General features: G+C 45.1%; 1 protein-coding gene and 1 long non-coding RNA gene across 7 annotated transcripts; one reads left to right on the top strand and one right to left on the bottom strand.

The window, feature by feature from the left end:
- Window positions 1-9,426: 9,426 nt before the first annotated feature.
- On the bottom strand, window positions 9,427-54,169 carry LOC138754666 (signaling lymphocytic activation molecule-like). Of its 6 annotated transcripts, XM_069919276.1 has the most exons (6): window positions 54,026-54,169; window positions 34,859-35,182; window positions 32,598-32,888; window positions 24,538-24,651; window positions 16,311-16,384; window positions 9,427-11,901 (listed from the first exon to the last, which is right to left on the bottom strand). In XM_069919276.1, exons 1-6 carry the CDS (start codon window positions 54,087-54,089, stop codon window positions 11,734-11,736), a joined length of 1,035 nt encoding a protein of 344 aa, XP_069775377.1. In that variant the 5' UTR covers window positions 54,090-54,169; the 3' UTR covers window positions 9,427-11,733. The 6 variants fall into 6 exon arrangements, with proteins under 6 accessions (XP_069775377.1, XP_069775378.1, XP_069775381.1 ...); XM_069919277.1 differs by lacking the exon at window positions 24,538-24,651; XM_069919280.1 differs by lacking the exon at window positions 16,311-16,384 and having other exon boundaries at window positions 11,755-11,901; window positions 24,534-24,651.
- Window positions 38,618-55,348, top strand: LOC138754667 (uncharacterized). The gene is made up of 3 exons (XR_011351864.1): window positions 38,618-38,660; window positions 41,706-41,822; window positions 54,690-55,348. It is a non-coding gene; the product is annotated as an uncharacterized lncRNA (long non-coding RNA).
- The last annotated feature ends 10,352 nt before the right edge of the window (window positions 55,349-65,700 follow it).

Below are 65,700 nucleotides of genomic sequence, written 5' to 3'. Positions count from 1 at the left end.
ATTCAAACATGGATAAAACTGGGAAAAAAATTAACAGAAAGAACAAAGTAACCAAATTTATAATTAAATCAATGCAAGAAATGCAACTTTTGGATATATGGAGGAAACAACACCCAAAGGAAAAGGTATATTCATATTATTCGGGTAGACATAAAACATACTCAAGAATAGACCTATTCCTGTTATCAGCTCACATGAAAGAGAGAGTTAGGAAAACAGAATATAAAGCTAGACTATTATCGGACCACTCACCCCTGTTATTGACAATAGTTAGAGGACATCCCACCAAGAATGTATAGATGGAGATTAAACTCCATGCTACTTAAAAGGCAGGATTTTAGAGAATTAATTGAACGACAAATTAAAATGTACTTTGAAATAAATACGGAATCAGTGAAAGATAAGTTTATACTATGGGACGCAATGAAAGCGTTCATCAGAGGGCAAATAATAAGTTATGTAACTAAGATGAAGAAGGACTACAATCAGGAAACAGAGCAGTTGGAAAGGGAAATAGTAAATATAGAAAAAGAATTAGCAATGAAGGAAGATACAACTAAAAGAAGAGAATTGGCAGATAAAAAAATAAAATATGAAACACTACAAACATATAAGGTGGAGAAGAACATAATGAAGACAAAACAGAAATATTATGAACTAGGAGAAAAAACGCACAAAATTCTAGCGTGGCAGCTTAAGACAGAACAAACTAAGAGAATGGTATTGGCATTAAGGAAAAAAGACAAGCAAATCACATATCATCCAATGGAGATTAATGAAAACTTCAGAGAATTCTACGAACAATTATATCAAATTGAAAACGAAGGGAAAGAAGACAAAATAGATGAATTTTTAACTAAAATTGAACTACCGAAATTACAAACAGAGGAACAAAATAAATTAACAAAACCATTTGAAATAGAAGAAATACAGGAGATAATAAAAAAAACTACCGAACAATAAAACACCAGGAGAGGATGGATTCCCAATAGAATTCTATAAAACATTTAAAGATTTACTAATTCCTCTCCTTCTGGAAGTAATCTACCAGATTGATAAAATACAAAGCTTACCAGATACATGCAAAACAGCAATAATTACAGTAATACCAAAGACAGGGAAAGATCCACTCGCACCAGCGTCATATAGGCCAATATCTTTACTTAACACAGATTATAAGATAATAGCTAAACTATTAGCAAACAGATTAGCCGACTATGTACCAAAAATAGTAAATATTTTTACTGGATTTATTAAAAAAAGACGAACAACAGACAATATCTATAAATTCATTAACTTAATTCATGCAGTAGAAGGAAATAAAACTCCAACAGCAGTGGTTGCTTTAGACGCAGAGAAGGCCTTTGACAGAGTAGAATGGAATTATTTATTCAAAGTACTACAAAAATTCAGCTTACCAGAGAAATATATTAATTGGATTAAAGCATTATATAAGGGGCCATTGGCGAAAGTGACAGTAAATGGATATATATCAAAACAATTTAACTTAAGCAGATCAACGGGGCAGGGATGCCCACTATCTCACTTATTGTTCGCGTTAGCCATTGAACCACTAGCAGAACTGATAAGAACAGAAAATAAAATAAAAGGGATAAAAATAAAAGACAAGGAATATAAAATCAGTTTATTTGCGGATGATGTTATAGTATACTTAACAGAACCAGAACTATCAATAAAAGAATTATATGAGAAATTGAAGGAATATGGAGAAGTGTCGGGGTACAAGATTAACGCAAATAAAAGTGAAGCAATGCCAATGAATAATGCGGATTCCTCAAAATTTAAGAAAGAATCACCATTCAGATGGCAAACGCAAGCAATGTGATACCTAGGTGTACAAATAAATAAAAACCTCGCCCATCTATATAAACTCAATTATTATCCACTAATGAAAAAATTACAAGACGACTTAGAGCATTGGAAAGACTTACCACTAACACTGATAGGAAGGATAAACTGTATTAAAATGAACATTTTCCCAAGGATATAATACCTATTTCAGACATTACCAATACACTTAACAGAGAAATTCTTCAAGGAGTTAAAGAAAATAATAAGGAAATTTTTATGGAAAGGGGGGAAACCGAGGATAGCACTAGATAAATTAACAGAATGGTATAAACAAGGAGGCTTACAACTACCAAACTTTAAAAATTATTATAGAGCCGCACAATTAAGATACCTATCAGATTTTTATCAAACAAGGGAAAAGCCAGATTGGACTAGATTAGAACTAGATAAAATAGGGGAGAAGATACCTGAACATATATTATATAAATGGGATGAAAAATTGGTACAACGTAGGAATTCTCCAGTATTGCATCATCTGCTCAACATTTGGAAGAAGATTCATGTAGAAAGGAATAAAACAAATTACCAACTACCAAAACTAATATTGATCAGTTACTCCCTTTTACAATTCTCCTTTAGAGAATGGGAAAAAAAAGGGATTAAAAGAATAGAAAATTGTTTTTCAGGAAATAGATTCTTATCCTTTGAACAAATGAAAGATAAGTACAATATAACTCAAGATACAGCGCTGGCATATTACCAATTGAGATCCTACTTGAAGGATAAATTAGGAAGCAGTTTGAGTTTGCCAGAGGCAAGTAACTTTGAGTATGTGATTACAGATACAATGATAATCAAAAGATTTATAACAAATATGTATAGTAAACTGCAAGAAAAGGAGAATGAGGAAACAAATGGTAAAACTAAACAAAAATGGGAACAAGATTTAAATATAAAGATAAAAAAGGAAACATGGGAGAAGTTATGTTCTGGAACGATGAGAAATACAATAATTACGAGGTTACGTATGATACAATATAACTGGATGCACAGGCTATACATTACACCTCAAAAGTTAAATAAATGAGACCCAACAGTATCTGATAGATGTTTTCGATGTAAGAAAGAAATGGGAACAACAATTCATGCAATCTGGACATGTGAGAAAGTAGAAAAATTTTGGGAAGATCTAAACCAGATATTAAATAAAATTACAGAAAACAATATACCAAAAAATCCAGAGATCTTCCTCCTAAGTAACATAAAAAACAAAGAATTTGGAATTGATTTGGATGGTGCACAAAAAAAGATTTGTTAAGATAGCTCTAGCCGTAGCAAAAAAATGTATTATGTCAACCTGGAAATCGGAAGATAATTTGAAAATACAACAATGGTATATAGAAATGAATAAATGTATTCCATTAGAAAAAATAACATATAGTGTAAGAAATAATATTGAAATATTCGAACAAATATGGGAGCCTTACATTAAATACAATAGCGAAAACCTACCGGGGACAATCATTACCTAAGTTGATGGAAGGAGAAGGAAATGAAAAGAATGGACTCAGTAGAATTTCTGGTGTATTTTTGTTGAGTGACAACATTGTCTGACTGGTTAAATGTATCCTAGATTGTATACCTTAAATGGACGGGTGGGGGGGTGGGGAGGGTGGGTCGGGAGGAGGGAATGGGGGGGAAGAAAATGGCACTGTATATGTGTGAAAAGGAAAAAGTGTGTACCATGGTTAATGTGATTTATGGTGTGAAAAATAAAAAATTTTTTTAAAAAAACCAAAGCAACTTCTTGCTTTCACTTTGAATAATTCTTTATTTGGTAATTGGTATAGTAAAGGTATACAGAGAATGAAAGATTGTTTTTTAGGATCTTTGTCCTTAACTTTTGATCAATTAAAAGAAAAATACAATATACATAATAATACAATTTTTTAAATATTTATTTTTTAATGTATTTGAAAAAGAGACTGGGAACAGACTTGAGACTCCCTAAATAAAATCAATTCGAAGATATAATAAGATACATTTGTTGTTTAAGAAATTTATAACTAATATGTATATAAAATTACAGGAGACTTCAAAGAAAAAAAGATTTATATTGTTTCAAGCCCAGAGGACTCCAAAACCCAGCAGCAATAGAGACATTCACCATGACAAATGGTTGCTTAAACAAAAGTTGCTTTTAATTATCTTGTGCATGTGTATGTAATGTGTATGTAAGCTCAGAAAAGTTCTTCGTTTCACAGTCCAATCTCACTTCTCATTCCTCGAAATTCACTGGTTGCAGGCAATTCCTTTACTGTGCAAAGAATTTAACATTTATAAAGTTCACTAGGCTTTGGTGCTTGAAAGGTAAATGGTTACCTTTCAAGAATCAGGAAGATTCTTGTTGGTTTTCAGAGAGAGATTTGTTTTATGCTGGACCCCCAGCCACTGTCTTGTGTCTTGTCTAAGAAACGCCCCCTCAGGGTTCTCCAGATGATATCCTCTTTCTTTCAGGTCACCACAAAGTTCCTTCTTGTTTCACTTATTTGAAGTGAAACATTAGGCAGCCAGTCCTCTCCTCTTTCATGAACTACAAGGGCATGAACTACTAAGCACTCACAATTCATCTTCCAAATGTGGTTTTCCACAAACTTGCTAGCTTGTCCTATTCCAGTCCCAACTGCTGTTGCTGACTACAGAACTGATCTCTCTCTCTCTCTCTCTCTCTCTCTCTCTCTCAGAAAAAAAGCCTGTTTGACTCTCTCTGCTTGCCAAACCATATGACCCTCTTAGAAAAGCAAGGTCCCCTCCAGACAGAAGTGGCTCCAACAAGCTATTCCATCTGTTGCCTTTTTGTAAACAACAAACCATTAGTGAAGTCTCTTGGACACTCTTCAAAGCTCTTGCAAAGGCTGTAGGGCTGATATGTCTAGCATTAGCAGAGCTCCAGTATTTCAAACAAGATCTGTTTTAAAGTGTTTGTATGTGACCTACACTAACAAACCTTTCCCCAATTTATCTCCCAAAAACCTATCTATATACTCTGTCACAATATAAATCAAAAATGTGATAGGAGAAAGATTTAAATATACAAATTCAGGAGATTTGGTCCAAATTATGTAATGAACGTGTTACGAATATGGTAAATGTTAGATATCAAATGGTTCAATATAATTTTCTTCATCAATTGTATTTTACTCCAGATAAAGTTGAATGGACTTGATCCTCAATATTCAAATAAGTGTTACGATATGTGAAAGAAATAGGGACTTTTTTTGCATTCAGTGTAGTCTTGTGAAAAAGTGGAAAGGCTTTGGAATGAACTGAGTTTATTATTAGGGCAAATTATGAAGATAAATATACCAAAGGATCCAAGAACATTTTTACTTGGAAATATCTATGAAAAGGATATAAAATTGAAATTGGACAATTACCAAGAAAAATTTTAAGTATTGCAATAGCAACTGCAAATAAATGTATCGCGATATCATGGAAAAATTATCGAGAAGTGTTAAGTAGATAATATAGTGAGATGCTAAATTGTATTCCTTTGGAAAGAATTGTGTATAGTTTAAGGAATAGAGTTTAACATTTTTATAGTATTTGGAAACTATCTATGGATTTTATAGATAATTTTCCATCCACCTATCTTATCCACTCCTCTTAATTAGTAATTTTAATAACAATTAATGATTGTATATGCTAATATTATTGAATATTAAATGGTAGGTGCTTCTTTCTTTCCTTTTGAGTAGGAGGGGGGAATGGGGAGAAAAATGTTTTTTTTTCCTCCTGTAATGATGCAATTAAATATTTTTTTTTAATGATTCCCTTTCCACAGACACTGCATTCACACATGATGTAGATGCTAAATGGGTGCCTGTGGTTTTCAGCTAAATGTTGAAATGTTCCCAGTAAAAAGTCATTAGAATTAGAGTGGTGCAGTTAGCCCAACACTGTTGCAGCGCCAGCGATCGGGACCGGGGATTCGAATCCATATGTCTGTAAGGAGTTTGTACATTCTCCCTGTGTCTGCATGGGTTTCCTCCCACCCTTTGAAATGTACTGAGGGTTGGAATCTAATTGGGTGTAATTGAGCGGCACAGATTCGTGGGCTGAAATGGCCTGTTATTGTGCTGTATGTCCAAATTTAATTTAAAATTTGAATGTCTGTCACAAGAATCTGTGGAATTTTGCAAGACAGTATGCAGAACCCTCACAATCGCCACTACAGCCTATTTTAAACGTCTCATGTGGAAGCTATGGAGAGGGTGCAGAGGAGATGTAGGCTGAATTGGAGAACCTGCCCCGTAGAACAATACAGCACAGTTCAGGCCCTTCAGCCCTCAATGTTGTGCTGACCCATATATCCCTTTTTTTTTAAAGTTGCTAAATCTTCCCTACCCTGTAACCCTCTTTTACTTTCATCCATGTGCCTGTCTAAGACTCTTAAATGCCCCCTAATGTTTCAGCTTCCACCACCGCCCCTGGCAAGGCATTCCAGGCACCCACAACTGTATCTATATAGATATATATTTTAAAAAACGTACCCCTGATGTCTCCCCTAAACTTTCCTCCCTTCACTTTTTACAGATGTCCCCTGGTGTTTGCTGATCCTGCCCTGGGAAACAGGCACTGGCCGTCCACCCTATCTATGCCTCTCAATCTTTAGATCATAAGACAACGTTAATAGATATACGGCTTTTCTCTTTGGAGCAGAGAAAGATGAGGTGGCTTAATAGAGGCTGTGAATTTTAGCCCCTCGAATCTAGTATCCATGTAATAGCAGACTCCGTAAATTTAATGTTAAGAAATGGTTTACAAAATTCAATATTTCCCCAAGAATATCCGGTCGGTGCAGGAATGGGCCCATTATCCCATGTGTTTGTGGTTCATCTTGCAGCCTCATTGTTTCTACCTGCCCCTTCATCCCTTCTGCCTACGGGGGCAAACCCAACTCCCCTTTGAAGATGTCTGTTGAACAAGCCTCGACAGCTTTGGGGTCAGGGATTTGCACAATTTCACACCTGTCACAAGCCCTCTCGGGTCACAGAGGTTTTAATCGCTTGGCTTTTTGAAGCCATACTAGAATTCCTAGTGAATGGAACCTTGCTGTAATCCACGCTGGCCCCAAATGCTTGGATGACAAAATGAGAGCACGTTCATCTTTTTTTTTAAATTTTTTATTTTTCACACCATAAATCACATTAGCCATGATATACACTATTTCTTTTTCACACATATACAGTGACTTTTTCTCCCCCCCCCCTTTCCTCCCAAACCACCCCCCCACCTCCCCCTCTCATCCCTTTTAGGTATACAGTCTAGGTTGCATTAAGCCAGTCAGACAATGTTGTCATTCAACAAAATAACACCAGAAATTCTACTGAGTCCATTCTTTTCTTTCCTTCTCCTTCCATCAACTTAGGTAATGTTTGTCCCCGGTAGGTTTTCGCTATTGTATTTAATGTAAGGCTCCTATACTTGTTCGAATATTTCAATATTATTTCTTAACCTATATGTTATTTTTTCTAATGGAATACATTTATTCATTTAAATTTAGTAGTTTCTTCCTTTTAATTTGGTTATGTATTCCATTAATATTTAAAAACATATAGTTCAGCGTAGCCCTTTTATATTTTGTTTATCTTCTCTTTCCGTTTTTCCATCATTACCTTTCCTCCTTTTCCATTTCTGTTTTCTTATTTTCAACTCTTTATAAGACAACATTCCTACAACATCCAACATTTTCCTTATTCTCCTATTTCTATCTTATTTATCCCCAATCTCCCCTTCACCTCCTGAGTTGTCCTTTATCCCTTGTCAGACAACCACATCTCCCCTCTCCATTTGGATTTGCGAATCCACTCGCAAGCGTCAACTGATTTTGCAGTGACCGTTATTTCCCCCCACCCCGCCTCCCCCAGAAAAGATTTCACTTTTCATGTCACAAAGGTCACTCTTTTAATTCCCTCCTTATTCTCTCTATTACATTACCTTCCCTTATTAATTTTTGTCTATACTATCTATATTTTCCTCTAAGTACAGATACATTCATGTATGCTCATTGTCTCTATTCACTCTTATACCTCTTTACCCGCATACATATCAATCGAGATCATTTTTACTCTCATTACCCGTCTTCATCCCTCAGTCTATTTTTGTCTTTACCCACATACATATCAATCGTGATCATTTTAACTCTCATTACCCGTCTTCCTCCCTCAGTCTATTTTTGTAATTGTTCTGCAAATTTTCGTGCTTCTTCTGGATCCGAGAATAGTCTGTTTTGTTGTCCTGGAATAAATATTTTCAATACCGCTGGATGCTTTAGTATAAATTTATACCCTTTCTTCCATAAAATCGCCTTTGCTGTATTGAACTCTTTTCTCTTCTTTAGGAGTTCAAAACTTATATCTGGATAAATGAAGATTTTTTGCCCTTTATACTCCAGTGGTTTGTTGCCCTCTCTTACTTTTTCCATTGTCTTCTCCAGTACCTTTTCTCTTGTAATATATCTTAGGAATTTTACTACAATAGATCTTGGTTTTTGTTGTGGTTGTGGTTTAGAGGCCAATACTCTATGTGCCCTTTCTATTTCCATTTCTTGCTGTAGTTCTGGACATCCTAGGGTCTTAGGGATCCACTCTTTTATAAACTCCCTCATATTCTTGCCTTCTTCATCTTCCTTAAGGCTCACTATCTTTATGTTATTTCTTCTGTTATGGTTTTCCATTGTATCTATTTTTTGAGCTAGTAGTTCTTGTGTCTCTTTAGTTTTTTTATTAGATTTCTCCAATTTCTTTTTTAAGTCTTCTACCTCCATTTCTGCTGCTACTGCCCGCTCTTCCATCTTGTCCATTTTCTTTCCCATTTCTGTTAAGGTCATCTCCATTTTATTTATTTTCTCTTCTGTGTTGTTTATTCTTTTTCTTAAATCCTTAAATTCCTGTGTTTGCCATTCTTTAAATGACTCCATGTATCCTTTAATAAGAGCAAGTATATCCTTTACCTTGACTTTCTTTTCTTCTTCTATTTCACTGTACTCTTCCTCTTCCTCTTCTTCTTCCTCTGGGTTGGCCATCTGTTGTTTCTTTGTTGCCCTTTTCTTCTCTTCTTTCTTGTTTCCATTGTCTTCTGTGTTCTCTTCTTGCTGCAGGTGTTCTGCAGCTGTCGTTGCCGGCTGTGGAGATCGACTCCCCAGCTGGTCCCCCCTCCCGTCGGTGTGTTTTTTTTCATGCGCGGTTGCGCACTTTTACTCGGTTCTGCGAGCCATTGCTGTAGTTCTTTTTCTACCGACCTGAGGTAGCGGGCTCCTCTCTCCACAGCGGGCCTCTTCGGACAGGTAAGGCCTTCACCTTTTTCCTCCGTTGTCTTCTCTTCCTCTCTTCTTACCGTTGATTTTGATTTTTCTTCTTTTGTCTCCATCTTCTTTCCACCTTTATACTCACTTTTCTTTAACTTTTATTTCTGTGCCTTTGTGTTTTCCTTTGTTTTTCCCGACTTTTCTGGAGAGGGCTGGAGTTCACCGTCCGGCCACTACTCCATCACGTGACTCCTCAGAGCACGTTCATCTTGATGAAGAAATGTCTCACCTCACACAGGGAAATATACATTGAAAAAAGTTGGTTTAATAAATAAATAAAATGCAAGAGCACAGAGATACAGAGGGTAGGGGACGGATCCTTGTCTCTGAAAGGACTTTATTTTTCTTCCTTTGCAAATTGGTGTGTGGTGACTGAGACATGCAAAGGAAAGCTTTTTGCTCTTATTTCAGCACACATGACAATTTTTTAAAAATTCAATTAACAAAATAACAGTAGAACCAAACAGGAAATGGTGGAAATATCCAGAGGTTGATGACTTTCTTATCTCTCCCAGAGTACAAGTTGAGCCAATGGTCCCTTTCACAGAGGCCAGGTCTACTCATCTGGTACACCTTCCGTGGTCTCCTCTACATCGAAGAAAGTGAGCGCGGATTGGGAGATCGCTTCATTGAGCACCTTGGCTCTGTCCGCCGCAAGAGCGTAGATCCCCCAGTGGTGAACCACTTCCCATTCCCTTACTGACATTTCTGTCTATGGTCTCATGCACTGCCAGGCTGAGACCACCTGCAAATTGGAGGAACAGCACCTCCATCTCCCGTCAGGACACCCTCCAACTGGCTGGCGTTAATATAGGTTCTCTGGCTTTCATTCAACCCCATGCACCCCCTTCTTCCTGTCAGATAATTTCTCCCTAGTCCCTTATTACATCCAGTTAACACCTTTTGTTGGTCTGGATTCTATCCGCTTTGAATTCTGATCATGCTTCTGCCTTTTCCAATTTTTTTTCCTCGAGGAAAGGCTCAGGCCCGAAAATATGGGAATATATCTTTGTCTCCTATAGATGCTGAAAAAACCGGCCGAGTTCCTCCAGCATTTTGATGTGTTTACTACAATCACAGTGTCTGCAGCCTATCCTGTTTCTCCCTGGTCCACATTCCCCTTAAGACCGTGGTCAACTTGATCCTGGAGTTGGTTCCAATCTCCTGCTGAATCCTCAACTCACCAAGGACCACAAGTCTGAAATCTGCCACCTTTGATTCTTTCACCACAAATTCCAAATATTTACCATTAATCAGGTAGAGAGGGTGCAGAGAAGATTAACTAAAATGTTGCCTGGATTGCAGTATCTAGAATATGGTGAAAGATTGAGTAGACTGGGACTTTATTCATTGGAGTGTAGAAGGTTGAGGGGGGATTTGATAGAGGTATTTAAAATTATGAGGGGGTTAGATAGAGTAGATGTGAATAGGCTCTTCCCCTTGAGGGAAGGGGAGATTGGAACGAGGGGTCATACATTAAGGGTGAGGAGGCAAAACTTTAGAAGTAACATAAGATCAGAAAGAGTGGTGGCTGAGTAGAATGACCTTCCGGAAGAGGTGGTGGCAGCAGGGTCTATTTTGTCATTTAAGAGGAGGTTGGATGAGTACATGGATGTGAGGGGGTTGGAGGGTTATGGGCATGGAGCAGGTAGGTGGAATTAGTGGAGTTCACTTAAATTGGTGTGTACTAGAGGGGCTGAGATGGCCTGTTTCCGTGCTGTAATTGTTATATGGTATTGAATATTGTTTTGTAGGCCTTCTGATAGCTTCCTCTTCTATTTTCTTGCAGTCAGTTCAGGCTTCTTAACTCTTTTCAAAAACTTTTTCGGAGAGAGTATTCAAGTCTAGCCCCACATCATCACGTGGCACCCCCCCCCCCCCCCCACCGAGTATACTCACACTTCAGGGTTTGCAGTGGCTCAGAAGGAACCTCACCACACCAAGGGCAGGAAGGGATGGACAATTAAATGCTGGCTCAGCCTGCAAATCCCAGATTCCTTGATTAATACAATGAATATTCCTGTTTCTGTGCTGTAATTGTTATATGGTTATATCCTCTGGAAGCTCCTTAAATGAATACCCACATTTTGTGAAACTGCACCCCCAGTTCTAGATTCCCCACAAGGTGTGACGCCTACCTGTAACAACCCATCAGAATCTCACTTCTCGTTATGGTTTCGTTTATTGACGTAGACCCAACCTGCTCAACCATTCTTCTGCAAACTACCCTTGCCTTCCATGAATCAATAGATTGGGCATTCCAACAAGGATATTCCAAGCTATTAACCCATTCCACTCCTTTGCCCATTCATACCCCAGATGTAAGACCGGGTCTCTCTTTGACTCAATGCTCCTCTACTTTCACTCTGTTGGCTTTGCTTCATATTTCCAACATTTCTGACTTGGATTCTGACTCCTCCAGCTCTGTCCAAATCATATTCAGATTGAGGTGACCTTCCAATACTGGGGTACCTCTCTCCCAAAGGGCACATCAGTTATAAGCAGTGCAGAAAGTGGCTGAACGTCAAAGGTGGGTGCAGGCATCCTGTACTTCACGTGCCAGGCTTTGAACATTGTGTGTTCACTCCATCTCTCTCCGCCGCTGCTCGCGATGAGGGCTCGCCAGGGTGCCATTTTATCTCATTGTATACTGTGGTCAGCTGTGCCCCTTCTCGGTGACCTCCTTCACCGTCATCCAGTTGGCATAAATTTCTCTGTGGCTTGGGAGAAGAAAATTTCAGTGGACCACGTGTCCAGAACTTGCAAATCATTAACTCAAACAGTGAAAGGGAGCAGGGCAGAGGATGGTTTCAGCAAAAGCAGTTTTCAAGCACTGGGAGAGATTTCCACACAGGGAGATAAAGCAGAGATCCAAACAGTTCAAATTCTGACGTGCAGTGTAAACCACAGAACATAACAACACAGAAAACACTCCTTTCTAGTCTGTGGAAAACTTTTATTCTGCGTTGGCCAGCAGCTCATGATTTTTTCCCCCCAGTCAAATACAACTTTAAGTAATCCCTTACCACAGAACACCTACAGGACGGCAAAGATGCTCTGTGGTTAGTAAGGAATGAATTAAGGTGGTAAGTGAGCGGGAAAATAAAGGTTGTGAAACACTGGCCTAATCCCACTGACCTGCACCCAGTCCATAGCCCTCTGTATCCCTCCCATCCATGGACCTGTCCAAATTCTTCTTAAATGTTTAAAATTGAGCCTGCATTCACCATCTCCGCTCGTTCCACAATCTCTGTCTCCACCTTCCCCCCCACTAAAGTCCCGTCCTCTGGTTTGTATCTCCCCCTACCCTCATCATTCTGAAGACCTCAAAACAGGTTTTAAGGGACATAGACGAAGTTTTCCAATGTTTAGGGATCTGCGGAGGAAGATTTTTCAGGCTTTTAGGTGTTTTCCGTCGTGTGAACTTTACATATTTAGTTTTGCCAATGGGGATACATAAGTTCCCACTGTGGAGGGAATGTTCTACTCTATGGGACATGCAGAGGGAGGGCGGCATTGTTAGGATGATAGAGAGGGATCTGAATTGAATTGTTTATTGTCAGGTTGTTTTTGGCGAGCTATCCAGACAAGTCAACCTATCAAGCAATGCAAGGATTAAATAAAACCAAGGTATAAGGAGCCAGTGTTATAATGAGTCAAAAGGATAAGGTGGAGTGTCACATTAGAGACCAAGTGCAGCTGGTGTTAAAAGGGAAAGATGCTTTGCAAGGTGTCGTTTTTCAACTTCTGAGAGGTCTGTTCAAGAGTTTGGTAATGACCGGAAAATCTGATCTTGAATCAAGCAATGCCCGTTTTCTAACCATAATAAACCCCTGATGTCTGGCACCTATGGGGATTGGTAGATGCCGAATAAGTGAATTATCTGCTGGCTTGTGATTGCATGTTTAGATGATTGGTGAATTGACAGTAAGGCACGCCAATTTCAAACTCCCATTTTACTTGCCCATTTGTTTTCTGCGGTTTTTTTTGCTGGTTGCTCGAATTCCAGATAACAGGGGTTTTACTGTAGCATCCGGTCTTGGGCACAGCAGTTCCCCTTGCAAACCCATGCATCCGGGCACGATGCTTTCCACCACATAACCGGATACATTTGTATACCACACTAGGTGATGTACCAAATTCCCTTCACGTTTCTGAGGAAGAAAGGGGCAAGGTGCGCTCTTGTCCATTATGTCAGTGCGATTGAACTGGGGCGGGTTGTTGAGATTATATTTCTACGCTATATGGTGTTACAGATCTATGTGTCGTGTGGTCTTATGTTTAAAAAGTGACAGTTTGCCTCAGAGAGCCACGGTGAAGGAGGACTGCAGAGAGAGTGGGAGATGGACTGAGCATATGCAGAAAATGATCTAAAAATTTCTGGACTTGGACAATAAACCACTACTGGGGATGCTGTGGAGTGGAAGAAGGGCCAGAGCATGAGTTTAGAATGTTGGGCATTTTAAAAGGGATGAACATTCTGAAGGCAGCCAGAAGGATCTGGACCAAGCCGTTGTTCCTCTCTCTGCAAGTAACACAAGACAACTTCAAATTTTGTGCTCTCTCTCTCAAAGATCTTTTGATTTCAGTTTACCAAACAAACTAATTTTTGTTTATGATCTTTGCTTCGGTTGAGATCAAAGTGAGATCGGTTGTGAGTCTTGTGTGTTTTGTGTTTGTTTTGTGTCTAAGTATTTTTCTGTGGGCTGGTTGGAAATATAACTTAGACTTTAATTACATATGTTATATTTAGGCTGGGAAATTTATTAGTTTTACACTGTTATAGAGATTTGCATAATAACCAGTGGGCATTGTTATAAAAGGGGGAATTTTTGAATTAAAGTTTGGAAGTGAATTTTTGTTAATAAAGTAATTGTTCATCTTTACCCCTGTGTGATATGCCTTCTTTGTGGTTGCTGGGTTGATCTTGTAACAATGGGAATATAGGAGATGTTTGTCTTACTCTCCTGTGGGAGTAGAGAGTATTTTCTTAAAACACAAAAACAATGCAGGAACTCAGCTAGTAAAGATGTATTACTCATGTTTCAGGCCTGAGCCCTTCTTCAAGCTATGAGCAAAATGCAGGAAGGCAGCTTAATTAAAGGCTGGAGAGAAAAGGGGAAGAATGGGAGGGAGAGGTGTCCTAGCCTAGCAGCTTCACCAGTCATCTTCAGACCCACAGCCACCAAGCTCCAATTTGACTTAAGCCATGGTCATCTTCGACAATGAAAGATGAACAACATATGAGGAAAGGTGAGAATTGATTTTGGCTCTGGGAAAGAGGGATAGAGTGAGAGGGAAGGAGACAGGGAGGAAGAGAGGAGGGTTTCTTAACAGAAACCAGAGAAGTTTATGTTGGAGGGTGGCCCCAGTGGAAAACATCCTTCCTATAATGAGGTGACCAGAACTGGGTGTTGTTCCCCCAATTTGCGGGTGGTCTCAACCTGGCAAAAGAGACCACAGACATGTCAGCGAGGGAATGGGATATGGAGGGGGATAAAGAGTTGAAATGGGCGGCCATTCACACTCACCCTCCGAGACCGTCATATTCTCAAATCGATATTTATTTGTACAGATTAAATACTTGAACTGTATATGTGCTGTTTGTCTGCGTGCTTTGTACCGAGGACCGGAGAACGCCATTTCGTCGGGTTGAGAATTTGACGAGGCTCTGATAGCTCAGTGGTTGGAGCACGGTTCTTGTAAACGATGGGTCGCAAGTTCATTCCTCACTTTTAGTCTTGGATAAGCACGTTTCCTTGGGATACTTCAGATCTTAGAAAACAGTACAGGCCCTTTGGCCCATGATGTTATGCTGTCCTATATATTCATAAAAAGAAACTAAACCTTTCCTACCTCACAACCCTCATTTCTGTGCCTGTCTAAGAGTCTCTTTAATGCCCCTATTGTTCCAGCCTCCACCACCACCCCTGGCAATCCATTCCAGGTACCCACGACTCTCAATTATGTCTCCCCAAAACTTCCCTCCCTTCACTTTGTACAGACGTCCACTGGTGTTTGCTTCTCCTGCCCCGGGAAACAGGTGTTGACTGCCCACCTTATCGATGCCTCATAATCTCGTCAACCTCTGTTAAGTCGCCTCTCATCCTTCTTCGCTAACCTTGACGTATTTTCCAGGCAACATCCTGGTGAATCCCCTCTGCCCACCCCACCTCCTCGGCTTCCACATCCTTCCTATAATGAGGTGACCAGAACTAAACACAATTCTCCAAGTGTGGTCTCACCAGAGATGTGTAGAGCTGCAGCATTATCTCCTAACCCTTCAACTCAATCCCCTGATGAATGTAGCCCAGCATCCCATCATCTTCCTTCACTATCCTATCCACCTCTGTGGCAGCCTATGGATTTAGACCCCCAAGGTCCTCCCATTCCTCCACACTATTAAGTATTCGACGGGTAATAAATGTGGCTTCGCCAGTCACACTGCATCAAATAGACTAAAGGACTGGGGTTTAAGAGCATGTTGGAAAGTGACTCAAGCAGTACTTTCACAAGGCTGAGGCATTTGTCAGCAGGGAAACTAACGGATCATTTTGTCCATCATGGCAGCGGCCTTGGAAACACGGGAAAGATTTAATTTAAATGACGAGAGTCCCAGCCCCAATGTTTGCACTTGAAAATAGAAGAGTCATCGGTTCAGACAGCTGTCTGACAGAATCAGAATGGATGTGAAAGTTGTCACCACAGCCGTATGGGTGATCTAAAAACAAGGGCGCTATGTTTGGACAGCTTTGGATGGTAAGCACGCCAATAGGCCAACTGGGTTGCATTGTAACTTTTTCTGATGTCCGGAACTGCTGGAGGCCCTTCAACCCGGTCTGCCCAAGACCTGTTGGTCTTCCAGCACGCAGAGATACCAGTGAGGGAGTGCTGTCGACAGTCGCGTTCCAGGCTGCAGCAGTACATCCCAAGGGTCGGCCTGAGGCTTGGTGTGGCCCCCGCTGCGGGCAAGGTCTTCCTGTTGCTGGGCGCTGAGACCGAGGGGTCTCCCCACGCCAGAAACAGATGAGGAACAAGAGGGTACATGCTCCCTTTCACCAGATTGTTTGGTTTTCAAGCACAGGAAAGAGGAGAGAAGGCCTAGCAAAGTTTAGCAGTGGGTACTAACCTGGTCCCAACCACGGTTTGGTCTCCCAATCATAGAATACTCTGTTGATGAACTTCTTGCTTCTGTGTTAGAAACTTTAAATAAAAACAATTGCTGTTGGAACCATATTCCTGTTTTTCAGAAAATATTTTCTCCCATTTACCTTCCCCTTTAGAGGTAACCTTTTGCCTACTCCTTCTGCAGGACTGACTGACGAAGCAACCACTAGGAAAGTCCAAGCATATCCCCTTCACTAACCCACCCAATTGGGATTGCCCTCCTGACTCACTCACAAACTGTCATCAGGGCAGGGGTATCCAGTTCTTTGTTATTAGTAAAAGTGGGCGGCAAGATTGTTGTAGCGGCCAGCACAATGCTGTTACTGGGTTCAAATCTGGTGCAGTCTGCGAGGGGTTGGTACGTTCTTTCAGTGTCTGCATGAGTTTCCTTCAGGTCCTCTGGTATCCTCCCCACCCTTCAGGACCCTAGGGAATATTGGTGATTTGTGGGACATGGGTTTTCAGGGCAGAATTACCTGTTAATGAGCTGCTTATCTAAATTTAAAATGCAGTTATGTCAGATGTTAAATGGAGAGAAAATTGTAAAAACCCAGATGCAAAGGGACCTGGGAGTCCTCATGTGGGACTGGCTGAATAAAGCAGGTTGAGTCGGTGGTGAAGAAGGCAAATGCAAAGCTGGTGTTCATTTCAAGAGGAATAGAATCTAAGGGGAGGAATGTGATGTTGAGGCTTTATAAGGCCCTGGGGAAACCTCACTCAGAGAATTATGAGCAGTTTTGGGCTCCTCGTTTAAGAAAGGATGTACTGATGTTGGAGAGGGTTCAGAGGAAGATTCTGGGAATGAAAGGGTCATCATTTGAGGAGCGTTTGACATCTCTTGGCCTGTACTCATTGGAATTTAGGAGAATGAGGGGGGGGGAATCTCATTGAAACATTTTGAATGTTGAAAGGCGTGGACAGAGTAGATGTAGAAAGGTTGTTTCCCATGGTGGGAGAGTCTAGGACAAGAGGGCACAACTTCAGGATGAAACGGCGTCCGTTTAGAACAGAGACATGGAGGGATTTCTTCAGCCAGAGGGTGGTGAATCTGTGGAATTTGTTGCTACAGGCAGATGTGGAGGCCGAGTCATTGGGTGCATTTAAGGCAGGTTCTTGATTAGCCGGGGCATCAAAGGTGATGTTGGGGAGAAGGCCGGGCAGTGGGGCTGGGTGGAGAAATGGATCAGCTCATGCCTGGGTCCAGGCTCTATGGGGCACTGGTGAGGCCTCATTTGGAGAACTGTGTGCAGTTTTAGGCCCCCTATCTTAGAAAGGATGTGATGTTGCTGGAGAGGGAGCAAAGGAGATTTACTAGGATGATTCCCAGAATGCAAGGGCTAATGTACGAGGAGCGTTTGGCAGCTCTGGGGTTGAATTCATTGGAATCAAGGATAATGAGAGGAGATCTCATAGAGGCTTTTTGTGTTTTGAAAGGTTTAGAGTGGATGTGGGTAAGATGTTTCCCTTGGTGGGTGAATCGAGGACAAGGGGGTCATAATTTGAAAATAAGAGGTTATCCATATAAAACAGAGATTAGGAAGAACTTCTTCAGCCAGAGGGTCGAGGATCTGTGGAACTCGCTGCCGCACACAGCAGTGGAAGCCAGATCACTGGGAGTTTTTAAACAAGAAATAGACAAGTATCCCATTAGTGAGGGTATCAAGGGATATGGGGAAAAGGCCAGAAATTGGAACTAGTGTAGAGTAGCTGAGTGTAGATTTACAGAACAGACTCGATGGGCTGAGTGGCCTGCTTCTGTTCTTGTGAAGACAATCGACGTCATGATGTGGATCACCCCTCTGAAGGATTCATTGATCACTCCCAATCACAAGCTGCCGTTCCAGCTTCCACAGTGCAAACAAAGAAATGAGCTCAGGGGTGAAAAGAGCTGCCCACTGTCAGCAACCTGGGCACGACCTGGGCCCAGAGCGAGACGTGAAGCAGAGTATTAGCAGATGTACACAAGATCAAGACACATACTTTGCAGCTCAGCACAGCAATTAAGCAGATGGATAAGGAACTTGGGTGGCCAAAGGATGAGGAAGACGAAGATTATGAAGCAGTGCTCAGATCTTCGGAAGAATGTGCTGAGCCTTTGGTTTATACAACTCCATCCAATTATCAGAGAACCGTCGATCTCTGAAACAGGCCCATCAGCCCATCTAATCTATGCCAAACTACTACTCTGCCTGGTTTTCGTGATTTACTTTTATTATTTATTCTGCCTGGACCCAGGCAATGGCCTCTCCATACCCCTCCCATCCATGTTCCTCTGCAAATGTTTCTTCAGTGTGGAAATCCAACCCGTATTCGTGAGGAAGTTCATCAATTGAGCCAGTCTCTTGGCGTCAGTCCTCCAGCCATTGCGCCCAATTCCAACTTCTTGCCTGCTCCCTTACTTTACCATCATCGCTCGCCCTGGAACTGGAGTCAAACCTGGTGAAGGCAGGATGGGGTGGAGTCAGGAGTAGACCCTACCAACTCACTCCCATTGCCTTTCCTCCTTCCACAAACCATTCTCTTTTTAGAAGTCTGACTAACTTTTCAGACTGGCCAATTCTAACTTGTCGTAAACAACCTTTCATCTAATTCACAGAATTTCAAAGCTTTTGGATCCTTCCATTCACTGCCTTGTGACTGAGTCCTGTGAGATTTGTGTACTTCCATTTCCTCCTTCATCCCACTGTGTGTGGAGAAATATTTACGCTGGAACGGGAATTTTATGCACCATGTGATCTGATTAAAACCTGTTGTTCCAACGACCTCTGTACTTTCCAAGCCAGTCATTGTGGTTCCCTTCAGACTAAGAGTCATTTCCTTTCTGCAAACCTCCATCTTGCATGTGCTTTCAACTGTGAATTTAGCACCAAACTGCTGAGAAATTGATCTTGACTTTGCTCAGGTCCAGTGAGACCCACGACGCCGTGAGACACGGTTAGTGCAGCGCCAGCAACCAGGGTTCAAATCTGGTGCTCTCTGTGAGGAGATTGTACGCTCTCCCCATGTGTGAATGGGTTTTCCCTGGGGGCTCCGGTTTCCTCCCACCTGTAAAAACGTACTGGGGGTTGTAGGTTAATTGGGCATCATGGGCTTTCCCCATATCCCTTGATACCCTCACTACAGGCCAGAAGGGCCTGTAGTGTTCTATGTTCTAACCTTTTAACAGTGCTACCACACTACCCTTGGTTGGGACCAAATTGGACTTTCTTTTCATTGAAACTCTGTAAATTGTGCTCTTTTTGTGGCTGTACCATTAGTGGAGCAGTTCGCGCAACGCGGTTACAGCGCCAGTGACTGTATTTCAAATCCAGTGCTGTCTCTAAGGAGCTTGTACGTTCTCCCCGTCTGTGTGGGTTTTCCCAGGGGGCTCCAGTTTCCACCCACCTTTCAAAATGTACCGGGGGGGGTTGGAGGTTAATTGGGTATAATTGGGATGCATGGGCTAGGAGGTCCATTACCATGCATGTCCAAAGGAAAACAACGTCCACCAACAGTTGCTGAACAGTGGGCCAGCAACCATCTTGGTTAGGAATCCACCTCCCAATTGTTGGATAATACACACAGGAATACGAATCCTTTCAGTGATAAATGATGCAGAGGAATTCTGGCTGCCGTGGATGTCTTGTGGGGAGGAAAGGGGGCAGAGTTTGGGATTCGTAGGTTGGAAAGAGATGGTTGGGTCTGGATATCGGTGGGTAGCTCCAGTCAGGCTCGGGGTGGAAACATGTTGGTGCCATCAGGGTGTGATGCAGAACATCAGTTCCTGCAGCCCCACCCTTGTTGGGCTCCTATTTCTAGCTTGGAAAATGAAACACTTTAGCACTGCCCTTTAGCCCTTGATGTTTTGCTGACCCATACATTCCTACCAAAATAGAACTAACTGCTCCCTACCCCGTAACCCTCTATTTTCCTTCCATCAACGTACTTGTCTAAGATAAATCCCCCTAATGTTCCAGCCTCCACCACCTCCCCCGGCGAGGCATTCTAGGCCCCCACAACTCTGTGTATTAAAAAAAACACCCCTGAAGTCTCCCCTAAACTTCCCTCCCTTCACTTTGTACACTCTTCCTCTGGTGTTTGCTGATCCTGCCCTGGGAAACAAGCGCTGGCCATCCACCTTATCTATGCCTCTCCAAATCTTGTCGATCTCTATCAAGTCTCCTCTCATCCTTCTTCGCTCCAAAGAGAAAAGTCCCAGCTCTGCTAACCTTGACTCATAAGACTTATTTTCCAATCCAGGAACATCCTGGTGAATCTCCTCTGCCCCCTCTCCACAGCTTCCACATCCTTCCTGTAATGAGGTGACCAGAACTGAACACAATTCTCTATGTGTGGTCTCACCAGAGATTTGTAGAGTTGCAGCAGGACCTCTCAACTCCTGAAATGTGGCAGGGGGATGGGATCAGGAGTAGAGAGACGGAGGGATTTAGCATGAGGGAAGAAGTCAGAGATAAGAGGGTGAAAAGCAAAAGAGGCAGGCAGATAACCTCAGGGCCAAAAATGTAAAAGGGCCACTTTACAGTATAATGGTGGTAGGGTTAAAGCTCTGGTAAAAACAAGCTTGAAGGCCTTGTGTCTTAATGCAAGGAGCATTCGTAATAAGGTGGATGATTTGATTGTGTTGATGGCTGTAAATGACTATGATATAGTGGGGATCACAGTGACATGGCTTCAAGGGGACCAAGGCTGGGAGTTTAACATTCATGGATTTTCAATATTCAGGAGGGACAGACAGAAAGGAAAAGGAGGTGGGGTAGCATTGTTGGTTAGAGAGGAGTTAAAAGCAATGGAAAGGAAGGATGTTAGCTTGAATGATGTGGAATCAATGTGGGTAGAGCTGCAAAATGCAAGGGGGCAGAAGACGTTAGTGGGAGTTGTATATAGACCACCTAACAGTAGTAGAGGTTGGGGATGGCATTAAACAGGAAATTGGAAATGTGTGCAACAAAAGCAAGGCAGTTATAATGGGTGACTTTAATCTCCATATAGACTGGATGAATCAAATTGGTAAGGGTACTGATGAGGACGATTTCTTAGAAGGTATACGGGATAATTTTCTAACCCAGAATGTTGAAGAACCAATGAGGGAACAGGCCATTCTAGACTGGGTTCTGAGTAATGAGGAAGGGTTAGTTAACAATCTTGTGCGAAGCCCTTTGGGCAAGAGTGACCACAATATGGTGGAATTTTACATTAGGATGGAAAGTGACAGGGTTAATTCTGTAACTCAGGTTCTGAACTTAAAGGAGGGTGACTTTGAGGGTATGAGACGCGAATTGATTGTTAGATTGGCAAATGTTACTTAAAGGATTGCCTGTAGAAAGGCAATTTAAGGATCACCTGGATGAAATACAGCGTTTGTTCATCCCGGTATGGTAAAAGAATAACTCAAGGAGGGTAGTACATCTTTGGATAACAAGGGAAATCAGGGAGACTATCAAGTGTAAAGAGGAAGTGTATAGACTAGCCAGGAAAGACAGAATACCAGAGGATTGGGAGAAATTCCGAGTTCTACAGAGGAAGACAAAGGGATTAATCAGGAAAGGCAAAAGAGATTGTGAGAGAATGTTGGCAGGGAACATAAAAAATGACTGCAAAAGTTTTTATAGATATGTAAAGGGAAAAAGACTAGCAAAGACAAATGTGGGTCCCTTGCAGTCAGAAACAGGTGACTTGGTCATGGGGAACAAGGACATGGCAGACCAATTAAATAACTACTTTAGTTCGGTCTTCACTAGGGAAAATATGAATAATCTTCAGGAAATAATAAGGGACAATGGGGCTAATGTGATGGAAGGACTGGGGAAAATAAGTGTAAGTTATGAGGTTGTGTTGGATAAATTGAAGGGATTAAAGGCAGACAAGTCCCCAGGGCCAGATGGTCTGCATCCCAGAGTGCTAAAGGAAGTAGCCTATGAAATAGTGGATGCATTGTTAATAATTTTTCAAAACTCTTTAGATTCTGGACTAGTTTCTGAGGACTAGAGGGTGGCTAATGTAACTCCACTTTTTTAAAAGGGAGGGAAAGAGAAATCAGGGAATTACAGACCGGTTAGCTTGACATCGGTAGTGGGGAAAATGTTAGAGTCAGTTATTAAAGATGTCATTGCAGCACATCTGGAAAGTGGTGAATTCATTGGTCAGATCCAGCATGGTTTTATGAAGAGAAAATCGTGTCTGACTAATCTTATTGAATTTTTTGAGGATGTAACTAGTAGAGTGGATAGGGGAGAACCAGTGGATGTGGTTTACCTGGATTTTCAGAAGGCTTTTGATAAGGTCCCACACAGGAGATTACTATACAAACTTAAGGCACATGGTATAGGGGATATGGTATTGAGGTGGATAGAGAATTGGTTGACAGATAGGAAGCAAAGAGTGGGAATAACCGGGTACTTTTTGGAATGGCAGACAGTTACTAGTGGGGTACCACAAGGCTCAGTGCTGGGATCCCAGTTATTTACGATATATATTAATGATTTAGATGAGGAAATAGAAAAAGTTTGCAGATGACACGAAGCTGGGTGGCATTGTAAGCTGTGTAGAGGCTGTTCAGAGTGTGCAGGGTGACTTGGACAGGTTGGGTGAGTGGGCAAATGCATGGCAGATGCAATATAATGTGGATAAGTGTGTGGTTATCCACTTTGGAGGAAAGAATGGGAGGGCTGAGTACTATCTTAATGGTATCCAATTAGGAAACGGGGACAAAAATAGACCTGGGTGTTGCTGTCCATCAGTCATTAAAAGTGGGCATGTAGGTGCAGCAAGCAGTAAAAAAGGCGAATGGTATGTTTGCATTCATATCAAGAGGATTCAAGTAAAGGAGCAGAGAGGTATTGATGCAGTTGTATAGGGCCTTGGTGAGACCTCACCTGGAGTATTGTGTTCAGTTTTGGTCTCCTTATCTGAGGATGGACATCATTGCCATGGAGAGAGTGCAGAAAAGGTTGACCAGATTGATACCAGGGATGGCGGGACTTACATATGAAGAAAGGCTAGAACAACTGGGCCTGTACTCGCTGGAGTTTAGACGATTAAGAGGAGATTTAATAGAAATGTTCAAAATTCTTAAGGGATTTGACAGGCTAGATGCAGGAAGATTGTTCCCAATGTTGAGCAAGTGTAGAACCAGGGGTCACAGTTTAAGGATAAAGGGGAAGTCCTTTAGGACTGAGATGAGGAAGAATTTTTTCACTCAAAGGGTGGTAAATTTATGGAATTCTCTGCCACAGGAAGTGATTGAGGCTGGTTCCATAGCTATATTTAAGAGAGAGTTAGATTTAGTACTTGTGACTAGGGGGATCGGGGGTATGGAGAGAGAGAGCTGGAACAGGGTACTGAGTGGATGATCAGCCATGATCAAAATGAAAGGTGGTGTAGGCTTGAAGGGCCAAATGGCCTACTCCTACACCTATTTTCTCTGTTTCTATGTTTTCATGAACTCAATCCAATGGCTTACCAAGCCCAGCATTCCATAGGCCTTAACTATCCTATCAACCTGCGTGGTGACCTTGAGGGATGTACGGATTTTGACCCCAAAGTCCCTCTATTCATCCACTCTCAAGCATCTGAACATTAACTCTGCCCTCAACCTTTAGGTTTGACCTTCCAAAATGCATCACCTTATACTTATCCAGCTTGAACTCCATCTACCACTTTTCCACCCAACTCCGCATCCAGTCTACAACCTGTTGTCACCTACGACAACCTTCAGCTCAATCCACACCACCTCCAACATTTGTATCATCTACAAGCTTACTGACCCACCCGTCTACTTCTTCGTCCAGGTGACAAGAAGCAGGGGTCCCAGAACAAATCCCCGCAGAACTCCACAAGTCGCTGACCTCCAGGCAGAATACCTTCCGTCCCGCCACTGCTCTCTGCTTTCTGCAGGCAAGCCAATTCTGAATCCACACAGCTAAAGTTCCATGGATCCCACACCTCATGACTTTCTGAAAGAGTCTCTCGTGGGGGCTTCTGCTCAGGACAGGGTCCCTGAAGTTGTTCCAAAGGGCAATCGTGAGAACGGTGCTAACCATTCTGTGGCTCATTCCAAAGTAAATGAAATCCCAGGAATGAATGGAGCTAAAGTCATTGATTCAATTAACGACGATGAATTTGAGCCCCACTAATCTGATGGGTCATCATCTGCGATTAGATCGAGAGTTTTAATATTAAAAAGTACCTGCCTTCATCGTTCTTGGATCTTCTTTTGCAATATACACACAAGATCACGCAAATGAGAAAGACTGCAGCAAATGCAAAAATTAACCCTATGTGGTGTGGCTTCAGCATTCCGTCACCTGAAAAGGCATGGATGGCTCGGTTAGCGAAGCGGTTAGCGCAATGCTGTTACAGCGCCAGCGATCAGGACAGGGGTTTGAATCCCGCGCTGTCCACAAGGGGTTTGTACGTTCTCCCCAGGGGCTCCGGTTTCCTCCCACACCGTTCGAAACATACTTAGGAGTTGTAGGTCAATTGGGCAGCATGGGCTCATGCGTGTTACCATGCTGTGAGGCGAGGCCAGCAGTTGGCTCAGAGGGAGGGCACGAAATCATGCCCTCCACAATGGTGTCAGCATTCCACTTGGTAGTTTGAGGAGGCAATCGTTTTGTGAAAAAATAAGTTTAAGAAGGGTCAGTGACAAATTGGATGACATGTGGTAGGTGAAAAGACAGCAGGTGAGATTATATATAAATAGTAGACTAAAATATTCCAGAGAAAACCCTGCACTACAGCAGAAACTTCACACATGGCAAAGAAGAAATCAATGTATTGATGGAAGGTTGGGGGATATCTCCCAAAACACCCTCGACCCAGAACTTCTGGACAAGATCCTCGACACCTGGTGCCAGAGGGGGGTCAGGTGCCTCAAGGATTGTTACAAGTGAGGGTAGCTTGTGTTATTCGAGCAGTTAAGGAACAAATACGATTTGTCTAATAGAACATTCTTCTGCTATCTGCAACTTTTTTTAAGGGACAAATTAGACCTTTATAAAGTCTCCTCTTGTCCTTCTTGGCTCCAAAGAGAAAAGTCCATGCTCTGCTAACCTTATCTTCCAATCCAGGCAACATCCTGGTAAATCCCCTCTGCCCCTCTCCACAGCTTCCACATCCTTCCTGTAATGAGGTGACTAGAACTGAACACAATTCTCTAAGTGTGGTCCCACCAGAGATTTGTAGAGTTGCAACATGTCCCCTCGACTCTGGAACTCAATTCCCCTATTAATGAAGCCCAACATCCCATTGGCCTTCTTAACCATCCTATCAACCTGCATGGCAGCCTTGAGGGAATTGTGGATTTGGACCCCAAGGTCCCTCTGTTCATCCATATGGTGGATGTAACACATAACCCTTTGGTGAAGGTGGGGGAAAGTATCTGTCCAGTCGAGGGAAGGCCTTGGTCAGGCTTTGCTCATAGCAGCTGTTTGAATAACTTTGTATGAAACAGCAATGGGGTCGCCCAGGATGAAGAGCTGGTTGATGCCGCTCGCCATTGGGGCGACTCTCTTGAAGTGTCTCCTTATCCCTGTTTAGTAAGAGTTGCCCCGGTCAGACGCTTTATCTGTAAACTCGGGGGAGAGGAGGTTAATTATCTATAATGTTATTGTTTGTCTTTTACGCAGCCCCATGGAGGAGGAGGAAATGGCAGATGCAGCAACGATTAAATGTTTTCACAGAATGTGACTGAAAATAAAGTAAAATGCTTTAAGGGTTATATATTCATGCAAGTGAAGTTTGTTCAGGGTAAGTTCAGTCCAGTAATTTTGTCTTTTAAACTGTTTATTCTTAATGTAGGTGTAAAAGTCTCAAGCAACCGGAAAATACACATCCAGTCTTGCCAATCCCCCATAGATGCCGGACACGAGGGGTTTTACTTCACATGGTGCATTCGAGAGGTAATGGAGATGATTTCAATCATAAATTGGAATTTTAGAATGTCACCAATACTGTTTATGTCAGGAATCATGAAGGAAATTGGTAGTGCGTGCAACAAAGGGTCGGCAGTTGTAATGGGTGACTTTAATCTACATGTAGATTGGATGAACCAAATTGGTAAGGGTAAGGTTGAAGAGGATTTCTTAGAATGTACGTGGGATTGTTTTCTAGATCAGCATGTTGAGGAACCGACGAGGGATCGAGCCATTCTAGACTGGGTATTGAGTAATGGAGAAGGGTTAAATAGCAATCTTGTTGTGAGGAACACCTTGGGCAAGAGTGACCACAATATGGTGGAATTCTTCATTAGGATGGAATGTGACTGAGTTGATACGGATACAAAGATTTTGAACTTGAAGAGGGGCAACTTTGATGGTATGAGATGTGAATTGGCTAAAATAGATTAGCAAATGGTACTTAAAGGACTAACGGTAGAAATGCAATGGCAATCATTTAAGGATAGCTTGGAGCAAGTGCAGAAAATGTACATCCCAGTTTGTACAAAGAATAAATCGAGGAGGGTAACGCATCCGTGGCTAACAAGGGAGATCCGAGAGAGTGTCAAATCCAAAGAAGGAGCTTACAAATTAGCCAAAAAGAATAATATCCCTGATGATTGGGAGAAATTCAGAGTTCTACAAAGGAGGACAAAAGGATTAATTAGGAAAAGTAAAAGGGATTATGAGAGGAAGCTGGCAGGGAACATAAAAAATGACTGTAAAAGCTTTTATAGATACGTTAAAAGAGAAAGAGGTTAGTTAAGACAAATGTAGGTCCATTGCGGACAGAAACGGGTGAGTTGATCATGGGGAACAAGGGGATGGCAGATTGTTTGAATGACTATTTTAGTAGACATAACTAATCGACAGGAAATTATTGAGGATCGGGAATCTATTGTGACGGAGGAACTAAAGGAAATAATTGTAAGTCGAGAAGTTGTATTAGTTAAATTGCAGGGATTAAAGGCGGATAAATCCTTGGGGCCGAATAGTCTGCATCCGAGAGAGCTGAAGGAAGTAAGCCAGGAAATAGTGGATGCGTTGGTGACAATGTTTCAAACTTCTTTGGATACTGGATTAGTTCCTGAGGATTGGAGGGTGGCCAACGTAACCCCACTCTTTAAGAAGGGAGGGAGGGAGAAATCGGGAAACTACAGATCAGTTAGCCTGACATCAGTAGTAGGGAAGGTACTAGAATCGGTTATTAAAGATGCAATTGCAGTACATTTGGAAAGTCGTGGTATCATCGCACAGAGTCAGCACGGTTTTGTGAAGGGGAAATCATGTCTGACGAATCTAATAGAGTTTTTTGAGGAGTTAACCAGTAGAGTGGATAGGGGAGAACCAGTGGATGTGGTATATCTGGACTTTAGTAAGGCGTTTGATAAGGTTCTGCACAGAAGACTAGCGTTTCAACTGAGCACGGTATAGGAGGTATGGTATTAAGGTGGATAGAGAATTGGTTGAGGGACAGGAAGCAAAGAGTAGGAATAAATGGGTTATTTTCAGAATGGCAGCCAGTGACTAGTGGGGTATCACAGGGTTCAGTGCTGGGGCCACAGTTGTTTACAATATATATCAACGACTTAGATGTGGGAATAGATTGCAGTATCTTGAAATTTGCAGACAATACAAAGTTGGGTGGCAGGGTTAGCTGTGTGGAGGATGCTAGGTGAGGGCAGGGTGATTTGCACAAGTTAGGCGAGTGGGCCAGGACGTGGCAGATGCAGTATAATGTGGATAAATGTGAGTTTATCCACTTTGGAGGTAAGAACAGGAAAGAGGATTATTATCTAAATGGTATCTGTTTAGGAAAAGGGGAGATGCTGCGAGACTTGGGTGTTGCTGTGCATCAGTCGTTGAAAGTGGACCTGCAGGTGCAGCAGGCAGTGAGGAGGGCGAATGGTAGGTTGGTGTTCATAGCGAGAGGATTTGAGTCCAGAAGTAGGGAGATCCTGCTGCAGCTGTACAGGGCCTTGGAGAGACCACACCTTGAGTACTGCGTGCAGTTTTGGTCGCCTTATCTGAGGAAGGATATCCTCATCTTGGAGGGGGTGCAGAGAAGGTTCATTAGGCTAATACCGGGGATGGAGGGACTCGCATATGAAGAAAGGTTGGATAGATTAGGCTTGTATTCTCTGGAATTTAGAAGATTGAGGGGGGGGATCTCATAGAAACATAAAATTCTTAAGGGTTTAGACAGACTATATGCAAGAAGGTTGTTTCCAATGCTGGGATAAACCAGAACTAGGGGCCATAGTTTAAGGATAAGGGGGCAATTTTTTAGGACTGAGATGAGGAAAAATTTCTTCTTTCAGAGAGTGGTAAATGTGTGGAATTCTTTGCCACAGGAAGTAGTTGAGGCCGGTTCCCTGTCAATATTTAAGTATAGGTTAGATTTGGCCCTTGTGGCCAAGGGAGTTAGGGGGTATGGGGAGAAAGCAGGAACCAGGTACTGATCAGCCATGATCATAGAAACATAGAAGATAGGAGCAGGAGTAGGTCATTCGACCCTTCGAGCCTGCTCCGCCATTCAACGAGATCATGGCTGATCTTAAGTTCAGTACCCCGTCCCTGCCTTCTCTCCGTAACCTTTAATACCCTTATACTGAAGAAATATATCTAATTCCCTCTTAAATATATTTAATAAACCTGCCTCTACTGCCCTCTGTGGCAATGAATTCCACAGATTCACCACCCTCTGGGTAAAGAAATTCCTCCTCATCTCGGTCCTAAATGGTTTGCCTATTATCCTCAAACCATGGCCCCGGGTTCTGGATTTTCCCATCCTTGGAAACATCCCATCTGCATCCATTCTGTCCAGTCCTGCCAGAATTTTATATGTCTCTATGAGATCCCCTCTCAATCTTCTAAACTCCAGCGAGTACAATCCCAATTTGCGCAATCTTTCCTCATAAGTCATTCCTGCCATTCCAGGTGAATCGCCTCTGCACTCCCTCCATTGCAAGAACATCCTTCCTTAGATAAGGTGACCAAAACTGCACACAATACTCCAGGTGTGGTCTCACCAAGGCCCTGTACAGCTGCAGTAAGGTATCCTTGTTCCTATACTCAAACCCTCTTGATATGAAGGCCAACATACCATTTGCCTTTTTAACCGCCTGCTGTACCTGCATGCTCGCTTTCAGAAACTGGTGTACAAGTACCCCTAGGTATCTCTGCACTTCCCCATCTCTTAATCTATTGCCATTCAAATAGTAATCTGCCCTCCGGTTTGTATTACCAAAATGGATAACCTCACATTTATCCACATTGTAGTGCATTTGCCTGCATCTGCCCAGTCCCTCAATTTATCCAAATCACACTGGAGCTTCCTGACCCCCTCTTCCGTGCACACAACCCCTCCTAGCTTAGTGTCATCTGTAAATTTGGAGATATTACATCCAATCCCCTCATCCAGATCATTAATGTAAATTGTGAACAGCTGGGGTCCCAGTACAGATCCCTGTGGCACCCCACTGGTCACCGCCTGCCATTCAGAAAATGAGCCATTTATCCCAACTCTCTGTCTTCTACCTGCCAGCCAGTTCTCAATCCACATCAATACTTTGCCCCCAATCCCATGAGCCTTGATTTTGGAAGCCAGTCGTTTATGAATGGCAATGTAGGCTTGAAGGGCCAAATGGCCTACTCCTACATCTATTTTCTATGTTTCTATTTTACATAGAGAGTGGTGGGTTCCTGGAATGTAATGCCAGGGTTGGCAGTGGGTGCTGGAAGAATAGGGACATTTGAAATGCCCCTGGACATGCAGATGGATGCAAGAAAAATAGGGTATGTTTAGATTGCTGAGTAGGTCATCCAGATAGTGACTGACACTCCCATACTGTGAAAGGGCTGGATGGCTTGGAGTTTGTCAAATGCGTTCAGGAAAGTTTTCTAAATCAAAGCGTAGAGGTGCCAACGAGAGAGGATACAGTACTTGATCTAATAGGGAACGGGACAGGTCAGGTGACAGACATGTGTGGAGGTGAACATTTTGGGTCCAGTGACTGTAATGTCATTAGCTTCAAGCTAATTATGGAAAAGGCTAAGTCTGGTCCTCACGTTGGGATTCCAAATTAGAGGAAGGCAAATTTTGCGGAAATGAGAAAGGATCTAGGAAGAGTGGATTGGGATACGCTGTTTTCTGGCAAGGGTGCGTTCAGAAAGTGGAAGGCCTTCAAAGGCAAAATCTTTGACAGTGCAGAGTTTACCTGTAACTGTTAGGATTAAAGGCAAAGTTACCAGGCACAGGAAACCCTGGTTTTCAGAGGATACTGATGATCTGGTTAAGAAGGAAGTGTTTAACAAGCATAGGCAACAAGGAGCAAATGAGGTACTTGAAGAGTACAGAAAATGCTCAAAAAAATTAGGACGACAAAGAGAAGATCTAAGGTTGTTCTGGCAGGTAAACCTGAAGGGTTTCTAGAAATATATTAAGAGTAAAAGAATAGTGAGGGACAAAATTGGTCCCCTAGAGGATCAGAGAAGGTCAACTGTGTGAAGCCTTACGAAATCGGGGAGATCTCAAAAGTTTTTTTTGCATCAGTATTTACTTAGGAAATTGGCAGGAAGGAAGGGGCATGGAACATATGGAGATTAAGAAGGAAAAGGTGTATAAAGGTAGATAAATCCCCTGGGCTGAATAAGATATTCCCTTGGACCTTCAGAGAGATGTGTGTAGAAATTTCAGGGGACCTATTCAAAATATCCTTGGCCATGGGTGAGGTGCCAGAGGATTAGAGGGTAGCTCATGTTGTCCCGTTGAACAAAAAAGGCTCCAAAAATAAACCAGGTAATTATAGGCCAGTGAGCCTGATATCAGTAGTAGGTAAATTATTGGAAGGAGTTCTGAGAGACAAGATAATATAAGCATTTGGACAGCCATGGGCTGATTAAGGACAGTCAGCAGGGCTTTTGGTGTGACAGGCCATGTTTAATGAATCTTGTAGAGTTTTTCGAGGAGGTTACCAGGAAGGTAGATGAAGGAAAGGCTGTGGATGTTCTCTACATGGACTTTAGTAAAGTCTTTGACGAGGTCCCACATGGGAGGTTAGTTCAGAAGGTTATATGAGGTATCCATGGAAAGGTTATAAACTGGATTTGTAATTGGCTGTGTGGGAGAAAACAGAGAGTGGTAACGGATGGTTGCTTCTCAAAATGGAGGCCTCTATATCAGTGATCTGGACGATAATGTGGTAAATTGGATCAGCAAGTTTGCTGATGCCACAAAGATAGGAGGTGTTGTGGACAGTGAGAAAGATTTTCAAAGCTTGCACAGGGATCTGGACCAACTGGGAGAATAGGCCAGTAAATGGCAGATGGAGTTTAATGCAGACAAGTATGAGGTGATGCATTTTGGAAGGGAAAGCCAAGGTAGGACATACAGTAAATGGTCGGGCATTGAGAAGTGCGGAAGACCGAAGAGATCTAGGAAATACAGGTACATTGTTCCCTGAAGGTGGTGTCGCAGGTGGACGGGATCATAAAGAAAGCTTTTGGCATCTTAGCCTTTATAAATCAAAGTATTGAGCACAGGAGTTAGGATGTTATATTGAAGTTATTTAAGACATTGGTGAGGCCAAATTTGGAATATTGTGTGCAGTTCTGATTGCCAAACTACAGGAAGGATATCAGTACGATTGAAAGAATGCTGAGTTACAGGGAAAGATTAACCAGGTTAGGACTTTATTCCTTGGCGCGAAGAAGAATGAGGGAAGATTTAATAGTGGTTTACAAGATTATGAGAGGTGCGAGTCAGCTTTTCCCACTTAGATTGGGAAAGATAAGTACGAGAGGACATAGTTTTAAGCTGAAAGGGGAAAGGTTTAGGGGGAACGTTCTTCACTCAGAGGGTGGTGGGAGTGTGGAATGAGCTGCCATCTGATGTGGCAAATGCGGGCTCGATCATGTGTTTTAAGAATTAATTGGATGGGTACATCGATGGGAGAGATCTGGAGAGTTATCGATTGGGAGCACGTCAGTGCAACCAGTGAGATGATGGTCGGCACAGATTAGAAGGGGCGAATGGCCTGTTTTCTGTGCTGTAGCGTTCTATGGTTTGTCACATTGTGGTCCAAAAGTCCTGTATGTACTGTAAAATTTTATGTTCTAACTTGAGGACTTTCAACCCCTTAGAGCCAGTCTCTGGCTAAGCCATAGATAGGGCTAGATGGAAGAAGACACCTGAGGCTCATACTCAGATGATACTGATCTGATCCATCAAAAGGATGTTGAGATTAAGGAAGGAAAATAAATAGGTGTGTGTGCATGTGCGCGCGCGTGGCACGAGAAGATAAAATGCAGACCTTCATCCCATAGACAGTGCTCTGCGAGATCCACGCTCCCATTGGCCTCACTGACAGGGTTCCTCACATTGCAGCTGTACACCTTGTGGTTGTGCTGCAGACCCAAGGACAGTGCCAGACTTCTCCCGTCTTCAAACAACATGTGTGATACATCCTCCGTCACCTCACCATCTCTCGTCCACCAACTGTAGACAGCGGCAGTGCCACCCTCCAGTAAACAACGCAAAGTGGCGTTACACACCACGTCAGAATAGACTGCTGTGACATTTATGACTGGTGTTGATACACGTTCTGTTTGAAAGAAAAGCATAAAACAACGAAGATCACAGTCAGGCAACAACAATGAGGTATTAGGAGTAGGAGGGCCCTGCTGGGTCAGGGCTGACTGACCTCAATAAGAACATCAAAAATAGGAGCAGAAAGTGGCCATCCGGCCCGTCGAGCCCTGCTCCACCGTTCAATGAGATCACTGCTGATCTGATGATGGGCTCATCTCCGCCCACCTGCCTTTTCCCCATATCCCTGACTATGCAAAAATCTACCCAATCTGGTCTTAAATATATTTACTGAGGTCGCCTCCATTGCTTCAAAGGGCAACGAATTCCGCCGATTCCCCCTCCTCTGGGAAAAGCAGTTCCTCCTCATCTCTGTCCTAACTCTACTCCCCTCGTTCTAGTCTTCCCCACCAATGGAAACAACTTTCCTACCTCGATTTTATCTATGCCTTTCATAATTTTGGAAGATCCCCTCTCATTTTTCCAAATTCCAGCAAGTCCAGTCCCAGAGACTCCTCGCAGATCAACCCCCTCATGTCTGGAATGAACCTGGTGAACCCCCTCCAAAGCCAGTCCACCCTTCCTCAAGGAGACCGGGAAAACACCCAACACCTTGATTCCATTCTTCAGCTGTCGTCAATTTCTTCAGCGTAGAAGAGACCATTTGATCTCAAGAATTCTCCAGGGCGGAGAATTACAAATGTTCATCAACCTCAGTGAACCCTCTCACTCTGCAACAGTATCCAGAAGACATAGCCCTAAGGTGATGGGTGACTGAGGGGTAACTATTTATTTTAGACAGAGGGTGGTAGATGCAGATAAGTATTGCAATGTTTCAGAAATAAATTGGACAAATGCATGGATAGGATGGACCCAACACAGGCAAGGGGCACATTTTGATCGGCATGGACAGGTTGGACAGAGGCCTGTTTCCACACTTGGAACATAGAACACTACAGGCCATTTGGCCCAAGACTGTGCTGTCCTATGCAAATAAAACCTTCCCCACCTCACACCCAGAACCCTCTATTTTCCTTGCATCTATGTGCCTGTCTGAGTCTTTCAAATGTCCCTACTCTACCAGCCTCCACCACCTCCACTGGCAATGCATTCCAGGTCCCCACTGCTCTCTGTGTAAAAATAAAGCCTTACTTCTGATGTCTCCCCTAAACTTCCCTTGGAGCAGATGTCCTCTGGTGTTTGCTATTCCTGCCCTGGAAAAAAGGTGCTGGCCATCCACCCTTTCTATACCTCTCAGAATCTTGTCGACCTCTATAAAGTCTCCTCTCATCCTTCTTTGCTCCAAAGAGAAAAGCCCCAGATCTGCTCACCTTGCATGAAGACAGACTCTCCAATCCAGGCCACATCCTGAAAAATCTCCTCTGCCCCTTCTCCATTGCTTCCTCCAATAAGGCACTGATAGATATGAATATTACACTCTAACTGAGCATCAAGGTACTAGACTGTGTAGCCAATGGATAGTCTTACGCCAAGCACCCACCCTACTAGGGCCTGTGGTTGATTTTAAATTCAATCATTTCCCATTCTACTAAACTCCGGAAAATACAGATAAAATGCGCTCAATCTCACCCATCCCAGAAACCAGTGATGAATTAATTACCACCTGGGCCCCTGGGCTGAGTTTTAGCAAGGCTCCCCCTTGCCCCCCTGCCCCACCTTTTATTGAATAAAGTAATGTTAAATAACATGTTAGGGGTCTCCAAAATGGTGAATATTGACTCCTGCCCCAGGAGCCCCCTCCCTTCTGGGCCCCGAGGCTTAAACCTACTCAGCCACTCCCAGGGCAATGAATCTTTGTTCAGATTACAATTCTAAACCTGCAAACTTCTTTGTCAGCTTGAGAAACATTTCTTTCTTACGCTCTCCAAGTTCCACCTGTTCTCTCAGAAAGCATGTGCCACAGACCAGAGCCTGTTTTCTTTGTCAGATCAGACAGAGAATATCTCAAAATTCAAATAAAATTACCATAAACTCGCAGTTCCATTGCGTTTTCATAGAGAGATTCATTTGTCCTTACACGTAGTTCGTAGAGACCTTGATCGCTTTGTGTAAGGTTCCAAATTTCGAGACTATTATCTTCCAGGTTTAACCTCACTGTCTTCCTTTTACATTCTGGTGGAATCTTTGGATATTTCACACATACTTCAACCTTTTTCTTCATATGTAACATTGAAAAGTCCCAAGATGTACTGATTCCTCCCAATCCATTTCCTGGTAAAGTGACTGACTGCCCCAACATCCCAATCACCACCTGATGAGTGGCTGGTTTCACAACCCTCTGTCCCAAACCTGAAACAGAAGGACAAGCCATTAGTGTCATCAGTCCAAGCGTGTTTGATGTGCATCGATTCGTGGCACGGCGGCTTTCTTCAGCAACACCCCAAACCTGACGCACTTGAGCAGCAAGACTGTGAGATCCCCTGCGGAGGGGCTGCCGTGAATGAATTTTCCCTTGCAAGTGGGTAAACAGGATGTTGATTTACGTGTGTCCATGTCACGACATTGGTGGAACCCCCCCCCCACCCCCCCAACCGAGAGCATCGATGGGGAACGCTGCTGTCGGAGGGCAGCAGCGATCATCAAGGATCTACACCCCCCCAACCCCACCCCGGCACACGCTGCTGCCATCAGGAAAGAGGTATTGGTGCCCCAAGACTCGCACCACTAGGTTCAGGAACAGCGGCTCCCCCTCCATCATCAGACTCCTCCATGACAAACTCAATCAGAGACTCACTTAAGGACTTTTACCTGTGCACTTCATGGATTTTTTTCCCGCTCTGTTTACATTTCTTATTTGTGTACAGGTGTAGACAGGTGTACTTATCTTTTTGAATACAGTTTTTATTTACACTACCGATAACTGGTAAATTCTGCCTGGCCGCAGGAAAAAGAATCTCAGGATATATGTGATGTCACGTTTGTACCCTGGCAATAAAATCTGTACGTCAGTGGGCAGAGCCAAATTTACACCAGCCAAACATTTGGAGAGTAATCAGGAAACCCCCTCCACCTCCCCCCTCCAATCATTAGTGTGTGGAAGGAACTGTTGCCGATTTGAGAGGTGAAGCTGGAGCTCATGTGGATTCCTGGTTTCGGGCATGAATAATTTAAAACAGTACAGTTCCCAGAATCTGGAACCTTTTAACTCAAGTTTATTATCATCTCAATAGATATAAACCAGACAGAACCACATTTCTTCAAACTGAAGCCAAGTCATCGGGTGTATTTAAGGCAGGGATTGATTAGCCAGGGCATCAAAGGTGATGGGGAGAAGGCCAGGCAGGGGACTGAGTGGGGAAATGGATCAGCTCCTGATTGAATGGCCTGCTTCTGCTTGTTACGATTAATTACAATTCCGTAATGACAAGATTTTTTTTAAAAATAATTAGTGCAAAAAAAAGTGAGGTGGGTGGCTGCAGGTTTATTGTCTGTTCAGAAACCTGATGGCGGAGGGGAAGAAGATGTTTACGTTGAATGTGGGTGTACAGGCTCCTCTCTGACTGCGTGGATTTCCTCTCACATCACAAAGGCAGGGTCAGTGGCCAGTTGGCGAGGAGTTAGTAGGTAGCTGGGTTCAGAGATTGCGAGACTTGATGGTGTTTCACACCACCAGCCATCAGCTTTATCCCATCATGTTACTGACCAGTAGTAAAAACACATTGCTGGAGAAACTCAGCTCGTGAAATGGTTGGATTTTATAGGAACCTGGCCTTGGTCCAACAGTAAAACCAGGATGTCGTAGATAGACATCAGAGGCTTGCCCACAGAGCAGCTGTCAGACAGAACGAATCAAAGGGCAGTTAAACGCTGGAACAGATGGTGATCAAATTAAAGCCTTATTGTTTGTTTGCCGAGCTGAAGTTTATTTAAAATTTTACAAAATACAAATGTAAAATACAAAGAAAAACAAACCCATCTAATTCTACCCCTTATAGCCTCCCACCCTCCACCCCACCCCTTACTATCCTTCCCCCCCACCCCCCCCCCCCCCCTCAGAGCTTAACATTCACATACAAAGAATCTATAAACAGTGGGTTAGGTTGCAATATGTCAACTCACCAATGAAAACAAAAGCATAATATTACTTAACATCTAAATTCACACATTCCAAATACAGAGTCCACATTTTCTCAAAAAAAAATTATTTCCCAAGTGAGATGTAATTTTTTCTAAATGTAAACATGATTGAATTTCATTATGCCACCTTTGTATCTTTAACTTCCCATCATTCCCTCGCCACTGCCAGATTCAATCGAATAAATGCAATCTGAGATTTATCCAAACTCGCTGTTAATAAAACACAACCATGGATCCACATACAAATCTATGTGGAGTAAATCTCACCAAAAATGTTATAATCTTTTCCCAAAAAAGGCTTAACCTTTACACAATTCCACACAGAATGAACAAAAGTACCTATCTGATCTCCACACCGAAAACACAAATCAGAATCGCCAAAACCATATCTCTTTAACTTTTCAGTTGTTAAATATAACTGAAGCAGAAAAAGTACAATTAACTAGGCTATAAAGCACATTAACTAATTTGGTGACACTGCAAACACAGATCAGACCATTCCTCCTCAGAAATAAAAGCTCCTGCTCTCATTTATCGCTTATTCTCAATAAGCCCACCTTTTTCATCTTTATCTGCAACAACGAATACATTTTGGAAACAAACCCTTTCTTTCCCTGATCCATAAGCAACATTTCAAACTTCCGATTGCGTTGGCAGTATCATTTCCTGACCAAAACAATTCATTAAAAAATCACGTACTTGATAGATTGAGAGATGAGTAAAAACTGATATAAAAATATGAAGATGATGAAACTAGTATAGATATATGTGTAATGAATAAAGCCAGTATGAATAGGATAAGAATAGATATTAGAATGTAGGATTAGTCTGATAAGATAAGGGTCTTCTAGCCTTATGCAAGTTCTGCATATGTAATAAAATTAGACAGAATTATCAAGTTCTGCATATAAGAGTTAGTAAGCCTGAGGGTTGGGAAGGTGTGAATAAGGACAAAGGCAGATGAATAAGGACAGGACAATGACATGATGGGACACAGACAGGATACCCCCTGGTCCTCCAAGTTCAGAAACAGCACATAGGCAGACAGGATTGCCTAATGCCAAACTCATCCAGGAGGCAGAAGAATGTAAGGGGGAGGGTTCTTCTATACTGAAGTCAACTGTATAAAAGTTGGGTGAGCCCCAGTGTGTGTGTGTATTCCCAGGGTAAGGGGAAAGCACCCAACTTTGCATTGTTGTATAATAAATGTTCTTTGTTCTCAATTTTTGTCTCAAGCAATTTCTGTGAAGGTACTTCTGTTTCTAACAGTTGTAAGCAAACGACGTGATATGCCAAACTTCTCTCTAAGCCGATCAAATGAAAGAAATGAACCTACCTCAAAAAAATCTTCAATTAATACCAAACCCTTTGAATCCCAATCCTTCAAATAAGAAAAGGGAATTAACTGATTTTGATATAGCGAGTTGTTGATTATTGAGATAAAAGCTGAGCATCAGTTGCCATTGCCCGTATAAGGAATAATTTTACCGTGTATGTCATTGCCAGGGCATGAGCTGTCATGGTGACATATATTCAATGCTGTTGTTTTGCCATCATTTATTTGTGTGTGGATTTCAAATCAAGAACAGGAAAGATCCTGATACTACATAGCACCTGTCAAAACCTTTTGTGATGAGCCACAAGGCTGGAGAAACTCAACTGATCAAACAGTGAACTTTACACAGCAAAGGTAAAGATACAGAACCAACGTTTCGGGCTTGAGGCCTTCAACAAGACGGTTGCCCGAATGGAGGGGGAGGGGCAGGGGAGGAGCATGGTCCCAAAGGCAGGTGGATAAGGGAGAGAGGGCACACCGGCAATCAGGGGGGAGGGAAGGGGGTGGAAAGCTGGAGGACAGGAGGTAGGGGGACGGGGAAGGGAGGGGGAGAGGGGAGTGGACCGGCAGAAACCGGAGACATTGACGTTAATGCCGACCGGTTGGGGAGGGCCCAGACAGAAAATGAGGTGTCACTCCCCCAATTTACGGGTGGCCCTGGTTTGACGGCGCACGAGGCCGCGGGCAGCCATGTCGGCGCGGGAGTGGGGGCGCGGAACTGAACTGGTTGGCCCGTGACTGATGCGGACAGAGTGAAGTGATCTCCCAGTCTGTACCCAGTCTCTCAGATATTGGCAGGTCAATGTTCCAGGTGTGATAGAACAGGGGAGATTAAAGGTGGAGGAGTCGCGTTGCTTGTTAGAGAAAACAATGTGGCAGGGTAGATTGGAGGGCTCATCCAGTGAGGCAATTTGGGTGGATTTGAGGAATGGGGAAGGTATGAAAACACTAATGGGAATGTATTATAGACCCCCTAATGGGCAGAGGAAATTAGAGGAGCAAATTTGTAAGGAAATAGCATGTATGTGTAATAAACATAAGGTGGTGATTATAGATTTTAACTTTCCACACATTGGCTGGGACACCCATCCTGTAAAAGGGCTGGATGGGTTAGAGTTTGTCAAATGTGTTCAGGAAATTTTTCTAAATTCATACATAGAAGAACTGACTAGAGAGAGGGCTGTATTGGATTTCCTATTAGGGGACAAGATAAGTCAGGTAGCAGTTGGAGGGTAGTTCATGTTGCCCTGTTGTTTAAAAAAGGCTCCTAAAGTAAATCAGTCATGGGCTGATTAAGGATGGTCAGCAGAGCTTGGTGCTTGGCAGGCCTTACTAAAGTCCATATGGTCAAAACACAGCCTTTCCTTCATCTATTTTCTTGGTAACCTCCTTGAAAAGCTCTACAAGATTCGTTAAACACGATCTGCCACGCACAACGCCCTGCTGACTATCCTTAATCAGCTCATGACAGTCCAAATACTTGTATACCTGACCTCTCAAAACGCCTTCCAATAATTTACCCACACTGACGTCAGGCTCACTGGCCTGTCATTTCCTGGTTTACTTCAGGAGCCTTTTTTTTTAAAAAAAAAACAACAGGGCAACGTGAGCTACCCTCCAATCCTCCGGCACCTCAACCGTGGCTAAGGACATTTTAAATATTTCTGCCAGGGCCCCTACAATTTCTACACCCGTCAAGGTCCGAGGGAATATCACATCAGGCCCAAGGGATTTATCTCCCTTTATTTGCTGTAAGGCAGCAAGCACCTCCTCCTCTTTAATCTCCATGCTCCATGCCACTACTGCTTGTTTCCTTTCCTATACATGACGCCAGTTTCCTGAGTAACTACTGATGCAAAAAAAATGGTTTAAGATCTCCCCATCTCATGAAGCTTTACACATAGTTGGCCACTCCGATCCTCCAATCTTACTCTTAATATACTGTAGTTATCTTTCAGATTTCCCTTCACATTGTCTGCCAAAGCAACCTCATGTCGTATTTTAGCCTTCCTGATTGGAGGGGTTTTTTCTGCATTTTCTAAACTCTTCTAATACCTCATTTGCCCCATGTTGCCCATACCTGTTCTACACCTCTCTCTTCTTCTGAACCAATATCCCTCAAAACCCAAGGTTCCCTCTGCCTGCTAGCCTTGCCTTTGATCCTGACAGGAACATACAAAATTTCACCTTGGAAGGTCCTCCACTTTGCACGCACATCCATGCCAAAAAACATGTCCCAATCCAGGCAGTCGAGAATTTTCTCATTTCCTCAGAATTGGCTTTTCTCCATTCTGAGGCCCAGACCTCCCTCTCCATAATTAACTTGAAACTCATGATGTGTTTTGCTGTTGCTTTCTGTTTCCATTTAGCATCAAATATTTATAATAGTTCATGATATTCTCTGCTAACCACCTTCCCCCTGCAGCCTCAAGGTTTAACTGATTCATGCCATGTCTATATTTAAATCAGTCTCAAACAGCAGAGAGTGATGGAGGTCTTGTTTGTTGGACAATCAGTGGACATAAAGCCCTTCTCCATGTTAGCCTATTCTTCCAGTGCTCAATTTCACAAATATCTTGATGCAAGGAGAATGAAATGGGTTTGGTGACTACAACCATAAAACATTACTGCACCGCAAACAATTCTAGATGGTGCCGAACTATTAACCTGCCTGGTACCGCTACCTGCACCCAGTCCATAGCCCTCCATCCCCCTCCCATTCACGTACCTGTCCAAATTCTTCTTAAATGTTAAAATTGAGCCTGCATTCACCACCTCAGCTCGTTCCACACCCCCACCGCTCTCTATGTAAAGACGTTCCCCCTAAACTTTTCCCTTTTAACACCTTAACCCACATCTCTAGTTTGTATCCCACCCGCCCTCAAGGGAAAAAGCCAACATGCATCTACTCTATCTGTCCCCCTCATAATTTTGTGTACCTCTATCAAATCTCCCTCATTCTACGGTACTGCAGGGAATCCTTCCAAAGCACAATCCCACAAAAACCTGATGAAGGAAAAAGGAATGTAATTGGTGTGGCCTTAAATTTTAAATTTGGACACAAGGCAGGGTAACATGCCCTTTCAGCCCATGAGCCCATGCCACCCAATTAACCTACAACCCTCGGTACGTTTAGAACGGTGGGAGGAAACTGGAGACTCTGGGGAAAACCCACTCAGACACAGCGAGAACGTACTGTGACAGATTATAGTTATGTTTTTGGGAGATAAATTGGGGCTGTTTTGTTTTAAGTGTAGGTCACGTACGAACATTTTAAAACAGATCTTATTTAAAATACTGGACCTATGCTCATGCTCGACAGGCTGGTTCCAAGAGCCTTTGCAAAAGCTTTGGAGAGTGCCCAAGAGACTTCACTAATAGATTGTTGTTTACAAAAAGGCAACAGATGAAAGAACTTATCGGAGCCGCAGGCTGTCTGGAGTGGAACTTGGTGTTCTAAGAAGGTCTTGTGGTTTTGCAAGCAGAGAGAGTAAAACAGCTTTCTCTCAGAGAGAGGTAAGTAGGGAAATCAGTTCTGCAGTTTTACAGTCAGCAGCAGCCTCTGGGACTAGAACAGGACAAGCTGGAAATCTTGTGGAAACCCCCATTTGGAAGAGGGGCTGTGAGTGCTTAGTTTAGCCTGGTCAAACCCCTTGAGGTTTATACTAGAGGAGAGGACTGGCTGTGTAATGTTTCACTTGAAATAAGGGAAACAAAAAGGAACTCTGTGGTGACCTGAAAGAAAGGGGTTATCATCGGGAAAACCCCAATGGGGAAAGTTTTGTCAATAAAGACACTGAAGTGACTGATGGAAGAACATCAGTTGCGGATGTAGGAGCAGAGACCATTCAGCCGATCGAGTCTGCTCCATTTAATCCTGAGCTGATCCATTTCCGCACTCAGCCCCTCTGCCCGGCCTTCTCCCCATCACCTTTGATGCCCCTGGCTAATCAAGAACCCATCAATCTCTGTCTTAAATACACCCAATGGCCCAGCCTCCACAACCGCCTGTGGCAACAAATTCCACAGATTCACCACCCTCTGGCTGAAGAAATCCCTCCGCATCTCTGTTCTAAGTGGATGCCCTTCCTCTTGTCCTGGACTCTCCCACCGTGGGAAACAACCTTTCTACATCTACTCTGTCCTTCCTTTCAACATTCAAAATGTTTCAATTGGATCCCCCTCATTTTCCTAAATTCCAACGAGTCCAGGCCAAGAGCTCCTGGTAATGATAACCCTTTCATTCCCAGAAACGTCCTTGTGAACCTCCTCTGAACCCTCCCCAACATCAGCACATCCTTTCTTAAACGAGGAGCCCAAAACTGCTCCCAATTCTCCACATGAGGTCTCATAAGGCCCTGGGCCTTATCCCTGCTCTTAAGGTCTATTCCTCTTGAAATGAATGCCAGCGTCGCATTTGCCTTCACCACCACATCTATTTAAGATTTTATGAGAAATTCTAGGTTAATTGTTCCCGTTTCAATGAAACGTAAAGTTAATAAATAAACCTGGAAGAACAAAATTTGCATCAAACTTTACTATCATGCAAAAGACCTTCTGATGACCTGTAAAAACTGGTTCCATTTTGCATAGCTATTAATACATGCACTTCTGCAGTTTGGAGATGTCAAGAGTTTGTTTTTTGCTAAAGCTCAGGCCAATTTTTTTTAAAAAGAAATACCCATGTACACAGGAAAAAGCAAAGATACACAACCGAGGTTTCGGCCCCAAGCACTTCCTCAAGGTGTGAGCAAAAGGCAGGCAGGCATCTTAATGAAATGGCAGGGGGAGAAGGGGCAAAGGCTAATAGCCCATCCAGGGACGTGGGTGGGGGGTCAGAAGAGACAAACCGAGAATGGATCGGGGGTGGGGGTGGCTCTGTAATTACAGAACTGGAGAAGAGAGGGGGTAGGTTGAAGAGGGAGAGAGAGAGAGAACGGGACAAGGAGAGGGGAGAGAAAGGGGGAGGTTGAAGGGGAGAGAGGGAAGGGGACAAGGAGAGGGGGAGGAAAGGGGGGGAGGGAAAGGGGGGGAGGGAAAGGGGGGGAGGGAAAGGGGGGGAGGGAAAGGGGGGGAGGGAAAGGGGGGGAGGGAAAGGGGGGGAGGGAAAGGGGGGGAGGGAAAGGGGGGGAGGGAAAGGGGGGGAGGGAAAGGGGGGAGGGAAAGGGGGGGAGGGAAAGGGGGGAGGGAAGGGGGAGGGAAAGGGGGGAGGGAAAGGGGGGAGGGAAAGGGGGGGAGGGAAAGGGGGGGAGGGAAAGGGGGGGAGGGAAAGGGGGGAGGGAAAGGGGGGGAGGGAAAGGGGGGGAGGGAAAGGGGGGGAGGGAAAGGGGGGGAGGAAAGGGGGGGAGGGAAAGGGGGGGAGGGAAAGGGGGGGGAGGGAAAGGGGGGGAGGGAAAGGGGGGGAGGGAAAGGGGGGGAGGGAAAGGGGGGAGGGAAAGGGGGGGAGGGAAAGGGGGGGAGGGAAAGGGGGGGAGGGAAAGGGGGGAGGGAAAGGGGGGAGGGAAAGGGGGGGAGGGAAAGGGGGGGAGGGAAAGGGGGGGAGGGAAAGGGGGGGAGGGAAAGGGGGGGAGGGAAAGGGGGGGAGGAAAGGGGGGGAGGGAAAGGGGGGAGGGAAAGGGGGGGAGGGAAAGGGGGGGAGGGAAAGGGGGGGAGGGAAAGGGGGGGAGGGAAAGGGGGGAGGGAAAGGGGGGGAGGGAAAGGGGGGGAGGGAAAGGGGGGGAGGGAAAGGGGGGGAGGGAAAGGGGGGGAGGGAAAGGGGGGGAGGGAAAGGGGGGGAGGGAAAGGGGGGAGGGAAAGGGGGGGAGGGAAAGGGGGGGAGGGAAAGGGGGGGAGGGAAAGGGGGGGAGGGAAAGGGGGAGGGAAAGGGGGGGAGGGAAAGGGGGGGAGGGAAAGGGGGGGAGGAAAGGGGGGGAGGGAAAGGGGGGAGGGAAGGGGGGAGGGAAAGGGGGGGAGGGAAAGGGGGGGAGGGAAAGGGGGGAGGAAGGGGGGAGGGAAGGGGGGAGGGAAAGGGGGGAGGGAAAGGGGGGGGGAAGGGGGGAGGGAAAGGGGGGAGGGAAAGGGGGGAGAAGGGGGGAGAGAAGGGGGGGAGAGAAAGGGGGGAGGAAAGGGGGGGAGAGAAAGGGGGGGAGAGAAGGGGGGAGAGAAGGGGGGGAGAGAAAGGGGGGGAGAGAAAGGGGGGAGAGAAGGGGGGAGAGAAGGGGGGGAGAGAAAGGGGGGGAGAAGGGGGAGAGAAGGGGGGAGAGAAGGGGGAGAAAGGGGGGGAGAGAAAGGGGGGAGAGAAAGGGGGGAGAGAAAGGGGGGAGAAGGGGGGAGAAAGGGGGGAGAGAAAGGGGGGAGAAGGGGGGAGAAGGGGGGAGAGAAGGGGGGAGGAAGGGGGGAGGAAAGGGGGGAGGGAAGGGGGGAGGGAAGGGGGGAGGAAAGGGGGGAGAGAAAGGGGGGAGAGAAGGGGGGAGAGAAAGGGGGGAGAGAAAGGGGGGAGAGAAGGGGGGAGAGAAAGGGGGGAGAGAAAGGGCGGGAGAGAAAGGGGGGGAGAGAAAGGGGGGAGAGAAAGGGGGGAGAGAAAGGGGGGGAGAGAAAGGGGGGGAGAGAAAGGGGGGGAGAGAAAGGGGGGGAGAGAAAGGGGGGGAGAGAAAGGGGGGGAGAGAAAGGGGGGGAGAGAAAGGGGGGGAGAGAAGGGGGGGAGAGAAAGGGGGGGAGAGAAAGGGGGGGAGAGAAAGGGGGGGAGAGAAAGGGGGGGAGAGAAAGGGGGGGAGAGAAAGGGGGGAGAGAAAGGGGGGGAGAGAAAGGGGGGGAGAGAAAGGGGGGGAGAGAAAGGGGGGGAGAGAAAGGGGGGGAGAGAAAGGGGGGAGAGAAAGGGGGGAGAGAAAGGGGGGGAGAGAAAGGGGGGGAGAGAAGGGGGGGAGAGAAAGGGGGGGAGAGAAAGGGGGGAGAGAAAGGGGGGGAGAGAAAGGGGGGAGAGAAAGGGGGGGAGAGAAAGGGGGGGAGAGAAAGGGGGGGAGAGAAAGGGGGGGAGAGAAAGGGGGGGGAGAGAAAGGGGGGGAGAGAAAGGGGGGGAGAGAAAGGGGGGAGAGAAAGGGGGGAGAGAAAGGGGGGGAGAGAAAGGGGGGGAGAGAAAGGGGGGAGAGAAAGGGGGGGAGAGAAAGGGGGGGAGAGAAAGGGGGGAGAGAAAGGGGGGGAGAGAAAGGGGGGGAGAGAAAGGGGGGGAGAGAAAGGGGGGGAGAGAAAGGGGGAGAGAAAGGGGGGGAGAGAAAGGGGGGAGAGAAAGGGGGGGAGAGAAAGGGGGGGAGAGAAAGGGGGGAGAGAAAGGGGGGAGAGAAAGGGGGGGAGAGAAAGGGGGGAGAGAAAGGGGGGAGAGAAAGGGGGGGAGAGAAAGGGGGGGAGAGAAAGGGGGGAGAGAAAGGGGGGGAGAGAAGGGGGGAGAGAAAGGGGGGAGAGAAAGGGGGGAGAGAAAGGGGGGGAGAGAAAGGGGGGAGAGAAAGGGGGGGAGAGAAAGGGGGGAGAGAAGGGGGGAGAGAAAGGGGGGAGAGAAAGGGGGGAGAGAAAGGGGGGGAGAGAGAAAAGGGGGGAGAGAAAGGGGGGGAGAGAAAGGGGGGGAGAGAAAGGGGGGAGAGAAAGGGGGGAGAGAAAGGGGGGGAGAGAAAGGGGGGAGAGAAAGGGGGGGAGAAGAAAGGGGGGGAGAGAAAGGGGGGGAGAGAAGGGGGGAGAGAAGGGGGGGAGAGAAAGGGGGGAGAGAAAGGGGGGGAGAGAAAGGGGGGAGAGAAAGGGGGGGAGAGAAAGGGGGGAGAGAAAGGGGGGGAGAGAAAGGGGGGGAGAGAAAGGGGGGGAGAGAAAGGGGGGGAGAGAAAGGGGGGAGAGAAAGGGGGGGAGAGAAAGGGGGGAGAGAAAGGGGGGGAGAGAAAGGGGGGGAGAGAAAGGGGGGGAGAGAAAGGGGGGAGAGAAGGGGGGAGAGAAAGGGGGGGAGAGAAAGGGGGGAGAGAAAGGGGGGAGAGAAAGGGGGGGAGAGAAAGGGGGGAGAGAAAGGGGGGAGAGAAAGGGGGGGAGAGAAAGGGGGGGAGAGAAAGGGGGGGAGAGAAAGGGGGGAGAGAAAGGGGGGGAGAGAAAGGGGGGAGAGAAAGGGGGGAGGGAAAGGGGGGAGGGAAAGGGGGGGAGGGAAAGGGGGGGAGGGAAAGGGGGGGAGGGAAAGGGGGGAGAGAAAGGGGGGGAGGAAAGGGGGGGAGGGAAAGGGGGGGAGGGAAAGGGGGGGAGGGAAAGGGGGGGAGGGAAAGGGGGGGAGGAAAGGGGGGGAGGGAAAGGGGGGGGAGGGAAAGGGGGGGGAGGGAAAGGGGGGGAGGGAAAGGGGGGGAGGGAAAGGGGGGAGGGAAAGGGGGGAGGGAAAAGGGGGGGAGGGAAAGGGGGGAGGGAAAGGGGGGAGGGAAAGGGGGGGAGGGAAAGGGGGGGAGGGAAAGGGGGGAGGGAAAGGGGGGGAGGGAAAGGGGGGGAGGAAAGGGGGGGAGGGAAAGGGGGGGAGGGAAAGGGGGGAGGGAAAGGGGGGGAGGAAAGGGGGGGAGGGAAGGGGGGAGGGAAAGGGGGGGAGGGAAAGGGGGGAGGGAAAGGGGGGAGGGAAAGGGGGGAGGGAAAGGGGGGGAGGGAAAGGGGGGAGGAAAGGGGGGAGGAAAGGGGGGGAGGGAAAGGGGGGGAGGGAAAGGGGGGGAGGGAAAGGGGGGGAGGGAAAGGGGGGGAGGGAAAGGGGGGGAGGGAAAGGGGGGGAGGGAAAGGGGGGAGGGAAAGGGGGGAGGGAAAGGGGGGGAGGGAAAGGGGGGGAGGAAAGGGGGGGAGGGAAAGGGGGGGAGGGAAAGGGGGGGAGGGAAAGGGGGGGAGGGAAAGGGGGGGAGGGAAAGGGGGGGAGGGAAAGGGGGGAGGGAAAGGGGGGAGGGAAAGGGGGGGAGGGAAAGGGGGGGAGGGAAAGGGGGGGAGGAAAGGGGGGAGAGAAAGGGGGGAGAGAAAGGGGGGAGAGAAAGGGGGGAGAGAAAGGGGGGAGAGAAAGGGGGGAGAGAAAGGGGGGAGAGAAAGGGGGGAGAGAAAGGGGGGAGAGAAAGGGGGGAGAGAAAGGGGGAGAGAAAGGAGCGGGGACAAGGAAATGGGAGCTTCAGAAAGAAGATGAACTGATACAGAATGAGAGAGAGGGGTGGGTTGGTGAGGTGGAGGGGTAGCGAAGGGAAACCAGTTCCTAGCCAGATGGTTGGCGGGGGCCCAGTCAGAAGATGAGGTGATGTTCCTTCAATTTGTGGGTGTCTCAATCTGGCTGCACCTGAAACTATGGATAGACAGGGAACGGGACAGGGAATTGAAATGGGCAGCCGCTGGGAGATCTGCGCTATTGCGGCGGACTGAGCCAAGGTGCCCATCAAAGCGATCTCCGGCCTCTCAACAGGAAAAGACTTTCTGGGTAATTTAACATCAATGGGAATAGAGATGGTGGGCACAAGGTGCAGAAATAGAGGATTGGTGGCGACTCCATCTTTCTGGAAATACAGGGGAGACTTAAACGTGTCATGGTCAGACAGCATATGCGAGAGACAAACAGTGAATGTTTCCTGTCATAATGAATCGTCATTGTGTCGGCCAGGAGAGACATGGGCTTGGGTAGTCAGCGGGAAATGTCAGCATTCTCCAGTAGAAGTGCATGGGACATGGAAGTTCGTCATAATTTCAGGATGGAAGGGCATCTGCTTAGAGCAGAGGTGTGGAGGGATTTCTTTGGCCAGAGGGCGGTGAATCTGTGGGATTTGCTGCCATAGGTGGTTGTGGAGGTCAGGTCATTGGGTGTACTTAAGGCAGAGATTGATGGGTTCTTGATTAGCCAGGACGTCAAAGGTTACGGGGAGAAGGGCGGGCAGTGGGGAAATGGATCAGCTCATGATTAAATGGTGGGACAGACTTGATGGCCTGAGCGGCCTATTCAAGACAAATCAAGTTTATTGTCATCTGATTGTACAACTGGATGAAACAGGGTTCTCCAATTCTCAGTGCAAAACACGCAGACACACACAGACAAACAATACATATACAGGACAAGTATTTCGTCCAGACAAATAAATAAGTATTGTTTTGTGCATGTGAGAGTCTCGGAGGGTCAGTTTGAGCAGTTTCTTTGGTCATTTGGCATTCTCACTGCCCGTGGGAAGAAGCTGACCCTCAGCCTGGTGGTGCTGGCTCTGATCCTCTTCTATCTCTTCCCCAAAGGGAGATGGTCTACTCCTTTGTCTTGTGGTCTTAACGGACTTTACAGATAGACTGACTGACTGGTGACATGGTCATACAGAGGCAAGAGCCAAGTGCTGCTTTCAGGCAAAAAACAGTGGTTGTATAGTTGTACAATGCATGCGAGCCCAAGGACAGACGTGCACGATAGCTGAAAGGCAGTGTGACGAGTTTAGATGCAGCTCTGAGGGCCTTGCAGAGCCTTTGGCTCTGCTTGGGGAGCCAGTGCGGTGTCCCACAGCTCCACCTGGCAAGATTGACATGAACCTACTCCTCACCAATAGGGCAGAGTGTGCAGGTGGATGGTTGGAGGGTCGGAGTGTCAAGGAAATGAGAAATGTCACAGCGAGACGCAAGGGAGTGTGTGCGAAGGGCTGGCTCTGAAAGCTCGTGTGGGTTCAATTGTCTCCACAGTCCCCTGTGATGCTTTGAAAAAGGAAAAAATTCTGAATTTGGGGCACATGGACTGATCATGAAACCTACTGCAGCTTGCATCACTGACTGGTAATGGAACTGCCAATGCACAGGACAAGAAAAGCTTCAGAGGGTCGTGAACTCAGCCTGCAACATCCACTCCATCGAGCACATCTACAAGAGGCATAAAATACATAATTCCAAGTCCCTGATTGAGTTTGTGGTTGAGGAGTCTGATGGAGGGGAAACAGCTGTTCCTGAACCTGCTGGTGCGAGTCTTGTGGAATCGATATCTCAGCAGCGAGAAAAGAGCGTGTGGGTCCTTAATGATCACTGCTGCTCTCTGACAGCAGCATTCCCTGTAGATGTACTCAATAGTGGGGAAGGTTTTACCTGTGTCCACGACCATTTGGAGGGCTTTACACTCAGGGGTATTGGTGTCCCCATACCCTGATGCAGCCGGTCAGCTCATTTTCCACCTCATCTCTGTAGAAATTTGTCAGAGTTTCTGACGTCAAACCGAACCTCTGCAAACTCCCGAGGAAGTAGAGGTGCTGATGTGCTTTCTTCACGATGCCATGGGTGTGTTGGAAAGATCCTCCAAGGCAGTGACCCCTCAGGAACGTAAATGTACTCACCCCCTCCATCTCTGATCCCCCCAATGATCACTGAATTGTAAATCTGTGTGTTGTTTCTTAAGACAATCCAGACAACATCCTGGTAAATCTCCAGGATGAGACATGAAAAATCAGAAAATGTTTTGCTGGGAGTAAATCAAGCTGTTTCCTGCCCCCCTTTCCACCCAGGCCATGCCCTCTTCACACTGCTACCATCAGAAAGGAGGTCCAGGAGCCCGAGAACGTGCATGTCTTGGTGCAAAACACATAGGCTCACAACCACACTTAACACACATATAGACAAACAATACACATGCAGGATGAGCATTCATATAAATCTGAGAGTCTCAGATACAAGAGTCAGCGAACCAGTAGAATACAGGAGACCATAGGGGCAAGAGGTGGCCAAGTTGATTGGAAGCGGAACACTAGCAGGGATGATGTGGTTGGAGTTTCTGAGATTAACTCGGAAGGCACGGGACAAATTGGGTAGCACAGTTGGCATAGGGGTCACACAACGCCATTACAGCGCCAGCGATCGGGGTTCAAATCCCACGTTGCCTGTAAGGAGTTTGTACATTCTCTCCGGGTCTCTGGGGGATTTCTCCGGGGGGCGGTTGGGGGGGGGGGGAGGCCTCCAGTCTCCTCACACCCTTCCGGGGGTTGTGGGTTAATTGGGTGTCACGGACCCGTGGGCCGAAAGGGTCTGTTACCGTCTTCACCCAAGGATGAAGAAGTGCTCTCAAGGGAGGATGAGGTCATTGTGTCTGACAAGATTGAACAAAGCCAGCATAAAAGCAAATTACATAAATAGCAGTAATTAGTAGGAAGCTGGAGGATTGGGGATCTTTTAAAAGGAAATAGAAGGCTATTTTAAAAAGTCAATAGAGAGAAACAGGAAGATAAAAAAGGATGTGGAAAATTTCAAACCAGTATGTAAACAGCACAAGAGACAAGGTTAACTTTGGACACAGGGAGATAGTAATGAAGGGGCAAGGAAATGATGGACAGACTTCGTAAATATTTTGTGACTCTCTTCACTGTGGAAAACACCAGCATTTTTGCCTGAAGTTCAAGAGCGCCAGGTGGCAGGAATTTGCGTCTTTGGCATTGCCATGGAAAAGGTCCTGGGAAAAGCGAGAGGTCTTCCGGTGGATAAATCACCTGTACCAGATGAACTGCCATCCAGGGTTTTGAAGGAGGACGCTGGAGAAATTGGCACATTCGGGAATCAGGAATTCTGGAATGTTTCCAGCGCGGTAACAGGCCCTTCCAGCCCACGAGCCCGCACCACCCAATTTACACCCTATTAACCTACAACCCCCAGTACATTTCAAATGGTGGCAGGAAACGAGAGAACCAAGGGAAAACTCACCAATCTTTAAGAAAGGAGGAAGGTAAAAATACAGGAAATTATAGGCCTGACTTCAGTGGTTGGTGAGATGTTTGAATCTATCATTAAGGATGAAGTTTAACTGTACTTCAAGGAACCCGGTCAACACTGCCATTGTTTCCTGAAGGGGAAATCTTGCCTCACAAATCTGTTGAGATCCTTTGAGGAATTAACAGGGACAGATAAAGGAGAGTCTGGATGTTATGTACCTGGATTTTCAGACAGCCTTTGACAAGATGCAACACATGAGGCCCATGGTATTTCCTCTTATCTGTGTGCCTGTCTAAGACTATTTAAAATGCCCCTTCCCTACCCACCTCCACCACCAGCCATGGCAAGGAATTCCACTATTCTCTGTGTTGTTACGGAATGGGTTAATAAAATTGTGATTAAAATACCTCTTTGAAAGGTGTAGATGCTGGGTGTTTAGTTTAGGAACACTTCACAACAGATGGAAGAGAACATTTGACAGTTAGATAGATGTTAATGATAGATGTTTACAGTCCCCAGGGTCCACACCTGAAAATCTTGTGCTGTGAAGACTGATGTGGGAAATATAAATTGCTGGTTGGAGGTTGCTTTTCTTAAAGGGGTCATGTGGTTTTGAAAAAACCGAGAGAAGGGAGAGATAAAAAACACGATTCTTTTAGAGAGACAGTCGAGTTTACAGCAGGAGTTGTTGGAGGCTGCCAGCTTTGCGCTCCTGCTATTTAAACCCCACCGAATAAGGGTTTTGAGTTTTGAGTTCAGCCTATTCTCAACCCCTGTAGTCATTTACAAGAGGAAGTCGTTGGTTAATGGGTTTCTCCCGGAATAGGCAGGAAATTCTGTGGAATCCTGGAAGGTTATCTTTTGGGAAACCCAAAAGGAGGCAAGACCCTGGTGGCTGATTGAAGGAGATCAAATTGCGTGTATCCAACAAACAACAACTGTCTCTCTCCGAAACCAACAAAGACTTTACGGTAACCTTGTAAGTTAAGAACACCAGAGCCTGGTGAAGATCATAAATGTTAGTCTGTGCACAGTATGAAAACTGCCTGATCCCAGTGAACTTAGAGAAGTGAAAAGTGAATGATTAGACAAGTGAAACAAAGAACTTCTCTGAACACGTAAACATTGCCTACACATGCGCTTGGAATTTGGTTAATATAATAAGATAATAGTAATAAGACAACAGACTCGCCAAGGCAAATAGCGCCTTTGGAAGACTACACAAAAGAGTCTGGAAAAACAACCAACTGAAAAACCTCACAAAGATTAGCGTATACAGAGCCGTTGTCATATCCACACTCCTGTTCGGCTCTGAATCATGGGTCCTCTACCGGCATCACCTACGGCTCCTAGAACGCTTCCACCAGCTCCTGATTACCAGGAGCTCTTGGCCTGGACTCGTTGGAATTTAGTGAGCAGTTTTGGTCTAAGGAAGAATGTGCTGGCATTGGAGAAGGTTCACAAGGATGACCTGAGAGAGGTGTTTAAGGTGATGAGAGGCATTGATCGTGAGAATAGTCAGAGGCTTTTCCCCCGGGGCTGGAGTGGTGGCCACGAGGACATGGGTTTAAGGTGCTGGGAGAAGGGACAGAGGAAATGTCGGGGGTGGGTTTTTTTTTATAAACACAGAGAGTGGTGGGGGCGTGGAACGGGCTGCCAGTGGCGCAGGTGGATACCATAGGGTACTTTAAGAGCCTTTTGGATAAGTACATAGAGCTTAGAAAAATAGAGGGGTATGGGAACGCCTAGAAATTTCTATGGTAGGGAGATGAGCTTGTGAGCCAAAGGGCCTGTATTGTGCTGTCAGTTTTCGATGTTAAGGTCCCTGGAGTGAAAGGGTTTTCAAATGAGGAATGATTGAAGGCTCTGGAAGTTTGTTGTTGAAGCTTAAAAGAATGGTGGGGGAGAGAGAGGGGGGGGGAGAGAGAGGGGGGGGGAGAGAGAGGGGGGGGGAGAGAGAGGGGGGGGGGAGAGAGAGGGGGGGGGGGAGAGAGAGGGGGGGGGGAGAGAGAGGGGGGGGGAGAGAGAGGGGGGGGGAGAGAGAGGGGGGGGGAGAGAGAGGGGGGGGGGAGAGAGAGGGGGGGGGAGAGAGAGGGGGGGGAGAGAGAGGGGGGGGGAGAGAGAGGGGGGGGGAGAGAGAGGGGGGGGGAGAGAGAGGGGGGGGGAGAGAGAGGGGGGGGAGAGAGAGGGGGGGGAGAGAGAGGGGGGGGAGAGAGAGGGGGGGGAGAGAGAGGGGGGGGGAGAGAGAGGGGGGGGGGAGAGAGAGGGGGGGGAGAGAGAGGGGGGGGGAGAGAGAGGGGGGGGGAGAGAGAGGGGGGGGGAGAGAGAGGGGGGGGGAGAGAGAGGGGGGGGGAGAGAGAGGGGGGGGGAGAGAGAGGGGGGGGGAGAGAGGGGGGGGGAGAGAGAGGGGGGGGGAGAGAGAGGGGGGGGAGAGAGAGGGGGGGGAGAGAGAGGGGGGGGAGAGAGAGGGGGGGGAGAGAGAGGGGGGGAGAGAGAGGGGGGGGAGAGAGAGGGGGGGGAGAGAGAGGGGGGGGAGAGAGAGGGGGGGAGAGAGAGGGGGGGAGAGAGAGGGGGGGAGAGAGAGGGGGGGGAGAGAGAGGGGGGGGAGAGAGAGGGGGGAGAGAGAGGGGGGGGAGAGAGAGGGGGGGGAGAGAGAGGGGGGGGAGAGAGAGGGGGGGGAGAGAGAGGGGGGGGGAAGAGAGGGGGGGGGGAGAGAGGGGGGGGGGGAAGAGAGGGGGGGGGAGAGAGGGGGGGGGGGAGAGGGGGGGGGGGGAGAGAGGGGGGGGGAGAGAGGGGGGGGAGAGAGGGGGGGGAGAGAGAGGGTGGGGGGAAGTCTTCAACCCCGGCCGTGTTGACTTTCCCAAGAGAGTGGGGGGAACCTCACCCCAGGCGACCCAGCCTCACTGGGTGAGTTCGACTCAACGACCCGGGGGAGGGGGGGGGGAGGGGAGGAGGCGACGATCTGCGTCTAAACACCCTGAATGTTCCCATTATCTCAACTTGACTCACAGGAAAAAACACTGAAAAAAAAGGGAGGGTCTGGGGGGTAGCGCGCATGAACTCACCTCCGGGGCTCCAAAGTAGCAGGTAGATCATCCAGACAGTGGAGGTGAGCGGTCTCCCCATCATCTCCTGCCGCGGGCAACGTTACATGAGGGCGGCTCCCGTGCACTCGGAAGAGAGGAAAGCAGGCGGGAGGGGAGAAGAAGAGGGGGGGGGGGCGGTTCTCTTCGTGATGACTCGATGAATGCGTAACTCGGCTTCTTGTAGAGTCATGGCTCACACTCGATGGGCCGCTTCTGCTCCTTTAACTTGCGGCGCCGGTGGCCGTTCAGCCCCTCACCAACCTAACCCCCTTCGCGTCAGGGATTTTTTTTTAAAAAGCCATTCCCGGGAGGGGAGTGGGGGAGGGTCGTGGGGACCAGAATAAGGAGGAGGGAGGGGGAGGGGGAGGGGAGGGGGGGAGGGGGGAGGGGAGGGGGGGAGGGGGGAGGGGAGGGGGGGAGGGGGGAGGGGAGGGGGGGAGGGGGGAGGGGAGGGGGGGAGGGGGGAGGGGAGGGGGGGAGGGGGGAGGGGAGGGGGGGAGGGGGGAGGGGAGGGGGGGGGAGGGGGAGGGAAGGGGGGAGGGGAGGGGGGAAGGGGGAGGGGGAGGGGGGGAAGGGGGCGGGGGAGGGGGGGAGGGGGGTAAGAACAGTTAAATGATGTTTACATTTAAATTTGGACCTACAGCACCCATTTCGGCCCACGAGTCTGCATTAACCTGCACTTTCTGGGAAGACTGAGGCGGGCAAGGGTACCGGCCGCCGTCACATGAACTTTCTACAGGAGCTCAACTGAGAGCGTCCCGGCCGGGCTGCATCAGTGTGGGGGACGGTCGCTGCAGGGAAATGGATCGGAGGTTGTTGGAATATAGGGGTTAATTAATCATAGAAAATATGTAGAATATATGCTTATGTATTATTCAGTTTGTACATATGAATCCAGTACTATGTAACAATTTAATATTTACCTCATGGTGAAGGGAAAGAGTAATGTAAGTAAGGGGCAGCCACAGTATGTAGCAAAGTTGGCTGATTACAGTAGGTTTAAAATTGCCTGCTCCCAAAATACAAAAGAGAGGATATGTATGAAACAATTTAGTAGGAAGGTTAAGGCAAAAGGAGGTGTTGATTAGCACAGGAGACGCTGGCCAGACAAGAACAAAGAGAATCCTGACAGAGACTGTCAGAAACAAAGAGAATGGAAACTAACTCAGTAAGAAGGCAAGGAGGTGTTGAGTAGAACAGAAGAATATGGCCAGATGAGAACAAAGAAATAATTAGAAATATCTGGGATATGAATTGATTTCTGATCAAAACAACAGGATATTCTGACCTTGAGGATTAAGATGGGGGGACAGAGGGGGGGGAGAGAGGGGGGGGGACCTCACCCCAAGCGACCCAGCCTCACTGGGTGAGTTCAACTCAACGACCCGGGGGTGGGGGGGGGGAGGGGAGGAGGCAACGATCTGCGTCTAAACACCCTGAATGCTCTACACCCCAGATATCTGCAGAGCAAGAAATTACTTGTGATAAATCTTATGCAAGAAATCTAGCAAAGAAAGCCAACTTTTGTTCTGTATGATAAGGTTGAACTATATAAACTGTAGAGACTGGACAGTAGAGGTCAGTCTTGGGGAATAGCTCACTGTGCAGGTGACCTATGAACTAACGACTGAACCAGAGCTCTGTTACGCTTTATTCTTGTGCTGTGTAATAAACTGATTGTTGAACCGAATACCTTCTCCTATCACTTCATTCAACGAGCACGTTGGACTCAGACGACACATAGACTAAATTGAGGGTAGGGTAAAGCCAGAGTCCGACAAGGTCAATCCACAGGACCATGAGTGGCAGACACAATCTCTGGGGTCTCCCTCCCCACCACCATCAATTTGTTCTACTAGGATCATTGTCTGAAGATCATTGAGGAACCCCCTTCCACCTTCCAGCTGCTTCCGTCGGGGGAAGAGATCCAGGAGGATCAGAGCCATGGCCACCAGGCTGAGGGACAGTTCCTTCCCACGGGCAGTGAGGATGCTGAACGACCCCAGGAACTGCTCACACTGACCATGTAAGGCTCTCATTTCCACATAACAATATTTATTTATTTGCATCAATGAAATACTTGTCCTGTACGTGTACTGTTTGTCTGTCTGTGTGTCTGCATGTTTTGTACCGAAGACCGGAGAGCGCTATTTCATCGGGTTGTACTTGCGAGAAAAGCAGCTCCGTTCAGCTACTGCGCATGACAGTGATATAGATTGAACACACGTTCTTCAGGCAATAGCTTAGTGTGTGTGCTGTGAACTGGGATTCGCTGGTGGTGTGTTGTGTGTGTGGTCGGCCCTGCCTCCATCTGCTCACTTATAACCCTGGTTTCCCATCTAAACCCAGAACCCTCCTGAAGACAACTGTGAGACCCTACCCTTAGTTAGGGGCTCAGTGTTGATTTTAAGGGACCTCTCCCCTCCGCGAACAGGAACACCTTCTTCCTCTCTGTCATTGATGAGTACTCCCGCTTCCCGTTCACCATCCCACATCCAGACACGTCCACTTTGTCAGTCATAAAGGCCCGAAACATTTTAAAAATGTTGTCATACATTGAGTTCAAAAAGGGAAAACTGAGAGATGAAAAGGGGGGTGGTGGTGGTGGGGAAGTGGAAATGAGGTGTAAACAGAATATGAGATGACCATGTTGAACTATATGACTATAAATATTAATGGAATACATAACCAAATTAAACGAAAAAGGCTATTAAATTTCCTGGATAAAACAGACATAGCATTTGTGCAGGAAACACATCTAACTGAAGTGGAACATAATAAATTAAGGAGAGACTGGGTAGGGCACGTAACAGCAGCATCATATAATTCAAAAGCTAGGGGTGCAGCTATATTAAAAAATTAAAATGTACCAATCAAAATAGAGGAGGAAATAATAGATCCAGCAGGGAGGTATGTCATGATAAAGTGTCAGCTATATTCAGAATTGTGGAATTTGGTTAATATATATGCGCCTAATGAAGAGGATCAAAGGTTTGTGCAAGATATTTTTTTGAAGATTGTAGATACGCAGGGGAATATATTGATAGGAGGGGACTTTAACCTTAATTTGAATCCAATGTTGGATAAAACTGGACAAAAGACTAGCAAAAAAAATAAAGTGGCCAAATTTATGGTTAAATCAATGCAGAAAATGAAACTTATGGATATTTAGAGGAGGCAACACCCAAGGGAGAAGGAAGACTCATATTATTCGAGTAGGCATAAAACATACTGAAGGATTGATATGTTTTTGTTGTTGGTCCATATTCAAGGGAGAGTTAGAAAAACAGAATATAAAGCTAGACTACTATCAGATCATTCACCCCTGTTATTAGTAATAGAACTGGAGGACATCCCACCAAAAACATATAGATGGAGATTAAACTCCATGCTACTTAATTTAGAGAATTTAATGAACGCCAAATTAAAACGTACTTTGAAATAAATACAGAATCAGTGAAAGACAAATTTATATTATGGGATGCAATGAAAGCCTTCATTAGAGGGCAGATAATAAGTTATGTGACTAAGTTGAAAAAGGACTACAATCGGGAAATAGAGCAGTTGGAAAGGGAGATAGTAAGTACAGAAAAGGAACTAGTAAAAAGGGATGATATAACGAAAAGGAGAGAATTGGTGGACAAAAAATAAAATACGAAACATTACAAACATATAAGGTGGAGAAGAACATAATGAAAATAAAGCAAAAGTATTATGAACTAGGAGAAAAAACACATAAAATATTAGCCTGGCAACTTAAAACAGAACAAGCTAAAAGAACTGTATTGGCTTCAAGGAAAAAGGACAAACAAATTACATATAACCCAACAGAGATTAATGAGAACTTTAAGGAATTTTATGAACAATTATACCGAACTGAGAACGAGGGGAAAGATGGTAAAATAGAGGAATTTTTAGCGAAAATAGAACTGCCAAAATTGCAAGAAGAGGAACAAAACAAGCTAATAAAACCATTTGAAGTAGAGGAAGTACAGGATATATTTAAAAAGCTGCTGAACAATAAAATGCCTGGAGAGGATGAATTCCCAATAGAATTCTGTAAAACATTTAAAGAGTTATTAATTCCTCCTCTCCTGGAAGTAATGAACCAGATAAAAGAAACACAAAACTTACCAGATTCATGTCAGACAGCAACAATTACAGTAATACCAAAGACGGGGAAGGATCCACTAACACCAGCATCATATAGACCAATATCTCTACTTAATTCAGATTATAAGATAATAGCAAAATTATTAGCAAACAGATTGGCAGATTGTGTACCAAAAATAATAAAACAACATCAAACTGGATTTATTAGGAAAGGACGAACAGCGGATAATGTCTGTAAATTTATTAATTTAATTCATGCAGTTCAAGGAAATAAGATGCCAACAGTGGCAGAAAAGTCACAGAAAAAGCCTTTGACAGGGTAGAATGGAATTATTTATTCAAAGTATTACAGAGGTTTAATCTACCAGAAAAATATATTAATTGGATTAAAGCATTATATAAGGGACAATTGGCGAAGGTGACTGTAAATGGATATGTATTGAACCAATTTAAATTAAGTAGGTCACTAGGCAGGGATGTCCACTATCTCCCTCACTGTTCACTTTAGCAATAGAACCACTGGTAGAACTGATAAGAACAGAAAATAAAATAAAAGGGATAAAAATAAAGGAGAAGGAGTACAAAATCAGTTTATTTGCAGATGACATCATAGAACCAGAGATATCAATTGAAGAATTACATAAGAAATTGAAGGAATATGGAGAAATATCGGGGTACAAGATCAACGCAAATAAAAGTGAAACTATGCCAATGAATAATGCGGATTGTACAGAATTTAAAAAAAGAATCACCATTTAAATGGCAAACACAAGCAATCTGATACCTAGGTATTAGATTAGATAATAATTTAAGCCACCTGTACAATTTAAATTATCAGCCATTAATGAAGAAATTACAGGATGACTTAGAACATTGGAAAGAATTGCCGCTAACGTTGATAGGGCGGGTAAATTGCATTAAAATGAATGTCTTCCCAAGGATACAATACTTATTTCAATTGTTACCAATTCCCTTAACAGAGAAATTCTTCAATGAACTAAAGAAAATAATAAGGAAATTTTTATGGAAAGGTGGGGAAACCGAGGATAGCGTTAGATAAATTAACAGAATGGTACAACCAAGGTGGTTTGCAGTTACCAAACTTTAAAATTTATTATAGAGCAGCGCAATTAAGGTATTTATCAGATTTTTACCAGACAAGGGAAAAACCAGATTGGACTAAGATAGAACTAGATAAAATAGGGGAGAAGGTACCGGAACATATACTTTATAAGTGGGATGAAAAACTGGTGCAATACTGCATCATTTACTCAATATATGGAAGAAGATTCACGTAGAAAGGAAAAAACAAATTACCAAATACCAAAATTATTATTGACGCAAAATTCACTAATCCGTTTCACAATAGATAACCTTTCCTTGAGAGAATGGGAGAGAAAAAGAATTAAAAGAATAGAAAATTGAATTTTGGGAAATAACTTATTAACATTTGAACAGTTGAAGTACAAATATGGAATAACTCACAGTACAATGTTTGCATACCATCAACTGAAAGCTTATTTAAAGGATAAATTGCGAAACAGATTGAGATTACCAGAAGGAAGCAACTTTGAATATGTGATTACAGAAATAACGATAATAAAAAGATTTATCACAAACATGTACATTAAGCTGCAAGAGAAGGAAAATGATGAAATAAGCTGTAAACCCAAACAAAAGTGGGAAAAAGATAAAAAATGAAATATGGGAAAAGTTATGTTCTGGATCTATGAAGAATTTAATAAACACGAGTTTCACATGATACAATATAATTGGTTACATAGGCTATATATCACGCCCCAAAAGTTAAATAAATGGGACCCAACAGTATCAGGGAGATGTTTTCACTGTAAGAAGGAAATGGGAACAACAGTACATGCAATTTGGGCATGTGAGAAAGTGAAAAGTAAATCAGGTATTAAATAAAATCACAAAAAGCAACATACCAAAAAATCCAGAGATCTTTCTTCCAAGTAATATAAGAAGTAAAGAATTAGGCCTCAAACTGGATGAAGCACAAAAAAGATTTATTATGATAGCCTGAGCAGTGGCAAAAAAATGTATAATGTCAACTTGGAAATCAGAAGAGAGCCTGAGAATACAGCAATGGTACATGGAAATGAATAAAAGTATTCCATTGGAAAAAATAACATATAATTTAAAAAATAAAGTCACATTATTTGAACAAATTTGGGAACCATACATGGAACACCACAGAGGGGGCCTACCGCGGACCTCCACCCCCTAAAATGATAGAATGAGAAGAAGACAAAATGACCTGACCCAGTGTGTAAAAGTAGATGACACAATTTTCTTGTTTATTTTCATTGTGTGATGAGATTGTTTAATGGTTTTATTGTATTGTATATGTTGAATGTTTAATGGGTTTGGAGGGGGGTGGGAAAGGGGGTAGGGAAGGAAGGTAGAGGGAAAAAAGGGGAGAAAATGCCACTGTGTATATTTAAGAGGGAAATGTTTGTATGTATTTTGATTGATATGGTTCACAGTGTGAAAAAAATAAAATAAAGGCCCTAGATCCCATTTTCGCCCTGTTTGGGTATCCCTGCTATATTCATAGCGAGCAGGGCTCATCACTTATGAGTGACGAGCTACATCAGTACCTGCTGGTGAGGGACATGACATTCAGCAGGACTAAGAGCAACAACCCCCCCCCCCCACCCCCCAGGGGAACAGGCAGGTTGAAAAGGCTGAAGGCTGTCAAACTGGCCCTGAAGTCAGGCTCGCGCTGGCAGGAAGTCCTCCCTATGGCCCTCCATTCCATCCGGTCGCTATATGTACCGCGACCAACCCTACTCCTCACAAGCTCTTATTCACTTTCAAAAGAAGGTTGGCATCGGGAACTACACTCCCAGTCTGGCTCACAACTCCTAGTTCAGTCCTTCTCAGGAAGCACATGAGGAGAAGGAAGACTGCCCCCTGGTGAAAAGGGTGAAACTGCTCCACGCCAATCCCACGTATGCCTACATGAAGTACCCAGATGGCAGGGAGGACACTGACTCCATCAGGGACCTGGCACCCGCCGGAACAGAGGGTGCTTTGCCTCAGGTGCCCTGCGAGCCACAGAGCTCATTCTTGCCGCCCCCAGTCAGGGCTTCGGGGGATCCAGTTCTGCAGGAAAGTGCATCCCCCCTCCACCTTTGAGCCGGAGACCACGCCCGCCTCTCCTCCCTCAGAAAGGGACCAGGTGACCCAAGGTCCCCAGGTGCTAAGACGCTCCAGTAGGATCTCCAGACCCCCAGACCACTCTAATCTGTACATTTGTAATAACTGTATATTTTTCAACCATTTGTTTCTGAACCCATGTACTCTTTCTTCATTCCCAGACCCTAAATTCTGCAGGAAGGGTGAATGCCATGAACTGGGGTCACTGGTAGGGCATTGTGCTGGTGGCTGGCTCCACCTTCCATCTGCTCATGTATAACCCTGGTTTCCCGCCTAAACCCAGAACCCTCTGAAGACGACTGTGAAACCCTACCTATAGTTACAAGCTAATAAAAGCATTTGTTCTCTGTAATGGAGGATTTAGACCAGCTAACTTCCACCATGAGGCCCAGAGATGCAGTTGTCTTTTGTTGGTCGCAGACTGTCAGGAGATCTTGAAGATAATTAAATCTTGTTCAAAGAGATAAGATCTGAAGTAAACAACTTTTGGGTAATATAAGCCATGATCCCACTGCTGAAGTTTGAGACTCTCCAAGAGATGGCAACATCTCTCAACAAGAAGAAGAACTTCAAGATTCTAACCAACATCCCGGTCGGGGGAGGTGGAGAAGCTGCTACCGGCGCCCAGACAACCTACTACAAGTGTGCAGTCGTCACCTCGCTTTGGCAGTTGGGACCAGTCCAGGCATTGATAAGTATAATTGGGAAGGGCTTGCATGTTGTAGTGTGAATTCAGCTTGTGAGAGATGAGTAAAACTAATATGAAAATATGTGTAATGAATAAAGCCAGTATGAATAGGATAAGGGTAAATAATAGAATGTCGGAAGTAAAGTTAGTCTGAATAAAATAAGGGTCTTCTAGCCTTAGAGAGAGTCAGCAAGTTCTGCATATGTAATTAGTAAGCCTTAGACAGAATTATCAAGTTGTGCATATAAGGGAAGCCTGAGGGTTGGGAAGGTGTGAATAAGGACAAAGGCAGGTGAATAAGGACAGGACAAAGACATGATGGGACACAGACAGGATACCCCCTGGTCCTCCAAGTTCACAGAAATAGCACGTAGGCACACAGGATAGCCTAATGCCAAACTCATCCAGGAGGCAGAAGAATGTTAGGAGGGGGAGGGTATCTCTACACTGAAATGAACTGTATAAAAGTTGGGTGAGCCCCAGTATGTGTGTGTATTCCCAGGGTAAGGGGAAGCACCCAACTTTGCATTGTTGTATAATAAATGTTCTTTGTTCTCAATTTTTGCCTCGAGCAAATTCTGTGAAGGTACTTCTGTTTCTCACAATGGGGGATTGTCCGGGATCCCACTCCCTCCACTGACAGAGTGCCCGACGATGAGGGTAGGTGCACCCCGGCTGATTCAGCTGGACTCACGGACGACGGGTGACTGGTCAGTGGATGAAGCGAGTGATGTCCGAGAAGAGGCATTGAGAACAAACGACGGGAGGACGTTAAGGAAGCGCGCTAGGAATAGCTACTGGATCCTGGTAAGAGGAATTTTCCTTACCTGTTAGTATGGGAGGTGTGAGTAGCAAGGGAAATAGTCCTAAGGAAGGACGGGACGATCAGATAACTAAGCAAAGTCCATTAGGATTAATGCTATCTGATTGGGGTGTGGGGAGAACCCGCGGGAAAGACAAACAGACCATGGTCAGGTATTGCTGTCTGGAATGGGTTAAAAACCCGATAAAAGGGAATTCGGTATATTGGCCAAAGTTCGGATCCGATGAGGACTGGCTGTGTCAGGCATTGAACATCTGGCTCTATCAAAATCAAAGAGATAATATTGAGAGCAGAGAATATGCAGCCTGCTGGCTCAGTGAATCGGTTGATCAACTGGTTTTGAATGAAAAGGAATGCAAGGACAAGAAGGATGAGGAACCTTTTGTCCCTGAACACAAGGATGGGATGTGTTACATTCCCTTCCTCCACCTTATGCTCCTCCTATGCCGGCTCCTATCTTTCCCCTGTCTCCTATGCTCTACCCTTCTTCACCTTCCCCTCCTCCCCCACAGCTAAAGAAAGGAGAAGAAAGTAGGGGTGGTATGATGACCCATTCGCAAAGTACTAGATTACCACCTCAATTGACAAGAGAGGGAGGAGACTTTGATTCAAAACAGTGTGAGACCCTCTGGGAGGGAAGGGCAGAACCCTTTGATTCATTTCCCAGAGAGCAGGAATCTAGACATTATAAAGGAGAGGATAAGCCAGAAATTAACTGGATGAGACCTTTAAGTTCCCATGGGAGGGGGTCTCGGTTTCGTAAATGTGCCCTTGACTAGTACGGAGGTGCGTAATTTTAAGAGAGAATGCCCAATAAACAGAAAGGAAAGGCTAAGATTTTGATGCAGGCAGTCAAGGAAGTCGTGGAGGGACAGCAAGGAAAGTGTAGGAGCTGTGTGCCAGCTCCTGGACATTGGGAGGAGCTCCGGGAGTGGGAGAGTAGAGACCAGAGCAGGGGCAAGGGTAGAGGGGAATTCTGGGGACAACGACCGTTCCCGGGACCTCATGGTAATCCTGGTAGGAATTGGGAAACAGGAGCATTAGTTTGCTACCATTATAAAAAGGAGGGACATTTTAAGAGAGAATGCCCAATGCGAGCCAGGGAGACACGATCTTAAGCACTGATAGAAGCAGATTATGAATAGGGGGGGTCACGGTTCTCAGTCAATACACACCGTGGGGCTGCACGGAGAACCATTGGTAAATTCAAGCATAGAACCCCACAGTGACAAGATGACCTTTTTAGTAGATTCTGGGGCAGCCCGGTCTAGTATTTTACAACCACCCGAGGGTGTTAAGATAGAGGGGACAGTGATGATTTCGGGAGTAGGAGGAAGAGATTTTACGGTCCCTGTATTAAGGGATGTAAGAATACAAATGGGAGAGAAGATAGTAACAGAGGACATTCAACTAGTTCCCCAAGCTGGAGTTTGTTTGTTAGGACGAGATTTACAGGACCAATTGGCTATCGGCACCAGACCACAGGAATCGGGTATCGGGGTTCAATTGCATGTATTAACTCATTTTTTTTTTTTTTTTTTTTTTTTAATTTTTTATTTTTCACACCATAAATCACAATAGCCATGATATACACTTTTTCTTTTCCACACATTTACAGTGACTTTTTCTCCCTCCCCCCTCCCTCCTCCCAAGCCACCCCCCCCATCCCCCCCCCCCCCCTCTCATCCATTTTAGTTATACAATCTAGGTTGCATTAATTCAGTTAGACAATGTTGTCATTCAACAAAAATACACCAGAAATTCTACTGAGTCCATTCTTTTCTTCTCTTCTCCTTCCATCAACTTAGGTAATGTTTGTTCCCGGTAGGTTTTCGCTATTGTATTTAATGTAAGGCTCCCATACTTGTTCGAATATTTCAATATTATTTCTTAAACTATATGTTATTTTTTCTAATGGAATACATTTATTCATTTCTATATACCATTGTTGTATTTTCAAATTATCTTCCAATTTCCAGGTTGACATAATACATTTTTTTGCTACAGCTAGGGCTATCTTAACAAATCTTTTTTGTGCATCCTCCAAGTCAATTCCAAATTCTTTATTTTTTATGTTACTTAGGAGAAAGATCTCTGGATTCTTTGGTATATTGTTTTCTGTTATTTTATTTAATATCTGATTGAGATCATCCCAAAATTTTTCTACTCTCTCACATGTCCAGATTGCATGAATTGTTGTTCCCCTTTCTTTTTTACATCGAAAACATCTATCCGATACTGTTGGGTCCCATTTATTTAACTTTTGCGGTGTAATGTATAGTCTTTGTAACCAATTATATTGTATCATACGCAGCCTCGTATTTATTGTATTTCTCATCGTTCCAGAGCATAACTTCTCCCATGTTTCCTTTTTTATCTTTATATTTAAATCTTGTTCCCATTTTTGTTTAGTTTTACCATTTGTTTCCTCATTTTCCTTTTCTTGCAGTTTAATATACATATTTTTTATAAATCTTTTGATTAACATTGTATCTGTAATCACATATTCAAGGTTACTTCCCTCTGGTAAACTCAAGTTGCTTCCTAATTTATCTTTCAAGTAGGATCTCAGTTGGTAATATGCCAGCGCTGTATCTCCCGTTATATTGTACTTATCTCTCATTTGTTCAAAGGATAAGAATCTACTTCCTGAAAAACAATTTTCTATTCTTTTAATCCCTTTTTTTTCCCATTTTCTAAAGGCAAGGTTGTCTATTGTAAAAGGGAGTAGCTTATTTTGCGTCAATATTAGTTTTGGTATTTGGTAATTTATTTTATTTCTTTCTACATGAATCTTCTTCCATATATTGAGGAGGTGGTGTAATACTGGAGAAGTTCTATGTTGTA

Source organism: Narcine bancroftii, chromosome 2, assembly GCF_036971445.1.
Source record: "Narcine bancroftii isolate sNarBan1 chromosome 2, sNarBan1.hap1, whole genome shotgun sequence".
Taxonomy (NCBI): Eukaryota; Metazoa; Chordata; class Chondrichthyes; order Torpediniformes; family Narcinidae; genus Narcine; species Narcine bancroftii.
This window is presented reverse-complemented; position numbering and strand designations above follow the sequence as displayed.

What these genes read in the sequence shown, in the direction of transcription:
- LOC138754666 (XM_069919276.1), bottom strand. Translation starts at nt 54,089, where the DNA reads ATGATGGGGAGACCGCTCACCTCCACTGTCTGGATGATCTACCTGCTA. An exon ending in AAGATCCAAGAACGATGAAG is followed by an intron (nt 16,385 to 24,537) that starts GCAGGTACTTTT and finishes TTTTATTTAAAG; the next exon opens with TTTCTAACACAGAAGCAAGA. An exon ending in CAAACCGTGGTTGGGACCAG is followed by an intron (nt 11,902 to 16,310) that starts GTTAGTACCCAC and finishes TCTTCTCCCAAG; the next exon opens with CCACAGAGAAATTTATGCCA.